Source organism: Cibotium barometz, chromosome 18, assembly GCF_041138505.1.
Source record: "Cibotium barometz isolate CiBa-2024 chromosome 18, ASM4113850v1, whole genome shotgun sequence".
In the NCBI taxonomy this organism is placed as follows: domain Eukaryota; kingdom Viridiplantae; phylum Streptophyta; class Polypodiopsida; order Cyatheales; family Cibotiaceae; genus Cibotium; species Cibotium barometz.
Window position 1 is genome coordinate 20,520,276 of NC_141063.1, and position 72,089 is coordinate 20,592,364.

Here is a 72,089-nt window from a genome sequence, read left to right on the forward strand (position 1 = left end):
TCTTTTGGCCAAAGTTGAAGGTTGATGTCAAAGAATATGTTCAAAATTGCCAGCAATACCAAGTCAATAAAGCTAAGAAATACCTTTAGAAATACTTTAAAAGAAATGACAAAGTATTTTCATGGATTTTTTGGTTGGATTACCATGGTTAAGGGGAAATAATACCATTTGGGTAATCATTTATCGACTCACCAAATTGGCTAGGTTCATCCCTACAAAAGAGAAAAGCTCACCTATAGAACTAGCTTATTTATTTATTGAGAAATTGTTTAACTTTTATGGCTTGCTAGTTAATATTATCAGTGATGATTGAGATCCAAAGTTCATTGGACATTTCTAGTATGAAGAATTTAAGAAAGTGGGTATACTAAGTTGAGTGTAAGCTCATTTGATCATCCTGAGTCTGATGGCCAAATAAAATGTGTAAATAAAACCATGGAAGTCCTATTTAGAGAAAGTCCGAGTTAGTGTTGTAGTTGATTTCTTGAAACAACAATAAGACATGTTACAGTTTGTAAGAGAAAGCATAAAGAGTGCATAGCATATAGTGCAATTTTATGTCAACCAAAAGGGATCAACTAGATTCGTGGAAGAACCAAGACTCTAAAATAATGAGGACTAGTAAAGCGTATTAGTTGTCTCTGAGATTTATTGGAGCCTTTGGGAGATCTTGGAATGCTGATTGTAAATCTTGATCAAGGAAAGTGTGCAAAGTTGAAGTTCTTATATAAAATCATCCCCTACAACAAGGGATTAGAGTGCAAGAATTGAAGTAAGTGTTCAATCTTTTATCCTTTTTGCAGTTCTTACTATTTTTCTTGCAGAGAAGCATGGAAAGGTTACACAAACGGCAAAACTATTGGACATCAAGCAGTTTACATAGAGATTAAGCAAGCTTGGGACTTAATCAAGGTGATTAGTGGCAAACTATGTGACACTTTGATGATTCAGTGTTATTTAAATAGTTTTTTGATCAAGAAAGTGGTTTAACATAATTAATGTGATTAGTGTTAATCTCAGTGTCATATTGACCTATGATATTTATTGCAAAGCTACAATAGTGAATTAACATAGATTAATGGAAGATTAAGGTTGGAAAAGGGACTATAAAATAGGTGGATAGCAAGAAGAATGTTGGACTATGTAGAGATTAAGCATGCTTGAAGCTTTTTCAAGGGGATTGAGTTTGGATTTGGAAAAATTTATGGATTTGACTCCATTTAAGACAGATTCTTAACAAAATAAAGTAGTTCATAATAGTTTACAATTGCTAATCTTAATGGATTACTACTAATCTTAAAGAGAGGAAGTCGCACAGAGAGTGTTACTTTGTTATTCTAGAAAGCTTAACGTTAATAGCAAATATTACAATTTCTCTCTATTACTTGTCACCCTATCTTTCTTAATGTCAAGGCCATTCACACAACCTCATTTTGCATTCTCTCTAATTGTTTCCACAGAGCTCTTAACCTTCACTTTCTTGCTTGCTTTCTGATAGCTTTCATCCAACTCAAGCTTTTTCAGCAAAACAAACATGGTGTCCAGAGTTTGAGAAACTCATGCTAGTTCTATTGTGGATGTCAACACAACCCCTTTAATCTCAAAAAAGTAGGTTTGTTGTAGTTTGCATGTCTTCCGAGGAGCTTGATGACACTTAGCCTTGATGTTAATGAGTAACTGCTTAAGTTACAGAAGTGGTGAGAGAGCCAAACACGGTGTATATATCTTCGCTTCAGAGTATGTGGCAAAAAAATTTCATTTGCCTATGGAGGGAGCCACCAATGTCCCTTCTACTGCAAAAGAAGCATGGAGTTCTATTTTGGCTGCAAGGGGTCCTCTAAGGAATATAAGCTAAACAACCATACAGAGGCCCACAATTTCTTACATTTCAGGTTCATTATCATTGAGACGATTATCCTCACTCATAAGGTCACATATATGTCCAATAAAGCTTTAAGCTTATACCTATATGCATCTACCAAGAAAGCTTGTTTCATGGGCCAATACATTGTTTTGTCATACATCTACAAGGGGAGTTTAAGAGCATTCACCCCAATTCAAAGACAAAGATTGGGTAATACTTGTATTTCTTGCATCAGGGTATGCCACAACACACACACACACACACATACAAGAGTAGACAAGTACAATGGATGGGTGAATATTCTTCTATCATCTTCACTTCTTTACAACCATGACATGAACGTAAGAGTACATACAATAAGGAAAAGTACTTTAGTACTAAAACATATAAGGTCCATATATAATGTGAACCCAACCATATGATCTAGCACTATAACTATGCTATAACTTGTAAATCAAAGTGACCATCATACAACCTAGAAACCATTGGTGGCATATCTACCATAATCTTACTAACCATGCCAATGGCATAATTGCAAAGGTGTCATCCTAGCATGCCATCCATATCCACACTAGTTGAGATCAATATCTCTAGTATAAACCCATACCTTCCAAGAAATCTTCTAAACTTGTAAGGTTCTCTCTACCCATTGCCTTTGTGAAGGGATCCTCTGTGTTGATATAAACCAAATTCACATCACCTACCTATAACCTTCTTCCTTATAAAATGATAATGCACCTCAATGTGCTTCATCCTAGCATGATACACTAGGTTACTAGCCAACTGTATGTTGCTCATGTTATCACCATAAATGACAATCACCTTATCCATAGCTCACTAGCTTATAACCAAGCTGCATCATATGTCACCATAGTGGCGCCCTTGTACTCAACCTCTATACTTGATAAAGCATCGGCTACTTACTGCTAATCAACTAATAGTAGCTCTCCTAAAGGAGAACATAGAGCCACAAGTAGATCTCCTATTTGAGACACTATCAGCCCAATCTACATTTGTGTGCCCATGTATCCAACCTAGCCTTATAGAGAAGTCCATAAGGTAATTAGGACTTTATGTGCATGAGTATCCTCCATCTAATCTAGTAGATCTTTTGTTTGAGACACTATCAACCCAATCTACATCTATATACCCATGTAACTAACCTAGACTTATAAATTCCATGATGGAGTTAGGACTTTACGTACATGAGTATCCTCCTAGCTGCACCTAAATGTGGCTTCCATAATGGAGTTAGGACTTTATGTACATGATTATCCTCCTAGCTGTATTCCTAGCTGCATCTACATGTGGCTTCCTTGGGGCCTATAAAATTGACTCACCAATCTAATCGAATAGCTCAAATCTTGCCCCGCCGGATTCCTCTAATTGCATCTAAATGTGGCTTCCTCGGGGCCTGTATAAACTAACTCACTAATCCAATTGAATAGCTCAAATCTGACTGGTGATAGTCATGTAACTCAAACTACCTATTACATGCATGTACATAGTAGGGTCCTCTAAGAGATCGCCTATATCTATAAACAACCTCTCATGTTCTACTCCAATGGTGATAGTCATGTAACTCAAACTACCTATTACATGCATGTACATAGTAGGGTCCTCTAAGAGATCGCCTATATCTATAAACAACCTCTCATGTTCTACTCCAATGGCACTGAGATTGGCTTATATCTTAATTGGATAGCATGTCCAAAGCATACTACCTCTGCAAAATCCAAATCCCATCATGTGATCTTATCACGTCTATACCCAGGAAGTATCATAGCTCACCCAAATCTTTTATTTTAAAGTTATTCGTAAGAAGCATATTCACCTCATGAATGTCATTATCACTATCATTGATGACAATCAAGTCATCACAGAGACGACCACTAGCATAATCTCCTTGTCTATATTTATCACATAAAGCCAGAAATCACCATACACGGCATTGCACAACCTGTAAATAAAATTTGGGTGTGCATGATCCTTGTATTTGAGTGGATGCATCATGTAAGCTTCATCCTATAAGCCACCATGTAAAAGTGCATTCTTTACACCATCTGATGTAAAGGCTATCCCTCGATTATAGTCATAAATAGCAATGGCTACTCTCATAGTAACCCGATTGCCATCCTCGCAATTAGGCTAAATGTCTCCTTATAGCTAATATGAATGTCTATGCATATACCTTTGACATTGGTATTAGCTAATACCAATGTCTCCTTATAGTAGCTAGTACCAATGTCTATGCATAACCCTTTGGCAACCAATCTTACCTTGTACCTACTAACAAAACCATTTGAATCATGCTTCACTTTGTAGACCGCTTACATCCAATTTCTTTTTTTCCTTAGGCAAAGGCACCAAAGCCCATGTCTCATTAGCATCTAATGCATCGATCTCTTTACCCATGGAATCTTCCCAATACTTATGTTGTCCAAGGGCTCTATCTCATATAGTTTTGATCATATATGCATAATGATGGGATGTATACCCATCATACCTTAACATGTCCATTGTGGACATCTGACTCTAGTACACCTATGTACACTTGGATCATTACCAAGGGTTCTCAACACTATTGTGGCTCTTTGTGCACCAAGTGAAACAACATATGAGATTCAAAACTCCTTATCAAGGATATGTTCCGAGCTACTATATCCATCAACAGGGGAGTGACTTGCTAAAACATCAGGTATTATAAAAGATAGATCCATCTTTTCTTTTCCCTTTGATTAATACATGTAAACTTGTTGAATTTTCAGCACCTATAGTACCACCACATGACATATTAGAGAGTAGCTAACATTTTGCCACAACAACCTGCCTGACCAAGGTCTCATAATAGACTCGTTGAGTTAGAGGACTCTTTTGGTCTACTAAGTGTCTATGACTATTACTTAGCATTTAAGGCATCCATCTAATTCTTTGCTTAAGGAAATAACCAATGAATATATACTTTTCTACTTTGGGATCCAACTTACAATCCCATCCATGATGGAACATTGATGCATGATGAATATCACGCACTACTTGATGCATGCACACCACATAGATTCATGCAAAGGTGCAACAAAAATAGTATACACCAATGCCAACTCTGGGAGTTTACCAAAATAGGGTTTTAGTCTGAACCTAGTCATTGGGTTTGGCAATTTCACACCATCCAATGATGTTACTTCAGATGTGCTAGTATCAAATTTTACAAAAATCTAGTAAGGTTCAATTCACCTCAACTTGAGCTTACCCAAAAATAGACCCATTTTGGAGTTTAATAGTAAAATTGGATCTCCTATATCAAAAATCTAGAATTTGGTATTCTAATCCACAAAAAGCTTCTTATACCTTTGGACACGTTATTAGTAACCCAACTACTATGAAGCCTCTTTCCCCCCAACACTAACAATTACTTCACACAATGTGTGAGTGATTCATTCAAAGAGAGTCTTGAAGTCACCGTCCCAGAACTCGAAAATTGGGAATAATGAATTCCATCGGCACTACTGCTTCTAGGGCATACACTAATGAAAAAGAGGTGTGTAACCCAAGGCATCACTTATATAGTGAGAACTATCATTATAAATAGCTAAGCTGCTAGTTTTATTAATTCTGAACCTTAGCCCATTGCATCTACTTGCTATTTCCTAATCCCAAGGTCCCCTAACCCCATTGGATTAGGCATGCTAATCTAAGGAATAACTCTAGGTACATAACAATTCCTTTATTCACAAGGGCACATGGTCTCTGGCTTTAGTTTTACAATAGAAAGGCGCTTAATCTGGGCAATCCCAATACAATATCAACCATCTTTATGCTAGGTGATGGGTGGCCTCTTGATATGCAATATTACTTCCTCTCGTATCTTAGCATGCAAGGATGATTTGCCATGTGCAATATCAATATCTCCATGAATATGAACCTAGTTTATTGAAAACCACAAAAAAAATGGGATTTCACCACTTCTTCCTTCTAAAAAAGTTGTTTTGAATGGAATTGTTTACCCAACGTCCCTTCTCCTTCTTGTACATGGTCTTGCACGTGAACCAACCTATAACACTTAATGCAAATCTAGGCCACTATGACTTGTGCACCTTCACATATTTAGCCCATAACATATGTAAATCTTTACTTCGATGGCGTAGAAAGGCTAAAAAAAAACATGGAAGCATGTTGAGCCACATGATATCTCATGATTGGGCTTTAAAAAACCAAAGGCAAGGCAAAGAAGAGTTATACATCTATTAAAATCTTGAAGCTACAAAAGTACACCTTTACAAATAATTGGCCACAAACAATCAGCAAAATCATTCCAACATTTAAAGTCTAAATTACTTGGTATACAACTTTAAAATCTTCACTGGCTCCAATTTTTGAAAGTGCACTATGCTATCTCTTCATCATACATTGTGTATGGTCTTCTTGTTTTTAAAACACACACAAACACATGTGCATTATATGGAAAAACAAATTTTAAAATTTTATTTTGCATGTTACCAGCTCCTAACAGGGATATTATTTTCAAGTTGTAGAGAATAGTTGGAATATCAAATGGTGCTTAGTAATTACTACATTCTTCTCACACGAAAGAGTTTCGCTCAAAATAGTGCTGGTGTACTTGTCTTACCACATCTTTATGCTTAGAGCTTTCAGAATGTTCGTTGTCGTGTTTTCAAAATGAATCTTGTGTTCTTTCTAGAGCTAGCTTCATTGTTAATAGTTAGTCATGTTAGTAAATTTGTCTTCAAATCTCTCTCTCTCTCTCTCTTACACACAGTGTACACACACACACAATGTCTCCATCTCTCTAGAGCTTAGCTAGTTTTTCTCCATCTCTCTCTCTCTCTCTCTCACACACACACACACACACACACACACATACACAATATGTCTCCATCTCTCTTTCGTTTAAGCCCATACCTTTCTCAATACATCAATTTTGAAAGCTAACATGCCCACTAAGATTAGTACCAAAATCAATTCCATTGGAATTTTCCTCATTTTTGTCGTTGCAACCAACAAGGAAGTTGTTTTGTTGAGAATTTATGTAGGAAAAGGAGCCATTATTTTCCTACAAATTATTCTCCTCTATGACTATTTTATATTATATTAAAACATTTATACATTTAAGTATATTTTCCCTCTAAAAATTAGAACCGATGGAAGAATTCGAACATCCGGAAGAGCGATGGCGTCTCCCCCTTCCTCCGACCTGAGGCTCGCCCTGGCGCTCGCTCTTGTCAAAGCTCGCTCCAAACAGTGCGCGTCTCTCAAACACTGGAAGAAGAAGGTGCTCAGCTGCAACAAAACCCTCCCTTGTGTGTGTATGTGTGTGTGTGGGAGGGTGGGGAGAGGGGGGAGGGGGGCGGGTGGTCCTTTCTACAGGCTCCTATGTAAAACGTTAGTTGTTGCCCTATTTGATTATCAAACTCTAATTAGAGATTACAGTTAAACTTGTACGCTTCTGACTGAAAACCCCAGCTCTCCACTTGGCGAATTGGCATTGGCTGCAAAAGGGAAATGCAACTAAAAGCTTCAGGCCTCTCCGGGATGCCAGGACAGACACAGGGCAGAAAAGGCAGAACTCTGTGCCTGACTAGATTGACAGGATGGCACCCTAACCACCACTAGGGTAGGTCCCATTTCATGAAAGTAGGTTGCAGCTATGTTTTGGCAACTGGACCTGGGCGTAAAACATATTTCGACAGACATGCACCTCATGTTGCCACATGCTACAAAGCTCTCTTGAAGAGTAAAAACAAGGCAAGACATAATGTGGCCCATGCCATTGCTCAAATTAAAGCAAAGCAGGACTTTCTCTTGTTTTATATCCCACCCTGGGCGAGTGTCTCTCTGGATGCTGTGTCTTCTTTCTGACATCCTAGGTCACCTCTATCTTGACCCTGATGCTGCAATGTACGTGGTCTTGCTTAGTATCTTCAGTGCCTGAAATCTGCTTTTGACAGGCTGAAGGCTGGAGAGTGCCTGAAAGCTTAGCTAGGAGGGGATTGTCTTCCTTTCCCTACAGCTAATTGGGCTGCTGCAGGGGACCCTAGAGAGGAGAAACACCACCCCTAATATAGGTCAAAAGTACCTTTTTCACATGGCCAGCCCCTGGCTGAGTGTTATGTGCCTGGCCGAGACTGCTTTAATGTTGTATGTGAGCTGCAATCATCCCCCAAACAGACCACTATACCTGAACCTTGAGTTTCATGCTGGAATCTGTCTGTCATTTCTGTGCAATCTGTGCCTCTTCTGTTCCCAGCCTATCTTTCGCTATGGTTAGTCCCTTAGGGACTAGGAAACCCTTCACATGCATAATCCTGAAGTATTTGTGTGCTTACAATGGTCAAGAAGTATTTCTGAGAGAGAGAGAGAGAGAGAGAGAGAGTTAGTTTAAACGTCTGAAAAAGATTATGAGACCAAAAAGTGTTACAATAGTTCCATGAGATAACATAATCATGGAAACAAAAGGAAAATGGTTGTTGGATGAATCCATCCTGAGTGAGTGTGAGGAAGTGATCTTTGTAGAAGTGCATCTTCGTGGGGAGCTCCAGAGGTGTGATCCATGTGCAATGGGTGTAGAGGTTGAGAAGATCTAACCGGATAACCCGGTTGGTATTCTCGTGAGAGAGAGTCAACTTTCAAGACCTTAGGTGGTAGAGTCTAGACCATTAATTTTTAAAGAAGTTAAGATGGTTGAACATCAAAAAAATGAGTAGATAAATAGATTCATGATTCATCATTGAAGAGGGCACATAAAAAAGATTCATACATTCCACATGGTAAAAAAGATTCATGGCCTAGGGACCAAGCTCCAGTCTGAACTATTGGATCTACCACTAGTAGCCTCACTCTCATCACTACTAGGAGAAGGCTCCTCACTAGATTCAAAATTAAAATCCCCATCTGAGATGAGATTGCCATCATCATGATACTCAGAGCTCCGAACATCTACATCTTGAAGGGCTACATCTTGACAGGGTGGTGTGTCCTCATCCGCAACATAAGTAGAAGAGCTAGCAAAGCCCCGTCGACGATATGCATGTCACATGCTGAAGCTCTGGGAGTCTTCTTTCAGCCCTCAACAACATCCTAGAACAACCTGATGCAAAACGCAAGCAAGAGATATGGAGAGAAGAGAGATAGCTGAGTATTCAATATATTCTATAGTACAAAAAGATGTACAAGTCTTGCAAGCCATAGGCTACCATCAAAAGGTGGAAATCACCTGACTAAACCTAATTTGTGACCCAATCCCAAGGAGGGGCTGAATGAATCTAACAATGAGCAAGTGTGCCCTTTTATAGGGCTGGAATCCCTTCATGGATTGGCTGACCTAGTGTCGGCCAGCAGGTCCAGGACAAATGTCCCATCATTTGTTGCAGTCGACAGAAGATGCTCTTCATATAATCTGGTTGACAGCCTCTTGATTCTTCCATAAAGTCTTCCTGCCCAAACTAGCAACACTAGCTCCAAAATCTGGTCCGAGTCCCTTCAAGGATTAGTCCTGGGAATTAGCCTGCACATGTCTTGCACATGACATCCCCCTTTGGTAAACTTGATGATGGGATTCCAAATTCTATTCTTGGATGACTGTTATCATCCCATTGTCCATTCCTGGAGTCCCAAACCTGTCATCCTTTTCATTGAAAACTTGGCCTGGTCTTTGAATCCTCTCCAAATCTGATGAAGATCTATGCATCTGTTCCATCCTCTCCCCTATCCCTTCATGCCTTTCCTTGAACAATTCCTTTGGTCTTCTTTTCTTGAGTATTGGGTTTGGCACTGTCACTCCACCCCTTCCTTGAGGATCATCCTCCCTTGGAATCGTTGCCTGAAAGCCTTTCTTGGTGTGCCCCAAGTGGCACCCGACTTATAGGACTGCCATTCCCCTTGGGTCTTGTGGAACACCACCAACCAACCTCCTGAGAACTTCTTCCATGTCTTGTGTTCCTTTCCTTGGATTGTGTACCTTCATGTGGGACTGAATTAGTCTTTAGTCTTGCTGAGCTTGATGCTCTGATACCAATGTCACATGCGGAAGCTTTGGGAGTCTTCTTTCAGCCCTAAACACCATCCTAGAACAACTTGATGCAAAACGCAAGTAAGAGATATGGAGAGAAGAGAGAGAGATAGCTGAGTATTCAGTATTCAGTATATTCTATAGTACAAAAAGGTGTACAAGTCTTGCAAGCCATAGCTGAGTATTCAGTATTCAGTATATTCTATAGTACAAAAAGGTGTACAAATCTTGCAAGCCATAGGCTGCCATCAAAAGGTGGAAAAGATAGCTGAGTATTCAGTATTCAGTATATTCTATAGTACAAAAAGGTGTACAAGTCTTGCAAGCCATAGGCTGCCATCAAAAGGTGGAAATCACCTAACTAAACCTAATCTAAGACCCAATCCCAAGGAGGGACTGAATGAGTCTAACAATGAGCAAGTGTGTCCTATTATAGGGTTGGAATTCCTTCATGGACTGGCCGACCTGTTGTCGGCCAGGTCTAGGACAAATGTCCCATCATTTGCTGAAGCCGACAGAAGATGCTCTTCATATAATCTTGCCGACAGCCTCCTGATTCTTCCATAAAGTCTTCTTGCCTAAACCAACAACACTAGCTCCAAAATCTAGTCCAAGTCTTGTTCTTTATCTGGTGTCCTTCAAGGATTAGTCCTGGGAATTAGCCTAATCTGGATGGGTGGTCGAGCTCCTCCTTGTCTAATCTGGCAGCCTTGACTCGCCACACTAATGCCTTCTCTGCTTGTGGTGGTGGAATGGGAACCACTAGTAGCAAGGTGCTCACGACCTTGACTACGGGTGACGCACATTTCTATCTCCTCTAGCTCTCTATGGAGCTCAACATAGATGGCATCTTCCTCTGTCTCTTGCCTCAGTAAAATGCTCCTTAGTGAGTTCGATGTGATTGGGATTGTCCTACATTCAAATTGATACAATAATAACTCGTAACTTCTAGGTTACAAGAGACTAAATAGAAAGCATTAAATTAGAAATTTAGATTATTAGAGATGCCTACTTGCTTGGGGTTGTGAAGCTCATGAAGATTTCGTACCATCTGCAAGTTAGTGTGGCAATATATGAACCGTACAATTGCCCGGTCAAGTTGTTGTAGGCTATGAGCTCCTCGTCCATCTTGACTTGCGTGTCATCATCAAGCACACAACGCATGTATGTAGACATATGCTCACTTATGGTAGTGCTATGTGTGAACAAGGCTTAACCAAGGGCACTTTTTTTCCCATGTGGTTTTTCCCCTTGGATATCAAGTGTGAAGGACACTCTAACATATAATATTTTGTACTTCTATATTATATGGATGTGGCACACATGCAAGGGTTGACTTGCATTTTGTGGATACCACACTTTTGGCTCTCTCTCTCTCTCTCTCTCTCTCTCTCTCTCTCTCATGATGTAACTTTTGGTCTCATAGGTCATTATGGCCTTTTGAAGACGTTAATATAACATTTCATTTCTCTCTCTCTCTCTCTCTCTCTCTCATTTCTGTACCCCACCCCCCTCAAGAGCAAATCCATCCATGGATGAAATATAGCTATTTTTATTTTGAACCTCAATTTCGAACTAGATGCAATAGAACCCATTGTAACTTAAACTCTTAAGAGTCTTAAGAGTTCATTTTGAGTTATTTTTTTTTTCAGTTTTATGCCTCTTTGGCATCGATACCCAGAGTGGAATGTAAATGGATGTACCTGATCTGTCCCATAGGTCGGATTCGGCCTCCCGTGGACGTTAATATAACTTTCTTTCTTTCTTTCTCTCTCTCTCTCTCTCTCTCTCTCTCTCTCTCTCTCTCATTTCTGTGTGTGAGCTTCTCCATCCTGCACCTAACCCTAATGTGCAGGTTCGTGTGTGTGAGTGTGTGAGTCCAACACCAACAATTGGTATCAGAGCTGGTGGGAGCTGGCCCTGGAATTCTGCCCGTGGAGATTCTGCATCAAACCCGCGAAATTCCGTCGAAAACTGGCGTCTGGGGTGTTTCCTGGTTTTCACCGCCCTGCCGCCCTGCCGCCGTCGCCGCTCAGCCCCGCCGGCTTCCGGTCCTCAGCTCACCGCCACCGCCCAGTTGCGCCGGCGCTTCTAGTGCGCAGTGAGCCACCAACGCCCGGCCGGGCCGGCGCTCATACTGTGCAGCAAACCACCTCCTCCCAGTCCGGCCGGCTGCGATAGTGGGCAGTCCTCCGCCGCCGCCGGGACCCTGGCGTCGCCCCGCCGCCGCCGCCTGTCTCGTCAGCTCTGTGCGCCGCCGTCGACCCTGCGCTCCAGCTCCTCGTCGCTTCTGCAGCTACGGCGGCTCCCTCTCGCACCATCTTCACGCTTGCGCCTGGCTGCAGGCCCGTCAACATACGCGCCTGTCTGCTCCCCGCCTGGCACCTGCTTTACATGTGCTGCCCTTGCCTAAAGGTATTCTCTGTACACACTTTTGTTCAAACACAAATACAAATTTTGCACCCATTTCAGTGCAGGTCAGATACAATTTTGCAGACACTACAGTGCATGTGGTGAAAATAATAAATATGCAGATTTTGCAGCCACTACAGTGCATGTGGTAAAGGGTTCAGGCGATTTGGGAGATTTCTCAATTTCAGGACAAATTGAAAAAATTGGGCATGTTGCTTTGCTTGCAATTTGGGGGTTTTCAAAATTGAGGTCAAAATCAGCAAATTGAACCTCTTTCATTTGCAGAAATTTGGGGCTTTTGTGAAAATTGGCCAATTAGATGCACATTGAAGCGATTGGAGTGCATAAAAATTGGGGATTTTCAGATTGGAGCATGTAATTGGGCATTACAGCTGTGATTTGTCGTGTATGTATACACATTGTGTGTAATTGGACAATTTGGTGTAGGTTTACACTTGCTTTGGTTTGCAGGTATACATTTGCATAGGACATTTGGTTGCCTGGCAGTGCACATTGGTGCCTGGTTTGCTTGCAGGTATATTTTGTTGACATAGCACAGAATGCTACAGATGTATTTGGTGTGCTCACCCAGGAGGACAAGTTGGATGGATCTAACTACTCCCTATGGAGTTTTATGATCCGTAATTTGCTGGTAGCCAAAGGGCTTTGGGGCATCGTGTGGTGATGACACACGCCCACCTACCATACAGCCAGCCATGCCTCAAAGGGGAGGTGCTCAAAGAGCTCCTGATGTAGAACCTGCTCCCACACAAGAGCAGAAGAGATGGGACTCTAGAGATGCACAGGCCATGTCATTGATAGCCCTTTTAGTGAAAAGGACTATTATTCTGCACATTCGTTCTTGCAAGACATAGAAGCTTGCATGGGACACATTGGAAGCAATGTATCAGGTACGCAATGAGGCAAGAGTTGCCTACTTGAAGAGGCAATTGGATCTTCTTTCTATGGATGAGGGTGACTCCATGGCAGATCATCTCACCAAAGTGAAAGATTTGCAGGAACAATTGCTCGACATTGATGAGGTTATCCCAGACAGACAGATGGTCACCAACACTCTTCATTCTTTACCACCTTCGTACTTGGGCTTTCACACCTTTCTCAACCTCTCAATGAGAGGAGGTGGTGATCCCGTCACTTTTGAAGAGCTGGTGGGTTTACTCTTGCAGGAAGAGCAAACTTATCGAGCAACCGTGGTGGAGACAAGGCATTTATAGCCAAGGATAAGGGTAAAGCAAAGAGCTTTAAGCATGGGGGACAACAGTCTAGCAAGGCTGGTCATGGACAGCCCTCTTCTGGTGGTGAAAAGTCTGACAAACAAATGTCACTACTGCCATAAGCCTGGACACTACATCAGTGAATGTAGGAAGCGGATTGCAAAAGAGAAAAGGAAAGAAGCAGACAATGCAGTAGTAGCAGACTCTTCTGATGACAAAGCACAGCAATCAGCTAATGTAATCCAGGAAGAGTACACTTTTTTGGTCACATGCACTAGTGGCACACCAAGTGCTTCAGACAATGATATGTCTTGCATTGCATCTGCTAGACAGAATGCATCTTGGTATTTTGATAGTGGTGCTTTGAGCCACATCACTTCATGCAAAGATGTATTTCAGCACTTGGTTTATGCTTCAAATGGCCGCACTGTATCATGTGCAGATCATACCACATATCCAGTAAAGGGAGTTGGCAATGTCATACTTAATGCAGCCAATGGTGCCAATATGTGTATGAAAAATGTATTGTATGTTCCAGGGATAAAGAAAAATCTGCTCTCCGTCTCAGCCATAAACGACCAAGGTTTCAAGGTTGAATTTGAAGACGGGAAGTGTTTGGTGAAAGACCCATCAAAGGGTTATGAAATAGTCACTTCTGGAACACGATACAAAGGCTTGTATAAGCTGGACAGCTATGACAAGCGTACTTATGATGCAAATACAGTGGTTGCCCACACTCCTGCTATGCATGATGCAGAGCTATGGCATGCTCGTTTTGGGCATGTAAATTTTCGGAGTTTGATGCTTTTGCAGAAGCATCATATGGTTGATAATATGCCGCCTCTTGAGTCTCCACCAAGACATGTATGTGAGGGGTGTATTTTGGGAAAGATGCAACGAAAACCATTCCCCAAAGATGGAGCTGTTAGAGCTGAAAGTAAATTACAGCTCATACATAGTGATGTATGTGGTCCAATGCAGACACCATCCATAGGGGGGGCATCTTTACTTCGTCACATTCATTGATGACTACTCCAGGTTTGCTTGGGCTTACCCCTTGAAAGCGAAAGCAGATGTGTTTACATGCTTTGGACACTTTGTAGCAATGGCTGAAAATATGTGTGGATGTAAAGTCCAAACACTCCGCTCAGATAGAGGTGGAGAATATATAAATGTTAAATGCATTCAAGGATTATATGCATCAAAAGGGCATCAAACACCAATGTACTGTGCCTTATACACCGCAGCAGAATGGTGTAGCTGAAAGGAAAAATAGATCTCTCATGGAAATGGCAAGATGCATGGTGAAAGCACAAAAGTTGCCTCACAAATTTTGGATGGAAGCTATAATGTGTGCAACTCATGTGTTGAACAGGTGCCCAACAAAAGCTTTGAAAACACCATTTGAGGCTTGGTATAGCTGAAAGCCAATAGTGGATTATATGCGTACATTTGGGTGTTTGGCATATGCACATGTGCCAGAACAACTCCAAACAAAGCTAGATGACAAAGCAATGAAATGCATTTTTGTGGGCTACAGCAATGAAAGCAAAGGTTACCGTCTTTATAATCCAAGTACACGAAGGATTTTTGTAAGTAGACATGTGGTATTTGCTGAAAATTCAGAACAGCCCATGTACAGCTTGTATAAAAGTAATGATACAGGCATACAAGACATGTTTGATGGACTTTTACCCATTGCAATTAGGGGGGATTCAGATCAGCCAGCCCCTACACAAGAAAATCCTCATGTAGAACATGTGGAACAGCCAGCCATTCAGCCCCCTTCTATGGAAGAAGTGGAAGATCTTGTCAGGGAAGAGTAAACAGCCATAGACACAGCCAAGTGGTTGCAAGCTATGCAAGCTGAAATTTCTTCTATCATGAAGAACAATACATGGGATCTTGTGGAATTGCCTAAAGGCAAGCATGCCATTGGAACAAAGTGGGTGTACAAAGTCAAAAGAAAGTCTGATGGTACTATTGACAGGTACAAAGCAAGACTTGTGGCTAAAGGCTACTCCCAGAAAAAGGGAATAGATTATGAAGAGACTTTTGCTCCTACTTCGAGAATGACCACAATAAGATCAGTGATTGCATTGGCTGCACATAAAGGATGGATAGTGCATCAATTGGACATCAAAACTGCATTCTTAAATGGGGATTTACAGGAGGAAGTATATGCAAATCAGCCCATTGGTTTTGTAGTTCCTGGTGAGGAACATAAAGTATGCAGGTTACACAAAGCATTGTATGGGTTAAAGCAAGCTCCAAGAGCTTGGTATGATAGGATACATGCTCATCTAACCAGCCAAGGTTATGTGAATAGTCCAGCTGAAAGCACATTGTATGTGAAGAGAACCGATGCCGATATTCTCAGTCATCTTATATGTAGATGACATGCTCATTACTGGTACTAGCAAAGCACAAATTTCAGATTTCAAAGCTGATTTGAAAGCTGAATTTGATATGTCAGATTTGGGGCCTTACACTACTATCTCGGCATACAGTTTATGCATACAGATGATGGCATTGTTATGCAGCAAACTAAGTACATAAAAAAGTTTGCTAAAAAGGTTTCACATGGACGAATGTAAGCCTATTTCTACTCCAGTAGAACTAGGTGTACGGCTTACTATGCATGATATTGGAGAGCCTTTTGAGGCCGGCATTTACAGCCAGGCAGTGGGATGCCTCATTTACTTGTGTAACACGAGGCCAGACATATCTTTTGGGGTGTCTTTGTTGAGCAAATTCATGCACAGCCCAGGCACAAAGCATTGGCAAGCAATCAAACGCATTTTTCGTTATCTTAAGGGTACCCTGGATGTTGGTTTGTTCTATCCTAGGGGAGGCAGCTTGCAGCTTTATGCATACAGTGATTCAGATTGGGCTGGTGATTATGATACCAGGCAATCCACCAGTGGAAATTGTTTTTTTCTTGGCAGTTCATGCATATCTTGGTTGAGTAAAAAGCAACCCACTGTTGCCACATCTACTCGTGAGGCTGAGTACAGGGCAGTCTTCACAGCTACAGTAGATTGTGTATGGTTGAGGAGACTATTGGCTGATCTTCGTGAGTGTCAGCAGTTACCCACCACCATTCTGACTGATAGCCAGAGTGCTATGGCCGTGGCACGAAATCCAGTATTTCATGCACGTACCAAGTACATTGAGATTCATTATCACTATGTCAAAGAGAGGCTACATGTAGGGGAGATCAGTTTATCTTACTGCCCTACACAGGATAATGTTGCAGATCTATTCACAAAGGCTTTACTTCGAGAAAAGTTTGAAGCTTTCTGCAAAGCTTTGGGCTTACTCTCATACAGAGAATAATCTGCTACCTTGTACAGGTTCACACTTCCACTACAGGGGGGATTTGTAGGCATATGCTCACTTATGGTAGTGCTATGTGTGAACAGGGCTTAACCAAGGGCACTTTTTTTCCCATGTGGTTTTTCCCCTTGGATATCAAGTGTGAAAGGACACTCTAACGACTTGCATTTTGTGGATACCACACTCTTGGTTCTCTCTCTCTCTCTCTCTCTCTCTCTCTCTCTCTCTCATTTCTGTGTGTGAGCTTCTCCATCCTGCACCTAACCCTAATGTGTAGGTTTGTGTGTGTGAGTGTGTGAGTCCAACACCAACAATGTAGATGTTTGCTTTGGACCGGACCTCTTGATCCGAGAAGAGTTCCGGTGTTTTGTAGAGAGGGTGGATGAATGCGGCCATACCATGAATAGGCCTACGCATCCATTGTCTCCTCCTCTCCAAAATGGTCTTGATCTCATCAAGCCTATACAAGCACATGCCACATTGCAAAAATTAAAATCAAGCTTACTGCCTAGGGTTTGCACGGCTGGTGAGATGACCTTCGTAATGGTCCACACAAGCACTGAGTACACCTTGGAATCACGATCCTCCCAGTCTTCAAGTTCCGAAAGAAATTCATCCTCTTGAGCTTGGGTCCAACGTCGTGAGGTTGGGAGACGCTCGGGCTTCTTCTCATTGCCCTGAACAATGTTTCGCAAACCCTTATGAATGAACCGGACCCACATATTCAGCTTCCAATGAGCATAGTTATTTCTGTCCAGCTTGTCCTCCTTGTTTGTATAGGGGGGGCTCATATCCACATCAATAGTCCACCTTCCACAAGCAAGCCTTTGAACTCACTGAATCTCAGCACTCCATGACCAATCTCCAACACTCTCCAACAACACGAACCACGAGAACCTTTTAGTCCCCCCCCTCAGAAAACTGAGGTAGAAAGGGACTGAACAGCAGTAAGCAAGGCCACAAAATTGGTAGAGTGTGCATAGGTGGAAGCATAAACAAGAAAGAGAGAGAGATAGAGACAAGGAGAGAGAGATTGCCGACAAGATCACCTTGATTAATAGCAAGAGGCTTACAATGGCGACAACAAGTAGATGGGCATTAAATGTGCTTGAGGAATGGATGAATAAGCAATGAGGGGTGAGAGGCCCTTAAATAGGTGAGCAAGAAGGTCTCACGACCCACTACAACCAACTCGACATGCATATAAAAATAACGCAAGTGAAATAATAAGCTAACCAACTTAAGGCTAGTTCCCACACACACAAAAGAGATGCACAAATATTTTGAAACCCCCTTTGCAGCTCATAGTGTGCAAAAGTTTGAAGAAGATACAACTATGGACACTCTAGTATTGTGCAGTACCGGATACACCTCGGAAAGAGCACTTGTCAACCTAGCTTCTTGAAACAAAATGCCACCATGAACAACAAAGAAATCTATTTGGCTCCAAATCCCCACAGTAGTGTGCAGTAAATTACAAGAATATAGAATGATGAGCTGCCAGACAAAGTGTACCCATTATTCTCCAACGGTGGACTGTGAACGCATCACGTCCCGAAAACTCGAACAATGAACTCGTAACACATCTTGTCTCCATAGTCTCTGCTACACCAAGCAATGAACTTGGGACACATCTAGTTCATAGCTCCACAATATGGCCTGTCCTTTTTTCCTTTTCTTTATATATATATATATATACATATACATATACATATACATATACATATACATATATACCAAGAGCTGATAACAGCCCCCTCTCCCACCCACAAGCCTCCTTTGAAAGTGACATGTGGGGGAAGCCATGCCTTAGGGCTAGAGAAGCATGCCAATGCCAAGACTCTCTGGAGCAAGGAGTGCCTTGAGATTACTTGAAGTGTCAGAAGCCGAATCGGAGTCACCATCATGAACCTTGTCCTTGCCCCTCGATGAGGAGGACTTGTCTTTGCCTTTGGCTATGTCCTTCTTCTTGGACCGACAACCCTTAGACAAATGACCTTTCTTCCTGCATGCGTAGCACTGACTCTAAACTTTCTTCTACATAGAAGCAAGTGCCTGATTAGAGCCACTAGACAAATTTAACTTACCTTGTGAGTCACGGCTTCTTCTTCTAAGAGAAGGGAGCTGAGGTCATCAAAATCAAGTTGACTTCTTGTGACCTGGCACCTCAAAGTCCGAGAAACCAAATCATACTCCAGCAGAAGCTTGGTGAGGATAAGTGCAGCCAATTGAGCAAAGGACAAGGAAACACCCATTGCCTGTAATTGGTCATGGATAGCCGTGGCCTTCATTAAAAACGATTGCATCGAACTACCAACAGAAACTACCAGACTGTAGAGTTGCCCTTGCAGAGTAATTGCCCTCATCGAGGAATCCCGAGCATAGAGATCCTCCGACTTGGACCAAAACTTGATGTGCATTGGCAAGAGTTTGCATGGCCGGTGAGACCTACTTCGAGATGGTCGGCACGGCCATAGAGTGCTCCTTCGAACCACAATCCTCCTAGTCTTGTAATTTTGCAAGGAATTCATCCTCTTGATTCTGGGTCCAACGTTTCCTCGGTGTCTAAGGACGCTCAGGCGTCCTCTCATTGCCTTGAACAATCTCCCATAGACCCTTATGAATAAACTAGACCCGCAGATTTAGCTTCCAACGAGCATAGTTGGTTCCATGCAACTTGTCCTCCTTGTTTGTACAAGGGGGGACCCATATCCACAACAACAACAAATGCCACAAAAACTGCAAATCTCAGCAATCTGTTAGGGTCCTCTGTCTAGGTACATCATGGCTCGGTCTCCTGTCCGCCAAGAGGGTCTCTCTGTGTCTCCTGACCTCAAGTAGGAACAATCCGAGGCATCTTTGATCCTCAAACTCCATGACCTTGTGTAACGGCCCAAAACCCTCTCAGAAGAGGTAGTGATATCTCCCTCGGATCTCATAATAGACTTTACATCGACAAATGTAGTGTTCCTCTGTCTCTGCCTCCTGGTAGCATAGTTGACAAATGCGGTCATTCGAGATCTGATGCACATATCGCCTTGTCTCAATCCGTAGCTGGTGTGATGAGGTCCGGATCTGTCCAATGGCACAACGTATCCCATGTGATAGGTGTACATCCATGTACGCCGGGCGGGTGATAAAATCATCTGGTGAGAGGTGTAGAAAATGGCTCTTGTAATGAGCCATTTTCGTTCCTAAGGGCTCAAGGGGACTAGTCCATGTTCTCTCTGTGTTCACTCTAACGATATCCATCCTGATCACGCGGTTCTGCTCTGAGCGGGTGAGATCCAAAAATGGACAATCCATGCCGTATTGAAAGGGTGGTAGTGCCTCTATCCGCAAACCATGTAGGTTAAACCATGATCTCATCTGAGCATACCAGCAATGAGTATCTCTATCCTCTGCCAATTGTATGGATGAGGTCAGTGCCAATCGGGAGTATCTCTGCTGAGGGAGCTCCCATAGTCACTGTAAAAAGGTAACTGCTTGGAATAGAGCCTCGATCACTATTGGTGCAACGAATTGGCTAAAGAGAATCAACCGAGAAGCAAGAAATGTCAAAAATTTATGAAGTACCAGTAAAAGATTGTAATTGTGTGATGAAATTCATACAAATTGATATTCAGAAGGAAGATTCATAAATTGGAAATTGGATCTTCAAATAGAAATACTGCAATTATATGGAATCTAATCTAGTGGGATAATCATAATTAAGGTTATGATTATGGCTAAAATTATGATTTAAATTCATAGTTTGATTTTAAGCATAAAAGAAGAACTAGTATCATATTTTCATTTACCAAACACTAGGCTTAGTCTAGTGATGATTGTTGGTCGCTCGAGGAAGCACTAGTTCATTGACCCTTCTCCTCAGATAGTGACTCATGGCTCTTGGTGTTTGTGGCTATATGGTGGCAGTCCTATCAGATATCTTCAGTGGGATCTAGGAGAGTGGGAGTGGATTGATGCCTTCGATCCTTTGAAAAGCCTTTCTTTTTTCAGTTTCACTGTTTGGAATGCCAGGCTTCTCTTCACTCGACAGATGCATAGGATCCCTACTCTCAGGCCTCATTGGGAGAGCTATGATATTTCTCCAGTGATACAGCGCAGATATTGGCATAGACTTTGGCACTCATACAGAATTGCCAAGTCTCTCATTTCTTTTGGTTATTCTTACATGGTGGTCTCCCCACCAATCAGTGGAAATCAGTTCGGTGTAGCACCTTCCTGTCCTAGATGTGCGGCAGATTCTGAGTCCGTACAACATTGTCTATGGGGGTGCAGCATTGCACAGTAGATTTGGGGTCCTGTAGCCCAACTTATGGGCAAATTGAGTAGCCGAGCCATGCATGACTTGGGAGGCAGTTGCTTGGCTCTCCCAATCTGGTCCGCAACTTTTTTATGAGAGCAGTGGTACAGATTCTGTTTTTTTCATTCGTAGAGGTATTGTCGAGCATAGTTTATTGCAGGATGTTCCTCACTGTGATTATACACCCCCTAGACAGAGGATTGACACCAGTTGGGAGATTATTGCCAGAATTACAGCATGGCAGAGCTGGAGAGCTAGATGCACGGAGGCTGTTGAGGGTGTCTAGATTTTTGGGTCTCTGTGTGCATTAGTACTATATGGGGTGATATCATCCACACTCTTATGGCTACTTGGGCTCGCATTCAGGGGCCCTCTCGTTCTGCGCAGGCGAAGCGTGTGATATTTATGCGGGAATGGGACCATGGCATCTTCTTTTCCTCTAGTACCACAGGTCTTACATGGCATCATGATGCTCCTCAGTGGTTGAAATCACCTTACATAGATGATTCTATTCTCTTCCGGCTTATAGCTGTGATTGTTGTATGTTTTTCTCATACTTAATAGAAGTCTCTTTCTGAAAAAAAAAAAGAGTGGTACAATGATATGCTCTGTCCAGCTTGCCGGGAAACCCTCACAAATGGCACGATTAAACACATGTACGATCAACGGAGGCAAAGTGTCGTGCGCATATTAGAAGTGCTCTCCAACTAGCCCATCATGATCCTGTGCCTTTCCATTATGTAACTTGTCTATCGCATCTAGCACCATCTGCATAGTTAAAAAGGTGTTGCTAGCCGGTCTAGCTCCCAGTGGAGGGGGGGTGGGGGGCTGTCCTGGTGCATCATATAGCTCTCTAGCTCTAGCATGCCATTCCTCAGGTGCAGTAATCGGAGTACCAGGCTGTCTCTCTCGAAACATCTTCCATGCCCTCTTGCTGTCCTTCCCCAGGAAGAGTTGGTAGATCTACTTCTCTAACTTAGCTAGGTAGGCTCGTTTCTTCCTCTGCACAAGGCGCCGAAACATCATCCTGGCCTGTCCATGCGTGTGAGTCCCAATGGCAATCTCACGTTGTAGCTGTGCTCGTGTCTCACGACACTCATCGTCATACCAACTATTTTGTGGGGCAGTGGTGCGCGGGGGGGGGGGGGGATGGGATCATGGTGCACGGAAATGAATATGAGGCGGATGCATGTAGTACACTTGCCAATCCTCTCGTAATCTCGTTCAGAGGGCTATGTGGGTCTAAAGCAAACAAGCCATCAGATACTGCATCTCGGTAAACCCCAACTGTCTCACGTGTAAAGTGATATCTTGGGTACCTGGGTAGATGAGTGGTGGCCCATCTCTCGGGGATCTACCTACTAGAGTGAAACTCAGGTATGCATGATTGGCTGCTATGCCAATGGGCCGACTGGAAATCGTGAAACCTCGCACATCAGGTATCAATGAAGGAGATCCCATCGAGTAGTCCACCGTGCTCACTCCCCCTTTAGAGTTCCAGTTTGTGAGAGCATCTGATCCTTGCCATCTCGATAGGCCATTGTATATGACCAACCCATACGCACTCCCGAGTGAGGAAATGCCTGCCATAATCTGTAATCTCCCCCTCATCCTGTGCTGATCTCTGCAACCCTACATCCTCTGTCGTGATTTCCCGGTACATAGCCTCCTGAGTATCATACAGTTCTGTCTGCTCTGTGCCTGTACGTGCATTAAAGTCTCCCAATAGTAATATGTCTCCCATGCTGGCAAACCTCATGATATCATCATATAATGGAGTATAGGGTGACTCTCTTGATGGTGCAAACTTGGAGTGGGCTGGGGGAAAGTAGCATACCGCCACATATAGCTTGCGGAGCCCCTCTCTGCATATTCGGACCCAGATGTACCTCGCATCTGCATCTGTATGTACCACATGTATTTTGTCACGAAGCTCCTTCCTGAAAAGTATTGCCACTCCTCCAGATCCTCTGGTGCCTCCCACTGTGCGTGGCTGAGGGCGGAACACTGATTCCCATCTATAACCCCGCACGTCAGGAAGCCTCTTGTTTGTGCACTGATGGGTCTCCGTATACATAGCAATATCACTGTGTCTGAAAGTATCCTCAAAGCATCTTGCATCTGTTCTAAGGGCTCCATTGCAATTCCACACCGTGAATCGCAAGGTCTCATAGGTCGCGCACCGTCAGGTGGGACTCCTCTCCGTAATGATGACTCAGCCATCTCTGTATACCACCCATTTCCTCTCTTTCCTTGCCTCAAGCACACGTGGCATGTGTTCCTTCCGGTGTGCTATCTGTGCTGGTGTAAGGTCCTCATCCAAATAAATCTTTTCCCCCTTAAGGGCCATCCTTTTGGAGAGGAAGGTGTTCTTCTCCAAGTCGCCAAACCTGATGATCAATATCTTCACCCTGGTTTCATCTCTGCCCACTTGCCATGCTCCAGTAATGGGTACATCAATGGCTCCAATTTTTGTTGCAAGAGCTTTTGCATCCTCTTGGGGATTTCCCTTATCTTGCCAACCAACTACGCATACATGTAAGGCATGTGCCTGTCTCTTGGCTTCCTCTTCCAATGTAGCATTCATCACCTCTATTTTAGTGACTGGTGTATCCTCTACTTTAATCAATGGACTGACTTCCTCAATTTGTTTCTTTGTGGCACTGGCAATTTTAGCCCATGAATGCATTTCCTTCTCACCCGCAACCACTTTTGCCTTACATGATTCCAAAGTGTTTTGCATTTCTGTGATGTCTTTTTCGCGGTCAGCCATATATGTCTCAAGGTGCCTTCGTACGATGCAACCGTTGTGCCAATCTCCTGGAGCATGTCATCTTTCCATTTTTGCATCGCTTTTTCCATTTCTGTGTGCATCAAGGCTTGTGCTAATTCCATCTCAACCCATACTTGGGCTTGCATTTCTCCCTTCAATTGGGCATATATCTCTTCCTTAAGTGTTTCGTATATCACTTTCTTTTGGGCATGCATCTGCTCAGTCCATTCCTTTCAATCTCCTGTCGCATGGTGCTCATCTTTGTCCTTATGTGAAGCTGTAGCTCCTCATAAAGTGCCTCATCTCGTGGGGCCATCTTCGCAAGCCTTCGTGAGCCAGGGGACATGATCCCTTCCCTCAGTCTTCTGCGGTAGGCATTTGGTGCCTTTGTGGGGGTGTGAAAGATTCTTTCACCATCTGGTACTCCCTCCTGGGATTGAAACATGTTTCCCCCTAGTTGCTGCCTTGGGGGCCTGAGCAAGGGTGTGTGGGAAAAGGGGCGGACAGAGACGCCGTACAGCAGACAGGCGACTGCCTACACACATAGCAGGCAGAGGCGTGCAAACAGAGGCGCCACACAGCAGACAGGCGACTCCCTACACAGAGCAGAGAGAGGCGCGCAGGTGGGTAGCGCTGATAGAGAGAGAGAGACAAGGAGACAGAGATTGCGGACAAGATCACCTTGATTAATAGCAAGGGCCTTACAATGGCAACAGCCAGCAGATGGGCATTAAATGTGCTTACCCATGTACTATGCGGTACAATCAGTGATGCTCATTGTGTGCCATCCTCATCCATGTCAGTATACATGGAGGCCATATCCATATGCAAGGTGTAGGCGAACTATGTTCCTGGAGGATGTCCTGGCAGATCTGGATTTGATGGGAAGAGGGCCTCGGAGGATGGGTACGTCTGCCTCTCTCAAAGGATTGTGTCACGTGCGTGCCCGTGCCATGGCCAATCTTCAGCATGAAGCAGCAATTAAAGGAATAATTTATGATTATTTTGCCCAAGGACTGGCCGACAGCATGCAGTAGCTGGCCAACCAGCACTTCCAACATATATATAAGCATACGCTAGCATTTTCATTCATTCATTCAGCACCTTCAACATTTTGAAGAAGTAGATATCAGGCTGTGGATCAGTACAGCAAGGCTTCCGTGCATGCAACAGATTGTGTCTGATAACTCCACGTCTGCGAGGTGCTAGCAGGTCTCAGGTCTAGGCGGCACTCTTTTGGCGTGTGGGTGTCTTGTGCACGGTCTGTCAACCTCTCAGGTCGGCTGTGCTGAGAATTTGTCACATCCACCTAGAGAGGTCCCAACAAGTCAGTGATGGTATGACTGAGTGTTATCCTGCTAGGTGTATATATATATATATATATATATATATATATAAGCATAGGCTAGCATTTTCATTCATTCATTCAGCACTTTCAACATTTTGAAGAAGTAGATATCAGGCTGTGGATCAGTACAGCAAGGCTTCCGTGCATGCAACAGATTGTGTCCGATAACTCCACGTCTGCGAGGTGCTAGCAGGTCTCAAGTCTAGGGCACTCTTTTGGCGTGTGGGTGTCTTGTGCACGGTCTGTCAATCCCTCGGGTCGGCTGTGCTGAGAATTTGTCACATCCACCTAGAGAGGTCCCAACAAGTCAGTGATGGTATGACTCCTGCTAGTCATGACCCCCTGCCTGTAGCCTCAATGAGGCCTTTTGGTGCTGATGCAGCTCTACTAAATAAAGGCTCAAGCACTTCTGTTCTCTGCAGTGCGCTACTCAAGTATAGAGGCCAAAACTCTCCTTGAAGCGACAGTGAAACCTCCCTAGTATCTTGGGCATCTGAGAGGTACTGCTTCTCCGTCTCAACCTCCCCTGTAGTGCATATTCTGCAAAGCGGTACCTCTTGCGGTATTTACGTTGGCAGGGGTCTATGGGAGTATAAGAACCCTTATGCCAGGGACGTGCTAGAACCAAAAGCAACAAAAGCGACTAACTAGAAAGTGTGGCATGTGAGATCAATAGCTTGGCATATCAAGAAAACGTGTGGAATTTGTGCATGGGGCTTGACTGCATTCTAGATGTAACCGTATCCTGTATTGTCACGTGCCTTCATTACAGAGTTGTAACTTTATTTCTATAACCGATCCACAAGTATCCTGTTGTTCGTTCAATCCTGTTACAGATTTATATTCACAAAAATGTTCTTGTATTTTTTAATAATTGCTACAGAAGATTTACAGGCTGCCTATGTTTTTGGTTTTCTTTTCTGTAGGCTAAATTCCGCAAGAAAGAGCTACAAACACTTCGAAAAGAGCTGCAGCAAGCACAATGTGGTAATACAAATTTTTCTCTATCATGGATCAACTGTTTGCGTACTTTTACAAACCAAAGAGCAAGTTGTGTGTATCCCATAGTCTGAGTGATCATCTCATTCAATTTATTATCCCACCTTTCAGACACTACAGTGTCGGGGATATTGCCCCTTCCGGGCTCATGCAAGTGCAGCTTCTTTCAGAGCAGTGAAAGATCATTGGAGGCTACGCTTACGGATGTGCATGAAAACGATATTGATCAGTTGATATTTCGCCAGTTTCTGAGGAATGGTACTGGGCGCTGGACTTGCATTGTCTTGAACACATTCATTCTCACTCTGTTCTTTTGTAAAACCATAAATACTAAACCATAAGAGTTATTGAATTTGTATGTATGTAGTATCTGACTATGGCTGTATGTATGCCAGTTTCTAGTATCTAACATTGGCTGCATGTTTTTGGTCAGTGAACAGATGGGAGTATGCCAAGGATTGCAGAAAGAGCATTGTACGTGTGTGCTTGACAGAAAAATCCTACTCGAGCATCAAAATAAACTACTTTTAATGAAAGTCTGAGCTATTATGATATATTTTGAGCAGGTAGCCACATTTTTTAAAATGTGTAAAGCCAGAAGCTGTCAACTTGCTTTTCTGAACTGGAGAGAATCTTTCTATTTCTCTTTTGGGTTGTCCATTATAAACTATAGCTTGTGGGGCAAGTGCAGCCGTGCTATTGCTATAGATGGTGCACCTTCAATGAACTTGTCCCTCACGCTCGACTGCTGTGCATGACTATGTGAAGTATTGGACAGTAACTAGCCCTATTACGCAACATTTTGGGGGTTTCCATTTTCATTATGTTTCTATTGGTCAGAAGGTTTTTCCGGCAGCCAGTGGCGTTCACAAATCCACTCGCCCACCTCACTTGTGACCCCACCATTCATGCCAACATGCACCTGAGTTTTTGAAAAGGGTGGACACTCCATGAAAATTGTTAGGTATGCAAATGCAACACGTTCCCTTCAATCCATATTCTGATATTTTACCACCACACTATTAGCTGCACCTGCCATATACTTGACACACACCAGATTTAAGAAAAGACATTTGCCTTCCCACCAACTCCCCCACAAGCCGCCCCCGCACCATCGCTCCCCCCCGCAACCACCCCCCCCCCCCCCCCCCGCCCACGACTAGTCTCAAGATCCTCCCGTAGTTACCATTTTAACCACCCGAAGGTGCATTTTTATCCACCCTTAGGTGATGCCACCGAGAAGCACCTAGTGGGGTTTTGAACCCAGGACCTCTAGGTCCTAGACAAATACCTTCACCACTTGAGCTATCACCTAGTGGGGTTTTGAACGCAGGACCTCTAGGTCCTAGACAAATACTTTCACCACTTGAGCTATCAACCTCATTGGCGACGTTTGCATAATTTGCCTAGCTTGTGATTCCATGCGCCTTTGAAGCGCATGGCGTTTTGATTCCAGCTGCCCAAGCCCGGTGCCCAATGAGGTTGGCCACTTGATTGATTAAATCTGTGCTTGTAGCATGCCCCTTAAAAAAGAAGCATCCACAATCTCTTCTAGTGATGGTAAGGTAGAGTTTTATTTTCCTATGCAAGCTTAAATTTTACATGTGACCTCCCCCAACTTGCTTACAATGTTTTCCGATCCCAACAGCATTGGAAGGCTTGCAAGTTGAATTGGATATTTTCAATGGGGATGGTAATGGCTCTTGGTGGGCAAAAAAAGGGACCTTGGCACTTGCCTATGCCAAGTTTTGACAACTATGACAGAATCATGTCAATGAGAAGATGAGGCATCCCTCCAAAGAGTCATCACCTCTCACCACCAAGCTACATGCTTGTGGGCTTATGCTCCAGCTTTTTATAGAGGATGCCTATTACCCCTTATCAAGATTCAAACCAATTAGAGTTGTATGGTATCTATCTACAGGGTAGGACAAGCAACTAATACCAATTATGTTTTTTTTAACGACAGTGGGCAGCAGCAGCACTGGATTCGGATAAGGAGAATCAGCTTTCTGTAGCTTGTAAATTTCTTGTTGAGCTCATCGGAAAATTGAAATCCGTAAACCTCTAAACCTTTGGGGCTGGCATGAAATGTTCTTTATTCAATCTTTGTGATAGTTTTTTTACCCTAAAGACTAGCTTGCTGATGGTTCATAACTTGCTCAGGGTGCCAGTGATGGTGGATACTTGGCAGTATATGCACATCAAGCTGTTGAGTTTCTTCAAGGTAAGTGTAATAATAGCTGCTTTATGTTAATATGTTATACTCTTCTTAGTTCTCACTCATTTGGTTTAACTGAAGTTGAATACTCCCCCTTGACAATGAATTTGATACCAGAATATTTGGAGAAAGGTGCATTGGGCATTTATCTCAGCTAATAGTAGTGCCTGGACTAGTTTGCATAGGCTTGCTCAAATGCCAGCAGTGTGATGCATTTGGTTGCTGTTGAATAAAGGCCTTCACAATGCATGAGGGTGTGTTGATCTCCTGCAAGCACCTGAGCACAACCCAAGTAATAGTGAGACTTCTCCTCAGATGAACACTGGTCGCTGCTGATCGGGAGCTGATTTTCTGCTGAATGTTACTGATACAGGCTGCACTGGAGTGCTGATGGCAGGGACTGCTGAAGATGAAGAATGAGGGAGAGGGACGGGGACGGGCGGCGGACCCTTATATACGCCTCCTAAAGCAGGTCAGCTGGTCAGCCTATTGTCAGGGGCTGCGACCAGTCTCAGCTGCACTTTAGACACACAGGCCATATAGTCACCCTCGACTGGTGGGATATGTGGATGCTCTTCAGCAGGGACCACCTCCAGTTTGCCCTTTTTTTGCCTAGGACTTCTCCATATCTAGTACGTCTCGGTTGCTGCTGACGGCGGTGGGTGTTGGCTACCAACTCTACTTGGAGGAGGCTTGCTGTTAATGCTGCTCCCGCTGGGGAGGAAGGTGGGTAGGAATCGTTACCTTGGGTGCCGTATTTGAAATGTGCTCCTTCCCCCCCCTTCCATGTTTGGTGTGTCTTCGTTGTTGCCAACAGCCGGTGGGTTGCCAAGTCTACTTGGGGTAGGCTTGGGGTAGGCTTGCTGTCCATTTTGCTCTTGTTGGGGAGGAAGATGGGCCCCTCTAGCCACCTTCAGTGGGCTAGGGGGAAGCTATGGCAGGAGAAGGCTGGGGAGGTTGCTCGCGATCTTGGGCCCCTATGGCTGGTTCATGGGCAGGGGACGCCCACCCGTGAACCGTGTGAATGCCTTGTATTCTGACATGGTTTGTGGCATGTGAAGAGGTGGTAAATATTGATCTAAACCTTTGTTCTTTTTTGTAAAGGTTTTATAACGTTTACTTTTCACATTCATTAAAGTCGGGCACTGGCCATTGGCTAGTGCCCGGGCCCAAAGGACCCAGGTATGGGCCCAAAGGACCTATGGCTGGTTCACGGGCAGGGGACGCCCACCCGTGAACCGTGTGAATGCCTACATGGTTTGTGGCATGTGAAGAGGTGGTAAATATTAATCTAAACCTTTGTTCTTTTTTGTAAAGGTTTTATAACGTTGACTTTTTACATTAATGTAAATTAAGGCACTGGCCATCGGCTAGTGCCCGGGCCCAAAGGACCCAGGTATGGGCTGCCCAATTTGTGGGCACTCTTTTGACCAAGTAAACACACATAATTGTTTGTGGACACTAAAAAGAGGTGCCCACCATGGTTTAAGGTGGGGGATGACACTAAGTGGTTGGACCCCTCCACCTCCTGCCCACCTCACAAGCACACTACTTTTTCTCTCTCACATGTGAGGTTGGTGCATCCCTTTTTCCTCATCTTCAAGTCGACTATCATCCAGAGCTATTCAAGCTGCTGTACAGCTCCTAGTTGTGGTACAATTCTATCTGTACCTGCAGTATTTTCTGGAAGCCCTACTGTACTTTCTGGAAACCCTACTGTACAGCCTTGTGTACCTGCTGTACTTTCTGGAAACCGTATTCTACAGCCTTCTGTACCTGCTGTACAGCCTACTATACCGGCTGCTCTTTCTGAAAACCCTGCTGTACCTGCTGTTTTTACAACAATACCTGCTGCACCAGATGTACTTGCTGTGAACCGGCTCTGCATGTACTTGTTTGAGTACATGCTACTGTAAATCGCATATTAGTACCTGTTCATGTGCATGTATCTGTTTGTGTACGTACCTGCACCAAGGAGGCTTGAGACACGGTCTTTGCGAGTGTGTGAGCCAGGCTCCAGTACGAGAGCGCATGTTCGTGAATGGTCTCCAAAATGACAATTTCGTGTTCACTCCCCTCCAGGTGTATGAGACTGGTGGGCCAGGCTAATTTGACTCTTTCGATGAATCCGGCTTCGACAATCTACTCCGATACGCACTTGTTTGGGTAACTAGTCATTAAATTTGCATTTGCATTGGGTTATCTTGCTGGAAAGCCCTTGGAATCTTGTACACAGATTTAAAATACTCCAATAATATACTTTAGTAGTAAAGAGGGAGGGTGGTTCGGTCCATTTGCGGCCCCAGTGGTGGTGTACTCTGCAGGGCTTGTCTTTTGCAGATTTCTTGTGCAGTGATGTATCTTTCAGTTGTTTTGTGCATTGTGGCTATTACATTTTAAGTGTTGACGAGGATGGAAAACTTCTTATCTATGTTTCATTTTCAGATTATGCACACTCCAGGAAAGAAGAACATGGTGGCAGATGCATTGTCCAGAAAGCCATATGTGGCTACAATGTCAGTTGCCTCACATGGGGACTTATCTGCCATGCATGAATTGTACCATACAGATTCTAATTTTGGGCATATATGGACTGATTTAGTAGCTGGACATGTACATGCCTCTTATGTAATCAAAGAGGGAAGGATAACTGTCTATGTGTTGTGTCAAACATGAGGTCAAAGGTTATGGATGAGTGCCATGCTTCTCCGTATGTAGGACATAGAGGTATCATGCCTACTATGCATATGATTGAGTGCTATTTCTTTCGGCCAAGTATGTGAAAGGGTATTGAGGAATATGTACGTGAATGCATCACATGTCAGAAGGTCAAGTTTGAGAGACAAAAGGCTCTAGGTTTGCTCCAACCGTTGTCTATTCCCTCACAACCATGGGAAAGTATTGCAATGGACTTTATCGTGGATTTTCCTCATACTCAGTAAGGCAATGATGCTATTTGGACCATTGTTGTGACAGGTTTAGCAAGCATGCACACTTCTTGCCAGTCAAAAAGACCATAAGCCTGAGCATATGGTCAAGATATTTGTGGCACAAGTGTTCAAACACCATGGTATGCCTAAGTCCATTGTGGGGGATAGAGATCCCAAGACTACGAGCCTCTTTTAGAGAGCTTTGTTTGACAGTATGGGCACTAAGCTGGACTTTTCGTTGGCTTTCTTTCCCAAACGGATGGGCAAAGTGAGGTTGCAAATTCAGCTACGTTGGATCTCCTTAAGTGCTATGTTGTACATCAGAAAATTGCGTGGGAGAAGTATTTATTGTTGGTAGAGTTTGCAAACAACAACACAATGCATGCGACATCAAAAAGATGATTGGGTATTGCTGAAATTTGAGAAAGCAAGACTTCGTAAGAGGCCAAGAAAGGAGGGAGCATGCCCTAAGCTCTCTACTCGGTATTATGGACCTTTTAAGGTGATCAAGCAGATCAATGAGGTTGCTTTCTAGCTTGCATTGCCTGATCATTGGAGGATTCACAATGCCTTTCATGTGAGTCTATTGCGGAAGTATGTGGGGCTAGAGCCAGAAGAGCCTGTATAGAAGAGCTGCTAGAGGTTGATGAGCTAGAGGAAGTTCTTCAACTTGAGTAGATTGTGTTTCGCAAGGAGAGAGAGCTACCTCTGGTGGTAAGCTTTCCAGGAGATACCTTGTGAAGTTCAAAAACCACTTGCCTATCGACACGAAATGGGTTGATAAAGACTACTTCAGAGATTATCCATAGCTTCTTTAGGCATATTTGGAGGTTTTCAGTTGAGGAAGTTGGGGGGGATGTCACCATTTGGCCGCCCAAGTGGCTCTCTCATATTTTGTGCCAAAGTATGGGACGCTTGGGAGCTTCCTGTCGCCTGCACTGAGGCTAGGACTTGTGTCACTTACGGGAGGCTAGGCCTTGTGTCACCCGTAGTGTGGCTAGGACATGGAACCCACTATCAAGCATCCTAGTTTAGGCCTCTCACTAAGCTGACTCTGTGCGCGGGAAGACGTGGTATCTACAGGTTCTAGGAACGAGAGATGTATCCATTGCATAATGCATGTGCACACATCCCTGCTTGCTTGAAATTGATTTCGTGCGACTTGTTTTCGTGTGATTGCTTGCCATGACATGTCGAGTTCACAGGCAGGGGACGCCTACCCATGAACCGTTCGAATGCCTTGTATTTTGACATGGTTTGTGGCACGTGAACATGTGGCAAGTATTAATCTAAACCTTTGTTCTTTATTGTTCACATTCATTAAAGTCGGGCATTGGCCACTGGCCAGTGCTAGGGGCCCAAAGGACCCAGGTATGGGCCGCCCAGCTTATCGCACTCTTTTGATCAAGTAAACACACATAAGTGTAAGTGGACACTAAAAAGAGGTGCCCACCATAGTTTAAGGTGGGCAGTGCCACATGGCGCTAGGAGGTTGGACCCCTCCACCTCCTACCCACCACACAAGCACACGATTGTTTCTCTCACCAGGCTTAGTTCCGTACGTCGTACGGACAGATTCGTACGTACGAATCGTACCGTACGGTACCGTACGTATCCGTACGATTAGGTACGAAAATCGCCTGTTTCTGCCCGTTGGAAGTGGCCGTTTCTGTCCGTTGGAAGTAGCCGTTTTCTGCCCGTTTTCTGCCCGTTGTTTGCCTTCATCTCTCTTGAGTCCTTCTATAAAAGCCTCAAGGCCCAAGCCTCTCCTCCATCTACTCCAAGCAAGCCTCAAGCACCAAGCCCTACTCCAAGCCTCTCCTCCACCCTCCTCCACCCTCCTCCAAGCTCCTTCCATCCCACTTGAGCCTCTACTTCAAGTTCTCTTCCTCCAAGCTCTTCCCATACTTCATCTTCTCTACGCTCTCTCCTCTACTCCACGCTTCAGCCCTTCTCTTATCCATCATGCCTCGGGAGAAGCATGAGGCTTTTGATTTGCATTGCCTCAATGTGGAGAAGGACACCAAGAAGTCCAACTCCCATCATTGGACATGCCGATATTGCGGCAAGTCATACACTAGTGGAACAACAAGGCTTCTCCAACACCTTTCGAAGATTGGGGGACAAGTTGCCCCATGCAAGGAGATTCCGCAAAGCATTGCCGATGACATTTCGTGGAAGATGAGCCGCGGCTCAAATTCAAGTAGAGGAGCATCATCAACACGCGCACCGGCACCACCACCGGCACCACCATCGGCACATGATGAAGCGGCCACCGGCTCTTTCATTGGTGTATCCTCCACTGCCACTTCCACGGATGCACGGTCCGCCTCCGCACCGGGCAAAAGGCAAAGGGTGGTGGAGCGTGAAGGGGTGCAACCCTCTCTCCACCAAGTCACGGGTAGTGTGAGAGGTTCGGTTGCATTCCTTAAGGAGCGGCAACGCCTTGCGGAGATAGAGATTGCTCGCACCATTATTGAATGCAATCTTGCCTTCAATGTACTCCAAAAGGAGCAATGGAAGAAGATGGTGACGGCGATTGCAAATGTGGGCCCATGTGAGGGGTGGACGGGGGTCTCTTACACGGCTATGCGCACAAGGAAGATTGATGAAGAGAAGGAGAGAATTGATCGAGCCCTTGACCCGATTCGAGCCGCATGGACGAAGTATGGATGTTCTATTCTCACAGATGGATGGAGTGATCAAAGGAAGCGTGGCATTATCAACATCCTTGTGTCTTGCCCGCTTGGCACATACTTCTTGCGTGCGGTTGACACCGGGAGAAGGGGGAGAAAGACAACCGGGAGTTTCATCTACCGCCATATTAGGCAAGCGATCATAGAGGTAATCATTATTTTACTTAAGTGTGGCTGATTTTGTCATTTGTGCAAAGCCCTCAACTCATATGATTTATCTACCATGTAGGTTGGGGCTCAAAACGTGGTGCAAGTCATCACCGACAATGCATCAAATTGTCGATGCATGGGCCGCTTGCTTGAGGAGGAATTCCCCACCATTGTGTGGACTCCATGTGCGAGTCATTGCATTGACTTACTCATGGAGGATGTGGCGAAGCTCGGCTGGGTGAAGAGGATTGTGCAACAAGCTACATCTATTGTCAACTTCTTCATGCTAAAGGTGAAGGTGCTTGCTATGTTTCGTGAGCATAGCAAGCTTGACTTGAAGAAGCCATCGGCCACCCGCTTTGCCTACATGTGGCTGGTTTTGGAGCGTCTATATGATGTGAGGCCCGCCCTTCGCCAGACAGTTGTTTCCACCATGTGGAACGATTGGGATGAGCACGTCACTGAAGAGGCCAAAGCCATGCAACGCTTTTGCCTAGAGGAGAGATTTTGGGCTAGAGTCCGAGCAATTGTCATTGCTATGACTCCATTCTATAGGCTCTTGCGGATGACAGATTGCGAGGGGTCCACCATGGGCCTTCTTGTCCACTTCTTTAGAGCTGCCCTTGTGGAGTTGGAGGCTTGCACAGACATTACATCTGAGGAGCGAGCACAAATCATGGAGATTGCACAGAAGAGATGGAGGTGGATGCACAAACCAATCCACGGGTTTGCAGCATTGGTACATCCAGCCTACAAGTCTCCAGTAGTTTGCACCGATAGGGAGCTTCGACAAGATCGGGATGCATATATGCTTCGAGCTGTGCCAGTTTGATGAGCACAATGCCTTTCTAGAGGAGTTGGGCTGCTATGTTGATCAGAGAGGTCAAACCTCCTTTTCGTCTCCCACTTGCTGGAGGAGGGAGTCACTTGTGAAGCCCCTTTTTTGGTGGGACAATTTTGGGTATGGACTAGAGCATCTCCAACCCATAGCCTTAAGGGTCCTAGCCCAGGATTGTTCTTCGGGTGCATGTGAGAGGAACTGGAGTTCCTATTCTCTCATACACACGAGGATACGCAATCGACTGAGCACACGACAGTTGGAGCGGTTGGTCTACTGCCGCACTAACTTGCGCATGATGCAGGGCATTCTTAGTATGGGTAGTCCCAAGCAAGTAAGTGACAAGTCTAGACTCTAACTTGTCATGACTCATAACTTTTAAGTTTTGTGTACACTGTACAGACTCTAACTTTTGTGCCTTAATGTGTAGGTCAATGTTGACACTTTCACCTTGACGAGTGAAAACTTTGCAAGTGTCAATCAACAACCTGATGAGGAGGAGGAGGCAATCTTCGTGGAGCTCTATAGTGAGCTTGTGGCAGCAGATACTCGCAGCACCAGGAGTCAGCATGGACGGGGCCGAGCAGTTGGAGTTCATAGGCCTCCGCCTTCGACATCGGCAAAGGGTGGCCTCCTCACATATGTGAGGCGGGGATCCTCGAGCTCCAATCCCCGCCTTCATGATGATATTCCATTGCCCCCTCATGATGATACCCCACTGCCTAGAGAGCCCTTGTTTGATGATGATGGCAACCTACTTAGCGAGAATGATCCCCAGAGTGTCTCGTCCACCTTCGAAGAGTCCTCTTCAGAGAACTCTCTTGATGGACACTCTAGTAGTGATCATGTTGATGATCATGCAGATGTTGGTGATGATGTAGACTTTTGATATGTTATAGCTCTCTAGGCATTGGGCATCTATCTCCTTCTAGCCCATCGATGATGTATTGTAGTATGTAGTATCATGTATGTACGCATGTTGGCGGTCGCCCATGCCATGAGTTTTTGGCCTATCCTTTTGTAGCAATTTTGTACTCTAATGGCATGATGACATTATGTTCATGGTTCTACTATTTTGTAACTTCTTGTCTACAATTTTTAAGTTTAGGAAGTATTTTTTTAAAAAACATACTAATATCGTACCGTACCTCAAAAAATTTTAAGGTACCAATTAGTACCGTATTTTATCGTACCGTACCGTATCGTACCGTATCGTACTAACTAACCATGTCTCTCACTCATGTGAGGCTGGCGCGTCCCTTCTTCCTCCCCATCTGCAAGTCGACTATCATTCCAGAGCTATTCAAGCTGCTGTTCAGCTCTCCTAGCTGTGTTAAAATTTTACATGTACCTGCAGTATCTGCTGGAAACCCTAAACACTACTGTACAGCCTTGTGTACCTGTTGTACTTGCTTGAAACCCTACTGTACAGCCTTGTGTACCTGTTGTACTTGTTGGAAACTCTACTGTACCTACTGTACAACCTAATGTACTGGCTGCGTTTGCTGAAAACTCTACTGTACCTACTGTACAACCTAATGTACCGGCTACTTTTGCTGAAAACCCTACTGTACCTGCTGTGCCTGCAGTAGTACCTACTGCACCAGATGTACTTGCTGTGAACCAGCTCTGTGGGTACCTGTTTGAGTACCTGTTATTGGAAATCACGTACTAGTACTTGTTTGTGTACTTGTACCTGTTATTGGAAATCACATACTAGTACTTGTTTGTGTACTTGTACCTGTTCGTGTGCATGTACCTGTTTGTGTACTTGCACCAGGGAGGGTTGAGCCACAGTCTCTGCGAGGGTGTGAGCCAGGCTCTAGTACAAGAGTGCCTGTTCATGTGTGGTCTTGGAATGACAATTTTGCGTTCACTCCCTTCTTGGTGTATGAGACTGGTGGCCATGCTAATTTGACTCTGTCGGACGAGTCCGCGGCTTCGACAGTCTACTCCAACACACTCTTGTTTGGGTAACTTGTCTTCATATTTGCATTTGCATTGGATTATCTGGCTGGAAAGCCCTTGGAATCTTGTACACAAATTTAAAATACTCCACTAATATACTTCAATATTGCGGGAGGGGGGGTCGGCCCGTTCGTTGCCCCAGTGGTGGCACAGTATGGAGTGCTTATCTTTTGCAGTGATGTATCTTTCAGTTGTTTTGTGCATTGTTGCTATTACATTTTAAGTATTGACGTGTGTATCGTTAACAAGGCGGTGCCCAAGGACGTTCACACCTAGCTAGTGTAGTTACACTCTCTACAGAAAGTCCAAGTAGGGTATAGAGAGAGGAACAAGGGAGGTCCTCCAGGCAGTGGAATACCACACGCAAAGTAGGGAGACCCTCCACGCAGGCTACAGTCGCTGTTACAGTCTCAAGCTCATAGCCAAGGGTGCATCCAATCTTGAGGAGAAGGTCAGCGATTCTTTTGGTGAGATAGGGAATCAGACTGTGACCAAGAAGCCTGTTGCATTGGCCAATGACTTGGACTCTAGCGTGATTCCATGCCTCCATCTCACGAAGTACACGTAGTACTGCGAGATAGGTCTCTGCATCATGACTTTTCTACGAGGGAGATTGAGTCAAACTCAATCTGGATGTATTCAAGACTAAGGAACTAGATGTTGGAGATACACCCTTGCTTATTGGCTTGTAGGAGGTCCCGAATCTGGCCTTGCCTGGAGGAGCAAACATGTCGAGAGTGGCTACGGCGTGTTCGTCCAGACCATGCTTTATGGACTCGACGCCATTGCGGGGGGGTTGGGTCAAGGTTAGGGGTCAGCCACTCCTGAGGAATAGTAGAGTCGGTGTCGAAGCTGAGTTTGTCTCTGCCCCGGATCCTAGCCAAGCCTCTCTCTTGAGCCTCAGGGGGAAGCTGTTTGAATGCAAGCCAATCTCCAAGGGATCTGGCAGGTCCAATGCTCAATGCACCCCAGGATACATGAGGCCGGGCCCCTAGCATGTGGCCATTGGGTAAACGGATCAGGGGTTGCCGAAGATGTTCATCCGAGGCTACTGGAATTGACTGTTGGAGGGCCGACCTAAGGTGATCCCAAGCTTGGAATAGGCTGGAGGCAAATTCATCCTCAAAAAAGCTGGGGTAAAGCCGTAGGCCTGCATCTCTGTGAAGATCCATTTGGTGCTCTGCGGCCAAGGGGCCCCCAGGCTCGGAGTATGGGCTGAAATCGTGGCCAAGAGGAAGTCCTTCCAAGGCTCACCACCTCGAAAAAGTCCTCTAACAATCAACTTTCCCAGCAGGGCACGACTTTGAATGGCGAGGTCAATGATGCCTAGGCCCTCTTTGTGTCGCGGTTCAATGATCACTCTCTAGGCCACCTTGGCCCGGGCAAGCCTCCCATCATTGCCGGCCCATAAAAAGTTGCGGATCAACCAGTGTGGAGAAGGCCTAGCAAGCAGTAAATATACCACATGGTGGCAAGGACCTAGTTCACCACCACCACTCGACCGGTTAGAGAAAGCTTCGTAGAACTCCAGTACAAAAGCTTCCTCCGAATGCTCAGAAGAAGAGGGGCTAGTTGTTGCTTTGGGGAGATATCGATGCCCACCTGGCATCCAAGGTAGTGGACCGGAGTGCCCCTCGAGATCCATTGGAAAGCCTTAACTGGATGACAAGTCAGGGCAAGTGGAGAGCCTACCAAAAACCACACGACTTGTGTCAGTTGAGCTGCGCTCCTGATGCGCGATAGAAATATCTATCGCCTCTGCGAATCTTTTAAGATTTCCCACATCTTTGGATAAGTATGTTGCTATGTCATCTGCAAACTCTGAGTCCAGCAGCTCCTTCTGAGTACGGATGGGGAGATGCAATCCTTGGAGCCTTGCCTCCTGAGCTGAGTGAAAACTGCTCATGGCCTCAGTGACAAATAGGAAGAGGTATGTTGCCAGTGGTGGACAGCCTTGCTAGACCGAGCGAGAAAGGGGAAATCTATCACCTTGGGCTCCCTGAATGAGAACCTAACTATGAGAGGCCGAGTAGGGACCTAAAACACCACGGATCCACTCCACTCCATTTGGTACATCGTGCCCTCCAGAAAGCCCCAGTCAACTCTATCATAAGCTTTCTCAAAACCTAGAAGGAGCACAATGAAGTCCTGCTGCCGCATCTTGGCCGAAGGTGTTGCCTCCTAGAAAGTGAAGATGGTCCAAAATTTTCCGATCTTGAACAAAACCCGTCTGAGTGTCATGGATCAAGTCGGGGAGGAAAGGCTGAAGTCTCCGGTTGATGGCCTTGGCCAAAATCTTGTAGGCGGTCGCAACAAGGAGGGTGATGGGTCTCCATTGCCGAATCTCCAATCTGTCACCACCCTCCTTAGGAATCAAGTGAATCAGACCCTCTGAGAGCCTCTTTGGCATGGTGCATGTAGTCATAATCTCATTGAATGCTGCTCGAAGGCTGCCTTTCATGAGATCCCAGTAAGAAAAAAGCAAACTGGAAGCCCATCCGCCCCTCGGGCTTTTGTCCCTAGGAAGAGCCGTCAAGGCCTCCGCCAGCTCCTCTGCTGTGAACGGAGTCAATAAGAAGGTCTGGAGAGCGGGGGAACCACCTCTCTCGTGTGCCACTAGACCCTCTCGTGGCAATGACTCTCACGTGGGGGGGGGGGGGGGGGGGGGGGGGGGGGGGGGGGTTGTCAAAAACGATAGCTCCATCTTGGCCTCGCAACCTGCGAATACCATCTCTCTGCTTGTGATGGCTCCATGGATCTGATCTCTATACGGGGGCAGCCATCTGACTCTCAATCCACGGGCTATCGGGGGAACTCTCTTGAAGACGTTGGAGGGAAGCAAGTGTCACCATTTGGCCACCCAAATGGTTCACTCTTGCTTTCACACTATGTACATATTGGATTGGTGTCCATGGCTTATGGAATATGCCTATGCAGGTGATTGACACGTGTCATGCTGTATAGTTGGATATGATATTCCGCTGGGACTTGATGTTATCATGCCCGGAATATCTGGAGGACTTGGCTTTCCGCTGGGACTTGTGCCTTTGTGTACATGCCCGGAAACGTCTGGAGGACTTGGCTTTCCGCTGGGACTTGTGCCTTTGTGTACATGCCCGGAAACGCCTGGAGGATTGGCTTTCCACTGGGTCTGGTATTGCGTATACTTGCCTGGAAACGCCTGGTCTTATATGGTTTCATGAACGGAAATTGCTCATGCCAATGCTGCATTGCATAGCATCTTTATGTGCTTGCCTGCAAATGAAATTGCATGCTGTTTTCATGCCTGCATGACCTATGTGTAGTTCCGGGCTAGGGGACGCCCGCCCGTGAACCGTGCGTGTGAAACTGTCTGCTGACATGGTTGTGTGGCATGTGAACAGGTGGTAAGTATTACCCAATCTAGGCTCAAATAGCCCTTAGGACTTAGCCAATATTTATAAGTGAGTGCGTTCCCACTTCATTAAAGTTTGGACGCCCAAAAGTCACTTATAAATTATGACCGCTTCCAAGTTCACACTCACTGAAGTCCCGAGGCGGACAAGACTCAATGTCCAGGACCTGATCCTCCCTTTTTACTCATAAATGGGCATCTCCCCATGTCCCTTCACCTGATTGGACCCCAATTCACTTACTTATTAAGAGAAATTCGTGTTTTCTCTTCATGAGGATTTTTGGAGGCTGAAAACTCTGTTTTTCCACCATTTCTCTCCATTTTCAAGCTCTCCATAGCCATACCCAACTTGCTAGGGTGTTTTCCAAGCTTCCAAGAGTGTTTCCAAGTGCTTATCACTCTCCTACTCACTCCCAATGATTGAAATTCAGCAAAACAGCTCTCATTTTTGCTGTAATTTCTGGTCTTTTTGCTGAAAACCCTAATTTCAGCCTTCCTTTCTCAAGTTGAACCATAGGGGAAGCTTTCCCAAGGTTCCCTTCATCCTCTTGAAGACTTTTGTCACGAAGGATTGCGGCAAATCGAAGATATCAACACTTCTAAAGCTTCCAACGCGAAGGCTTCCGCTTGCAACAACTTCTATGAAGACTGGTAAGGTAATTGGACAATGTATTGTCATTACTTACTCAGTAGAAGGGCAGGACTCCTTGTTTAGCCGCCCTGTGTAGTATTTCTCTTGTCCTATGTGCTCTTGAAGATGTTGCTACCTTGCTTGGTAGAACATAGAGCCAATGATAGAGAATATGGGCACTGAAGTCGGGCCGGGCATCAAGGCAGCTCCTTGGTGATCTACATCGACATACCATTGTTTTCTAAATGCTGAATTTCATATGCATTGGCATGGAGGATTTGGCAATGGATGCCCGTGAAGCTATGTATTGAATTTCTCCAATAGTAATACAATTTACTCAAGGGAGGGGTCGGCCGTTCCGGCTCATTGTGTGCCTCTTGTCAATTCAGCAATTTACTTCTTGTATTTGAGCAAGTGTCCTTCAAATCTTAGTGTATTTAAGTGTATTGATTAGCATTGTGTTCAACCAAGTTACAGCAAGACCCCTCTCTTACTCACGGAATCCCGCCAATCTGCTCTGTGCTACCTCTTGCAATAAGCTGCTGATCTTGCCAAGGCCCGCATCCAAGGTGCGTGCGGCAGAACCTGGGATAAAATCCAGTCCCTCTCATATCTGCTCTATCTTGTTGCAGATCTCAGAGTCCTGTATGAGGCTGTCTGGAATCCTAGTGCTCAAATGCCTATCCTGCAAGGACAAAATAATTGGAGCATGATCAGAGAAAGTAGTGCCCTCTAAGATACCAATCATGCCCCTGCGATCGCAAGCCCACTCATCCACATAGAATCTATCAAGTCGAGAGAGATTGGGACCGGTGCTTCTCCTGTCAAACCGCGGAGAAGCACAGACTCCAAGGGCTATGCTTGAACTCTGGCGAGTGCCAAGGGTCCTGCCTCCTCCCAAGCAAAGTACTGTGAGCTTGAGACTGTAGCCATGCCTCCTCTGAGTTGATCCTCTGCTAACTCGATCATGTTAAAGTCTCCACCCATGCACCAAAAGTCGGCGTGAGGAAGGGAGCGAGGGATTGTACTCCAGAAGGTGGCTCTGCTTGCAGTGACGGTCGTGACATAAACATTGAGGAAGCCCACAGAGTCCTCTCCAATCCTAATGGTAACCCACTGAGCTTGCCCAGTGTCTATGACACCTGAGCAGCTCTTGCCCCACACTGTTGGCAAGAGCTGCTCACTGATGAGGGAGACCAAAAACTGTGACTCTTGCGTGGTAAAATCTTCCTGCAGCGACGGGTATGCCCGTCGAAAAGATGGTGCTCCTGGCGGAAAAGAATGTCAATGGGTCCCCTGATTGCTGCTCTATGGAGCTCTCCTCTAAGGAAGCCTCGCCTTTGAAAGCATTGAGCCCGCCCCCCCAAACCCTGAATGTTCCATGAGGCTATCCGCATATCAATCTCTATGGGAGGTGGAACTATCGGAACTTCTCTCCACTCGAAGAGTCTTGGGCGTGGGTTTCGGCGGGGAGTAGTCACAGTCAGTCCTGGGACGAAGGCGTGCTAGGTGGGTGCGGAACCTGTCCTCCGTGTGTCGCCACTTTGTCTGAGATTGAGAGTAAGCATACTTTGAACTCCATCGGTCGCAATGTAGGTAGCTGTAAGAGGGGGGAAGATATGAAGGAACACAAAGAGCAGGACATCCAAGCTGGAGGACACCACCTCCTCATCTTGATCTCTATTGCATGAGTCTCCCAGCTCCATCCGAGCCAGGGGCCAAAGATGGGCAAGCATGTCGATGATGCGCAAAACACAAAGATGGTGCAAAAGCTCCATTGCCTACCCTTGGATGACGGTAGCCATCGACTCCAAATCCCACTCCGTCCCCGAGGTTGCACTCAAGGGAAAGGAGAAGATCATTGTGCCACTCTCTGGTGTGGATGGCCTGAAATGATGGAACACCACACAAATTCGCATGGGAGCTACAGTCTTCTTGAAAATATAAGTTCCTTCGATAGGGAAACATCGGAAGAAACTGTTATCCACAAGCAGCCCCAGGATCCTAGGGGGCCCACCTGGCGACTCTGGCAAGAGAGCCCTCACTGGGGAGGCGACGATGGTTATCTCTACTAGCTCCGAGAAGCAATGAATCAATTGGCGGACGGAACTTGCCGGCTGCCTCTGCTCTGGATTAGGGGTAGGCGGAGGGCAACGGGAATGCTTAGGAGAGGCAGAGGGAGGGGGGAGTGTAGGCTCAAAAGAAGAGGACAGGCAGGGGGGATTGCCACGGGAAGAGTCGGAGATGAGGGTTGTGAATAAGGAGGGGGGCGGGGAGGAGGCGGAGGGGGATGGGGAAGTTGGGAAGAGGGAGATGGAAGCGGCTGGGAGTGATCCACTGGAGAGGGAGGGTGCGGGGAGGGGCTCGTCGAGGGCTCAGTGGGACTAGCTGGCCTCATTGGAATTTCAGAACCTGAGGAGGAATCTCGACGGGGTAACGGCCTCTAGACCGAAGGGGCCGGAGGTGGGACCCTTGAAGTGACTGGGGGAGAGCCCATCGTCGACGGGTGGATGCTACGATAAATGCTCGAAATGGTTCTCTGACAGAATTGAATCCTCCTATACTCTGCCAACCTAGCGCGCACGGTGATGCCGCTTAGCTCTGGAAGTCAGCTGGCTGCCTTGGCGCGGGCTAATTGTCTGCCACTCTCCTGTAGTAGTATCGTCCGCAGTCGGGTATTGGTGCTCTTGATGGCGTGGATCTCTCCCGGTCCCTTGAGGATGATCTGAGCTGGGGAAGGGGGGGAACCACCGGAGACGGTCTCCTAGACAGGCGACAAGGACAAGCTCTAGCAAGATGTCCCAGCTACTTGCATATGAAGCATTGGCCTCCTGGGAGGCCTGAGCACTCTACTCTCTGCAAAATGGGGTCTCCCCGGGAAGCAGACTATCACGGGAAAGCTTGAAACACCAGTAAGTTGGTTGGATGTGGAGTTGAAGTTGTGTTGCCACCTTGCAAAGAAGGCTTGGGCCGTACGTAGTGTGACGGGGCTCAGTTGCATGACACTATTTGACGCCGGTGGCGAGCCAAACTCAACCTGGCAGTAGCCGCGCCCCAAAGGATGAATATCGGTAATCTTTACAGGCGCTACAAGGAGGCTAGCTTGTAAAAGATCCTTGAGTTGTCTGTGCGCCGGGTGGCTACCAATGATCTTGCACACTAGAGTGGAGGCTGCTAGGGATGCAACTGTTGAAGTGAGGAGTTGGAGGTCCGCTTCTGAGAAGGATGGCGGCCTCGGTCGGGGATGTCGGAGGAGCTGCCATGGAGTCCTCTTGAGGGGTGAAGACTAGAAGAGGCCAAAGCTTGGCGAAGGAGAAAATGCCCACATACTGGAAGAACTGCCAGGCGAGAACGGAGGGGACGAGATTGGAATGGAGAATCGGAGCCGAAAGGGAGATGGGGGGAAAAGATTGGAGAGGCCGCGGGGGAGAGGAGGAGGCAAGTGAGGGAGGGGTAGCCCTGTTGGAGGGGGGGAGGAGTGCATGCGCGAGAGAGAGAGGGGCGGCAAAAGCAGGGGTAGCGCAAGAGAGGGGGGGGCAAAAGCAGGGGTAGCGCGAGAGAGGGGGAGCAGGCGGAAAGAAGGGGCGAGAGGTGGGGCGCAGGCTGTTCGAAGGGAGTAGGGTCAGCGAGAGGGGGCGCATGCGGGGGCAGTGCGAAGGGAGGAGAGGGGGCAAAGGTAGGGGCAGCGTGAAGGGAGGAGAGGAAAAGGCAGCGTAGTTCCGGGGAGGGGTTGGGGTTGGGGGCGTTCACAACTCTCGTTCGTGAACCTCCTCTCTATGCGTTTTGCATCAAGCCCGCCGGAGAGCTCATCTTTTGCTTTTGGCTTTTCTCGTGCAGCAACAACCTTAGAGGCTTATAATTGCAGCTCTCTGCTTTAATGTGAACACAAGAAAACTGTAACATGCAGCGGAAGAATTCGTAATTAAGGATCCTGTCACACAAGTCTCACACCGCCTTCTATATCTTGAGTTTTGCGAGTTTAGCAATCCACTTCTATGACTTCAAACTTTAAGAGATTTAGAGAGAGAGAGAGAGAGAGAGAGAGAGAGAGAGAGAGAGAGAGAGCAGTGCAGAGAGCATATGATATTCCCTCCTGATGAGCTTGGCGGCAGGTTCATGGCTTCCAAGTAGTCCGCCAACAATTGGGGGTACTCTTGAAAGAACTCCTCGTCCTGCCAAACGGCTTCGTGGGTACCTCGATCTCGGAACTTCGTATATAACTGACGTATTCGTCGACCGGAACCATGCTTCCAATGATGAAGAAGGATCTGCTTAGGCTCAATGACTTCTGCTTCGTCTACCACATCTGGTTGCTGTTCATCTGAAACATCAAACACTTATGGTCCAACATATGGTTTTAGCCAAGAAACATGGAAAACATTATGCATTGTTCAACTGTTAGGCAACTTTAACTTCATGGAGACATCACTAATAGAACTGACTGTGCTGTTCTAGCTTGCCCTTGAAAGTCTTGGAAAGACGATAGGAAAACTTGCTAGGAGGTTCTGTCCTAGGGACCAAATCGATATGATGATCCTCAGGATGAGAGGGTGGGAAACTAGGTGGGAGATCATCCTTAAAAATGTCTGAATGAGAAAGGAGATCTACTAAGCAAGGGACCGAAGAAGAGGATGAGACAGCGGTTATCGATAAGATAGAAGCTGTCTAAGCATAAATCAATGCTCCTCTCGCTCCCTTGCGGATAGCTCGTCGGACCTGGAGATGAGAAATCATAGAAATGCCAGGAATGATCCTATCCCCTCGAACATGACAGGCTCATGAAAACCTTTAGAGATAATAAAGGTCTCCTGCCCCTTATTGGGAATTGGTTTATACTGACGAAACCACTGGATTCCTAAGATCATGTCACACCCCAAAAGAGTAGAGACAATGAAATCTCGCTAGAATGAGGCATTTTGAACCTGAAAAGAAAATTGTTGTGCCTTTTGAGAAATGTGGGTGCAGAGACTAGGTGTAAACCCGTCCACCTCCAAATGATAGGGCACTAAGGTACAGCTCATGTTGGTAGCCAAATGGGGAGAGATGGCATCCTCAGAACTGCCCATGTCAAAAAGGATTATGAATTGGTGGGCTGAACCGCATTGGTGGTAGCAGGCTGGTCTGGAGGAGCAAGAGATACTACGGTAATTGTGGTAGAAGGCTCTTTGGAGGCTTGCTCCGCTTGCCATTTTTGACAATCCTTCTTACCATGTCCAATGGGTATGACAGAAAAAACATCGGTTTTTTGATTGATATTTCCTTTGCTCCTCTGGAGGAAGATAGCCTCCAGTGATGCTTGCTTTAGCCTTTTCCTTGGGGGTTTTCTTAGGCTTGGGTTTCTTACCTCCTGAACTAGAGCTAGGATTGTTGTCTGTCTCAGTGTCTTTGGAAGACGTATTACCCTTCCCCGGGTGGGGTTTTTGGTACGAGACTACGGTTGTTTAGGCTTACCTCCGTTCATTCTCATTTCTTTATTTTGAGCGAGAGTCAAAGCTCGGTCATAGGTATTGGGTTCAAAGTTACGAACTGTGAACCGGATACTAGGATCTAATCCACGAATGAATCGATCCATCTTGGCTTGCTTAGATAACCCTAACTGTTGTGCTAAAGTTATAACCTTTCCGGAAAATTGAAGCACGGGTGACCCGTTTTGTCTGAGTCCATAGAACTCATTTGCCAGGTTGGTCATATATTGGGGAGGGAGAAATCTGGTCTTTAGGTCATGGACAAACGAATCCCAGTGAAAAGCTGGGACACCTGTGGTCTGGTTTGTATGAAGACTGGACCAATGCTGCCACCAAGTGACTGCCTCACCCGTAAGGTGGGGAGCTGCTACGTGGACTCTATCCTACGAATCTGTAATCCTAGCTAAAGGAAAATGAGCAGTAAATTGATGAATGAATTGATTAACTGCTAAATAATCACACTTACCATCGTACTTGCTAAAATTTGGTTGAGTTTGAATGACGGTAGTCGATGTCGCGGGCTGTTGGCTGGTGGCACCTAAGGCTAGGGAAACTGAAGAGAGGTACTGATATCTCAGATGCATGGTCTCCTTTTCCCTTTGGTGCTCGAGTATGTTTTCGATCGAGCTCTCGTTGGTGCTCTTGAGCGGCGAGTTCAGTCTGACGCCGGTCGTCTTCGATCTTGCGTTGGGCTTTCTCAGTCCCGTCTATCTGCTTTTTCTTGTTGCTTTCTTGCTTCAACTTTTTCTTCTCTCCGTCGAACCTTGTCTTCTCTTCTTTGTTGTTCCATTTGAAAGAAGAGGAGATGTAGTCGGGGGTTGTTGGAGGAGGAGGAGGCCATGCTGTTGTTGCCTCCAAGAGTTGGAGACGCTCCATAAGAAGCTGATTCTGAGCTTTGAGTAGAGCTATGGTATCTGCGGTAGACAGAAGAGCAAGGTCTCCTTCGGGGGAGACGTCTTCCGGCTTATGTGTACTCTCCTTTGTAGACATGATGCTGAAGTCGGTGGTTGTGCTGGAACGCAATCACACCATCCAAGGATGCCCTCACTCTAGGATGCGATGTGTGTGGACAAGCTGAATCTGATACCAATGTAACATGCAACGGAAGTATTTGTAATTAAGAATCCTATCACACAAGTCTCACATTGTCTTCTGTATCTTGAGTTTCACAAGTTTAGCAATCCACTTTTATGACTTCAAACCTTAAGAGATTTAGAGAGAGAGAGAGAGAGAGAGAGAGAGAGAGAGAGAGAGAGAGAGATAAACTGTACACCGTATGGGGTCCCGAATTACCCATTGAAGGGCCCCCTATCTCGTTACCGGAATAGTATTTGCTTTATTACTTTGAAGAGATTGACTTTGGATTGACAATAAGCCAAACACAAGATTTCGGAGGACCAAGTGTCGGGCTGAATTGTACACGGCTGTAGAAGCATCAATGATGACCAATCTCGAGCCTATGCACTCTTCCCAATGGAATGAGGGAAGGCTGCAAATCTGAGGCTGAGGTATGGGCTGATTGGGACTGTTTCTAGGCTGTGAATGAATGCTGAAATGAATGTGAATGCTGAGTTTTACCTTGACCGAAGTGCTGTAGCAAAACGATGATGATATGTATGCTGAAAACTACTTCTATGCAGAAAACACAAGGTCTCCCGATGGGCTGAATGCTGTATACTAATGCGTTTTGTTGATGAAGGCTGAATGCACGTGTTGATGCTCCTAGCTGCTGAAGGATGAAACGTTGGCTGAAAACGCTGAGGGCTGAAGTGCTCTAGATGCTGAATGGTCAATCGTTGATGCCCCTTAGGTTGAAGGCTGCAACGGTTGATGCTTGACTGCTGAATTATGATATGATTGAATGAATGGTGCAAAAGCAAGCCTATTTATATGAATGGTAGGGCTGGTTGGTTGTAGCTAGTTTGCTACATGACTTGTCCATGATAATAAATGGTATTAAATGCTGGAAATTATGGGAAAAATGCCAGATAAATGCTAATAAATATCCTAAAAATACTGGATGTTATTTCAAGGCTTTTGCAATGGTCTATATGCAATGGATGAATGATATGTAATATGCAGAGTGCTTTCTAATGCAAACCCTAAGGTTTCTACTGACTCTACATGCATGATTGAATCTCTCCAAGTGGGTTAAGGGACTTGACTGACTGACTGACTCACTATGGCTTAGGAATGACCTACGTAGCTCGTGCCTGACATATCTTGGATTGAGGATTACAATGGGGTCACGGCATATGACAAATATCATCCTAAAGGGTGCTAATATTGTACAATGTGGCTCTGATGATGATGAGCCATTTTGTCACCATGCACTACAGTGCAGAGTGCATGTGACAAAAACTCTATGTATTCCTCTCCCAATTGCTAAGATTTATTGCAATTGGAAGAGTTGGACTGGTCTGTGTTAATTGTTGTTGCTGGTTGGGTTGAATTGCTTTCTATGACCAGTCTTCTCTCCGTTGCCTGGTTGCTCTGAAATTCTTGTGGAAGATGTGTAGAATGGGGTGAGGGGGATTCTATTTATAGACCAAGAATATGTCAACTTGTGTTAAATTGTATTTTGCATTATATGCATTAGTTTGGTAGGTAGCCTATGTCTCATTTGGTTTCATCTGTCTGGAAGAAATGGACAGGTTTCGAAGTGACACTTGTTATATAAGCATAGTGGTAACTGATACAAGTCACATATAAGTCTATAACATAGAAGGAGAAACATTCAAGGCACATAATTTGTAAACGATACAATTTGTACCGGAACCGAATTCCCCAAATGTCATCTATGAGATGGAAACTAGCAACACTTGGTGGGGCTTTGGTGGCTTTTGTGACCACGGGCTTTGGACAGTTCATAGGGTGGACAGGAGGCTAAGGGGGCCGCCAGACCATAGGCATGCAACCTAAGAAGGCCACAGGTGTGTGAAAACGAAAGACAAGCATATTTATTTGTCCAATTTGCAAGACGGCCAGCCCATGCACAAGTTGGCCTGTTTATTCAGCCATCCAGCCCCTATATAAGGGTGCTCCAGCCTCATTGCCAAGCATCTGACAATCTTGCAAGTTTGACCAAGTTGTGAGTAAGCCTTGTCCCGCTGCCCACAAGCCAGAAACGCAAGGAAGAAGGTCCAGGGGATTTGCAGAGAGGCATGATGGAAGAGGAGTTAGGATTTACAATGGAGGTGAAAAGTTAGGGAAAGGTAAGAAATTGGGCTTCTAGTGAAGAATTTCAGCAATTGGGTGTGCAATTACTTTAAATTGTAAAACTAAATGAGAAATTCAGGATAATTGGATAATTTGACTTCAATTTCAAACATATATATGTATGGCTACATCTATGTATATATATGTATGTGTATGCAAGCTTCAAACCAATTGTTTGGGGGAAAAATATCTTTTGCATGAAACACCGTTTCAGTTAGGAGGTTTCGTGGTGTTTTGAAATGTTTCATCCTGTTTTGGAGGGACGAAGCATGTTTTCATGTGACTAAGATTCTAAGGTCAACGTGCATATTTTCTTTCTGTTTTTTTTCCAATAGATGTTAAATTATTCACTATTTTCTTCTTCAGACACACTTTGTCGTATATTGAGAGACCATAAGCATGAGAAGACAGCTGCAGAGGGAATGGTTGCAGAACTAGCCTCCCAGCTGCTGGAAAAGATGCTGAGCTGTTCATGTGACAGCAGTAAGTATGAAAAGTGCAATAAAATCTAATAGCAGTCATCTGAGATATCTTACTGTAAAAGTTAGCTGGAAAACCATGAGAACCATTTTGGCCTACATTAAGCATTTGCTGTGTTCGCATGCGTGCGTTTTTGCATGTGTGGGTGGGTGCAGGGGCGTGGACGGTGCGTGTGCATGCATGCATGAGTGCATGTGTACAGAATGATGATAGATGTGTGTGCAAGAATTTTGTTGTACCATTCTCTGTACACTTCTTCTTTCTCTCAGAACTGGAAGATATCAATATGGATGTCCGTTCTTGGATCTTCCAACTTTTGAGCAAACTCGGAGCTACTCCTTTTATTGGACAAAGGGTCCTTATCATGGCCACAGATCAGATCACTTTAGTTTCTGAGCGTCTATGCTTTGTAGACCCCTTTCACAAAAACGTCTCTCAAGTATATGACAACATGATGTTTGTGTAAGTTTCTGTCCCTTCATTTTCAAGAGCATGCAATTTGTTGAACTGCTATGTAAGCTATATAAGCATTTGCGAGCTGGGATTTGGTTCTTGATTTCTCAAGCTGAGCTTTATTGCATCGAGCTTCCATTTAATGTTCAATCTTTGTTAGCTTGCCTCTATACATGTATGTATACATATACAAATGTTGTGTGTGCATGGGCGTGGGCATGTGCGCATGAACACTCACATGCACGTGCCTGGCCGCACAGGTGTGTGTATGCTTGTGCACGTACATTTCTTGTAATTAGCGTTCTACAGTTAAAATCTCGCTGAAGTTGGGCTCTTACTGATGAGCAGGCTGCAGCTTATTGAGAACTTGATACTGTACCATTCATCTTGCTGGAAAAATGATGATAATTTCGATGAAAGTAAGCCTCCAAAGACTTTGATGCAGTTCCTTCAAACATTTCCGTCTATCTCAAATGCTGAAAGACTGTTGCTTGAATCATGGGCTCAAATCATCTGTTTTGGTTGGTAGTAAGCATGATTGATCGCATCAATTTTTGCTAAATATAGGGCTTCTTGAAGAGTGGGTTCATGGTTTTGTAAAGCTGAGGAAGAGTTGCGTGATCTTTAGCAAGTGCAACTCTCTCTTTCTTGTATACATGGAGAGGATCACAAGTCAGATGGTCAAGCAGCTTCACCAGCTTTCAAACACAGACGATACACAAGGGAAGAACCTTCATGAAGTGTTTCTTAAGTTTGTACTCCCTGATAAGAGCTAAAATAATATGACATGAAAAGACTCTTTTTGCAATTAGAGGATGATCCTTTGGAGCCCAAATTATGGTCAATGGGACATGTTCAGCAATTGCAAACAAATGTAAAGGAAAGGTCGAGTACATAGCATGTGGTAGCATGTGGTGTGCACAAGCTGTGCGCGCATGCTCCCTTAGTCTGTATTTCCCACTTGTCAAAGAGGATGCATAGTCTTCTCTCTAGGCTTGAACCCAAGATATAGGATCTATTGAGAATCAAGGTGATTCAGGGTCTGTGGAGCAATCAATGTCTCCAAGTATACTAGCCCACAAAAGAGGATGCATAGTCTTCTCTCTAGGCTTGAACCCAAGATATAGGATCTATTGAGAATCAAGGTGATTCAGGGTCTGTGGAGCAATCAATGTCTCCAAGTATACTAGCCCACAAGTCTTTGTACAAGTCGTCTAGTATTTGGGGTTGATGTGTGTACATTGGTAATAAATATAGACCATTAAGACGGGACTGTTGATGATGTGACCAAGGCACTAAGTTAATAAAAGTAGTGTTTACATTGGCTCTTGAAAGCATGCTATAACTTGTGCTCTGAATTAGATTGTTTGTACACTATTATCTTAGTGTTGGTAGCTTCTGTTTGACTATTTCTTTGAGGATAATATGGTCTATGTATTTGCATGAACTTTATTGCTAGTTCCTTCATCCTCCTTAGTGACAAAGTGGACCGTTTCACCAACTAATAATGTTGAACATCCTAATGTAATTTAACATTCTTGTCCTTGTACTAGACTTAACACTACTTCTACCATCTTTCACGAAGTTCCTAAAAAAAAATTAGTGTAGTAATTGGTGACAATAATCATATAGCAAGCATGTGTCTCCTTAGTTGCTAGTCTCCCTTGGAGAAGTAGTATATACATAACGGGAAGAAGGAATTTTGCATGCAAAGACCTATCTGCATGATGCATGTAGTAAATAAGAGTAGATGCATACATAGATAGTTCTCAAGGGAGTCACGTGTTCCATAAATGTACCAAAAGAGTTCCTAAGGATGTATGCCAAGCCTCTATTATGAGGGGTAGCCGTGGGGATATAGCTTTGCACACTTGACACCCATGTATATAAATAACATGGTGGCCAATTGCTTACCTTAGTCCCTATGTCGAAATAAGTGTCTTTTGGTCTTGCCTTCAAGCTGTAAATGCAGCTTTCTAATGTGAGTGTGCTAGTCTTTCTATCGCGTCCTCACTCTGTTTTCACATGGAAATGCTCCATAACAGTGTGGATGAAGGAAGAGCTCTTTGCCTAGATGTAGGCAATAAGGAGATAGCCTTCTTAGTGATTCTCTCTCACAAAAGGTGGATGGAGAAGAAGCTAATGAGGGAAAAACCTACAATCAAACCTATTCAAGCAAGCAACCATCTAGCATGCAAGAATCCAAGAGAACACACGTGACTTATATACAAATGACTAGCTTTTACACTAGCAAAACTAAAAAATAGTATATTGGCACTAGTTTTAGTCTTAAGCAACCATGTATATGAAGTTTATTACTTTTCCATTTGGCATTAGCTCAGGATAAGGTCGCTTTATTAGGTCCAGCATTGTCTCACAAGAATAGGGCTTTTGTTACATACGAGTAAGATGACAAAGTGCATTATGGTAATTAGGGCGAGTGAAACCATATTAAGCTACAAAGTGGTTAATATACGCTTCTTAATGGTGACGATGTTTGAGCTCGGTTGGTCAAGATGTTACTAGTTTCAGAGAGGTGCGAATGGTGAACTAATATAGTCGATGAAGAGACCATTCTGAGGTCTAGTGAAGATAGGCTTTGGTTAGCTATTGAGTTAGAAATCATGTCGAGGTTGCATGTGGTGCAAAGTTGATGAAAACATACTTGATGCGAGGCCTTATCTTTGGGTTTGTGAGTCGGTTGGGCTTGTACATGAAAATTGTGGGTTCATGTTGCCAAGACCACCTACATTTGCTTGGCGACCAAGGTGGTCCTAAATGATTTGGCATGGAAAGGTGTAATTTCGAGAACTGATGGTGGACCTAGAGACTAGGGTGCTTCATTGTTACTTGTTGCACTTGGGTGGTGAGGTTCTTGTTGTGCAATAAGGGTGAAGCTAGTCAAAGAAGAAGCAAATAGTCCAATGCAGATCGCAAGGAGTTGAATTCTTTGGAGGTTCTTGCACATTTGAAGAGCATCTAGACGATGGATCATACTGTGAATCAAAATTTCACCCACAGTCCCTTCCTATCCAGAGATGTACCTAGATGGTTGTCACGAGATGATGGGGCTTGGTGCAAGTGCTAGCTATCGTGAGTGCCTATGTATGCCATATATGCTTGTAAAGTGCAAAGCCCTTGTGAATAATGCACGTGTTGTGTATGGGCTATGAGGGCTGAAGGTCTATACATCTATGTATTCTCCTCCAAGTGAAAACTCCCACTCCTAGTCCTTGCTTGCATCAACTCTTAGATATGTCTTCTTCAACATTTTGGTTGAGAGGGGGTTTTTCATGTTGAGACTTGTCATATGCGGGGTTTGGTTGTTGCTAACAAGATTTGGTTATCAAAGAGAATTGTAGGATAACCACTTGTACATGCATTGTTTAAGGGTATCGAGGCGATGGATCATACCATAGACTAGGCTTTCGCTCGCCACGATCCCCTTATCTAGAAATCTACCTAGATATATGTCAATGGCGAGGATATGGTGCATTACTTTGGCTTCGAGTGTGTGGTTGTAGTCTCATGTTTTTGGCAAATTGATAAAGAAAAACTGTGGACTTCTTCTTTGAAGTGTGTTTGGTCAAGAAGCTTCTGTGTGGTGTATTTGCATGCTTTGTGTATGGGTTATTTTCTTAATTTGAGGTCAGTGCTCATGTGATTTGTGTGAAGTGCTCAACGAAGAAGTGGGCTAAGTACTCAAGCATAAGCAATGACTCTACAAAGGGACATGAGTTTACCATGAGCAGTATTGCCAGATGACAACTTGCACACCAGCTTGAGAGTGTGTGAGTGGTGAATTTTTTAAACCTTCGAGCACTTGACACTTCTGAGTTATTCACTCATCTTACTATCTCTTCTCTTTTCATATGCGCATGTTGGCGCGGGAACTCTCTGTTTGTCCACCTTTCGCTCTTGCTTTTGTCGGCTTGTCGTCCTTTTCTTTCTGCTCTTTCTTCACACTTTACCTTCTTTTTCTTTTCTTGCTATTTTCTTCACCTGATTCTTCTTTTTATCCCCTTCTTTTCGGTTTGCTTTCTCCTTTTCCCAAGCTTCTTCTCTTGTTTCTGGCCGCGTTTCTTTTCTCTCCTCCCCCTTTTCTCCTCTTTTTCTATTTTCTTTATGATTGGTCTACCTCTTCTTGTTGCTTTCTTTCTATTTTTTAGTCTTTTCTTGTTAGTCATAATCCCTATGGAGATGCCCATTATTTTATTTTGGGTGCATCTTTTATTTATATCATTTACCACGATTAATGTATTTAATCAACTGTGTGCGTTGGTATAATATAGTCAGGATAAATGTATTTAATCATTTGTGTGCACCCACTAATATTATTTTGGATGTAGGCGATGCTTGAGTGGCGGATTATGTGTTAAACGCGGATGGAACATGTGTTGGATTATGTGTTAAATGCGGGTGGAACATGTGTGGACCACTATGGGATATTTTGGAAGACATGTGAATACCTTTTATGGTTTTATACCTTTTTTGGAAGACATGTGAATACCTTTTATGGTTTTATATTTAGACAATAATATTTTTGTAAGGCTAAAGCCTCATATCTTTTTACATATCAAATAGTTTTTTATACTTTTGGTAGGTTCAAAACTTTTGGAGAGAATCAAGCAAAAGAGGTGGAGTGAATCAAGGAGAGATCAGTGGGATTAGATGCTTGGATGTAAACTCTATAAATTGAGGCATTGGTCTAATGAGAATTTACTGGTTTTTTATTATCCATGCCTACATTAAGCTATCAGTTAATTGCTCACTAATCACATCTTAATTATCACATCCTAATGAGAATTTGCTGGTTTTTTATTATCCATGCCTACATTAAGCTATCAGTTAATTGATCACTAATCACATCTTAATTATCATCTAATCTCTTTTCTAATGATGTTGATTCTAGCATTTGATCCACCATAGCTCATCACATTGCTGCAAATTTAACATTCACAACCCTTGCCTTCTTTATCCCTTGGATTTTTTTGTGAACTTCCTCCTTTCTCCAAAGTACTTGCTTCATAAATTTCTTGAAAGTGTCCCAATTCCGTGGCTTTCCCATGCAAGTATTCTTTGTTTATGTGAAGCTTTAGTATTTACCAAAAATCAAATCTTTGGCCTTCTTTATTCCAAATATTTGCGTAGACCTTGCTTTTGAATTTTTCTTCAAAAACCCTTTTCCTTGAGTGGTCCCTAAAGCTCTTATTACATTGTCAGAACCTTTATAACACTTGGAGAAGAAACTCCAATTCTCAAGTACAAAAATTAGAGCATAACATACACTTGTACAAATGAAAAACATAAACCTTAATAAATAAAATTAAATAAACAAGAGAGCTAGAGAATAAAAAAGAGATAACCGTCGACACAATTATTTTTCACTTATGAATATGGATGAGTGTGGCTTGTGTGCCACTCACCTATATTTCTACATTTCAACAAATAAAAGTTGATTCGTATGATTGATTCTACTTAAATATTCTACCACTTTATTAGTAGATCCTTTATTATAGAGTGAATCTCGAAATCAAACTCTTGTATAAGCTCAGATCAACGAGCCTTTCCCCCCTTAGCTCTGGAGAATTGTAAAAGTATTTCAGAGATAAATTATCCACAAATACCACAAAAGTAGAGCCATAAAGATAATGTATCCACTTTTTTAAAGCACGAATAATAGCAAAAAGCTCTTTCTCATGCGTAGTTTATTTTATTTGAGGTTCACTTTCAAAGGCAATTGGCCTGCCATCCTGTAATAACAATGCAGTTCCCATAGCATACTCATTGACATCCATTTCAACCACAAATGGTTTACTTGGATCCTCAATCTGTAGCATAGGAGGAGTGGTTGCTTCATATTTTAATTCATTAAAACATCCATCAAGCTTTTCAATCCACTCAATAAGCTTGTACTTATTATACTTAACTTTCTCCATTCCTTTTGAAAGATTTGAAAGAGGCAAAGAAACCTTTGCATAATTCCAAATAAATGTTTGGAAAAAGTTGACATATCCTAATGGTCTTTAGGATCGGCCATTCACAAACCTTCCTAATCTTCTCATAATCAATATGGACACCTATAGCATTATATGGTAGTGATGTGTGTGAACACACTTACGACCACCAGGGCATTTTTTTCCTTCACTAGGAGGTTTTTTCCCCCATGCATATGTACACCCTCTTATCTACTCATTTTGGGGTGTGTACTTATCTTTTATATCTGGCACACATTTGTTCATTCTATTCTAGTGAGTTTGTGTGCTCTCAAGCTTCTCTATCTTGTGTGTGTGCATTGTTAAAACCCTAACCCTAATTCCAACAATTGGTATCAGAGCTAGCTTCCTTGACACTTGATCTAGTAGTCTGCCTCCTTCCTCTCACGACCCTATTTTTATGTCCCCGATTGAGATACCCTCTTATTAGGAGAAGGTGTATACTGTACTGTTATGTATATGAAGTATACTAAATTTTCAGGGTCTACGGCGCGATTCAGTCGCGTTTCATTGCAAGGTTTCTACAGACGTTCTGGAGAGGCATCATTTTGGATTGGTTCTACTCGATTTTGGGCATTTGGGCTGTGTAACTGCAAAGATTTGGTGTGTGCAGCAGCATCTACAGTGTCTTCAACAACATCGACCATCATACTTTTGCCATTAACACTCTATTCTCTACTCTGTGTTATTTTTCATACACTTTACAGGTGATTTATCCAGGGTTACATCCATTACTGTGAGTACTTGCAGTGTGTTGAAAGATTTTGCATTTGGTAGAAAGTCATGGCTAGCAGTAGTGATGTATTCAATATGTTGTCTGCTGAGGACAAACTTGATGAGACTAACTATCAATTGTGGTCCTATATGATGAGGTATGTACTGGTTGCTACTAAAGGTCTTTGGAATGTGGTCAGCGCAGTAGTGAAACTCATCCTGTTTCACAACTACCAGTGCAACCAGGTGCTGCAGGTACATCTGAAGTAGAATCTGATACACATATGTGGCTCCTCCACATGCACCACCAGTACCTCCCACAACTACCAGTGCAACCAGGTGCTGCAGGTACATCTGAAGTAGAATCTGATACACATATGTGGCTCCTCCACATGCACCACCAGTACCTCCCACTGCTGCTCAAACGAGATGGGATGGAAGAGATGTACAGGCACATGCATTGCTTGCACTTTGAACTATGAAGCGAAGCATTATTCCTCCTATTCGGTCATGTAAGACTTCAAAACAGGCATGGGATGCACTTGTTGTATTATACCAGGTATGCAACGAAGCACGTGTTGCATATCTACGCAAACACTTGGAGTCTGAGCACATGAATGAGGGAGACTCAATGGATAGCTTCTTGACCAAGATTAAAGATTTTAAGGAGCAATTGCTAGTGTGGATGAGATATATCTTGATAGTACATTGGTGCCCACATTTCTCAATGTATTACCGGATTCTTATCAGAGCTTTGCCTCTACCCTTAGACTCATGTGATGAAGGGAAATCCAAATGCCCTTACATTTGATGAGCTGGTTTCAATACTCTTTTGCAAGAAGAGCAGTCTAAGCACAACAGATATAATATGCGAGTTGGTGATCAAGCTTTTGTTGCCAATCAAAAAGGCAAAGGTAAAGCTTCTTTGCATGGTGGCTATAAGCCAAAATCAGAATCCTCAGGAGGGAAAGAAGGTGATAAGCCTTAAAAGAAGGGTTAGTGTCACTATTGCAGGAAACCAGGGTACTACATACATGAGTGCAAGAAAAGGCTAGAGAAGGAGAAATAGAAAGAATCGGGCATGGCTGTGGTGGCTGCTGATGCATCTGCACCAAGTGCAGAGAAGAAGGAATCTGCAAGTTTTGCTCAAGATGATTGGGCATGGACTGTACATATTGCAGTTATGACCCTTTTGTTCATGATGTATGCATGTCAGTGGCAGAATCGAATGCTTGGTACTTTAACAATGGTGCTAGTAAGCACATTACTTCACAAAAGGGTTTGTTCTCATCTTTGGAATCTGTCCCAAGTGCAGGAACCGTTACATGTGCAAATGGTTCCTCATATCCTGTCAAAGGAGTTGGTAGAGTTGTGCTCACTGTTGCAAATAGGGCGCATTTACTCTTTTGAAAGTTTTATATGTGCTAGGCATTAAGAAGAACTTGCTGTCAGTTTCATCCTTAGCCTTGTCAGGTTTGATGGTGAAATTTGTGGATGACAGATGTACAGTTCTTCAGGATAGAAATGATGGTTATTCTATCATTGCCTCAGGTACCTTGTTTCGTGGCCTATATAAGATGGATGTATATGAGAAGTTGCAGCATGATGTTTGCTCAGTCTCTCTACGACTAGTGCTATGAGTGATTTAGAATTATGGCATGCACGATTTGGCCATCTGAATTATGGCAGTTTGTTACGCCTTCAAAGGCATGATATGGTGTCTGAGTTGCCAACTCTTGAGACCCCTACTAGACATGTATGTGAGGGGTGTATTCTTGGTAAAATGCATCGAGCATCATTTCCAAAGGATGGATCTGTGAGAGCTGTTAAGAAATTACAGCTTATACATAGTGATGTATGTGGTCCTATGAAGACACCATCTATTGGGGGATATCTTTACTTCGTCACTTTTATGGATTATTACTCCAGATATAGCTGGGTGTATCCATTAAAGCAGAAGTCAAAGGTTTTATGTGCTTTAAGAACTTCGTATCTATGGCTGAAAATGCATGTGAATGTAAAGTTGGCACCCTTCATTCAGATCGAGGGGGGGAGTATATTCAAGGCTGATGTAGTCATCATTTGAGATGTCAGATTTGGGGCCCTTGCATTATTATTTGGGGATTCAATTTATGGAGCGCAATGATGACATTGTTATGCTGTAGTCTAAATATATACAGAAGCTATTGAAGAGGTTTAATCTTGAAGACTATAAACCTCTGGCTACACCTACTACAGAGATAGGTACTCGACTTAGTCTTCAAGATGCAGGAGACTCTTTTGATGCTAGTTTGTATCAGCATGCTGTTGAATCCCTTGTTTATGTATGCAACATGAGGCCAGATATACAATATACGGTCTCACAGTTGAGCAGATTTATGCATAGCCCAGGTATGAAGCATTGAGGCTGTCAAGTAGGTTTTTCGCTATTTGCAGGGCACTCAGTATTTTGGATTATTTTATCCAAAGGGGGGTGAGTCACAGCTGCATACTTTTAGTGATTCAGATTGGGCTGGATGTTATGACACACGAGTGTCTACTAGTGGGTTTTGTTTTCGCCTTGGTGATTCATGTATATCATGGCTCAGCAAAGAAGTAGCCTATATTGGCCACTTCCAACTGTGAAGCTGAGTACAAGGTAGCTTTTACACGTACAGTTGAGTGTGTGTGGCTCAGACATCTTATGGGGCTGATTTGGGTGTTGGACACTCATCTAGTACTACCATTTTCATTGACAGCCAGAGCACATTAGCAATTTAGGAACCCAGTGTTTCATGCTCACACTAAGCACATTAAGGTGCATTACCACTATGTCAGGGAAAGACTCTGCAGCAGCAGAGATCAGCTTAATCTATGTGTCTACACATGACAACATGGCAGATTTATTCACGAAGGCTCTTCCTCGTGAAAAGTTCAAAGCTTTTTGTGAAGCTTTTGTTAGAAGTCATTTCCTGTCCAGTTTTATACACCAGGGCCTTTGTTGTGGGTGTGTCCGTCCTTATCAGGTGTTTTATCATTTTTCCTCACTCCTCGCATTTTTCCCCTATTTTTCCTATTTTTTTTGTGGCTTGGGAGGCAGTTCTGAGTTGGCAGGAGCACTGAGTAGCTGGCCGACTAACCCAACAGCAGTCGTCGTGGACCCCTGTGCTGCTGGCCGAATGGACATATACAGTCGTGGGCTTCATCCAGTGCTGGCCGACTGATGCTACAGTCGTGGAGCTCTTTTCAGCAGGCCGACTGCCTATCTGGGGGCATATAAATAGGCCCCCAGCCCCCATACCACACTTGTATCATACCGGGATCTTCTAGTGTATATCAGAGCAGAGTTACACACCTACTTCTCTCTCTCTCTCGTGCTGTTTTTTTGCCTGCGTTTTTTTGCTCTTGTGTTCCCAGATCTGGTCATCATCTCCGCTGCGTATTCTGACATGGTATCAGAGCCCTAGGCTCTAGATAGGTCTTGGGATTTGTGTGAGCAAGAGGGGGACTGTTTTGTGGCTGATTGGTGGACTGTTTTGGACTGTTCGGGAAGAGGAGAAGCAAGAGGAAGGCGGGCTGATTTGTTGGACAGCCACTTGCAGGTATTAGTTCTTCTTTGTTCCAACCCACCCACCCTTTTCAGAGTACATCCCCGTAATGGCAGATCTGTTTGAGATGGCCGAGAGACATGTGAAGCTCCCGACACTCCCCATGTTCCCGGTGGACCGTCAGTTGGATGGGAGCAACTACGGCATATGGAAGGCTATGATGAAATCTGTTCTGGAGTCTTAGGACCTCGCTGATTTTGTTATTGTTGGGGTTCCACGGCCGGAAGTTGAGGAAGGGGAGTTACCGTTGACCCGAAAGGACCGGGAGGCTCAGACACAGATGTGGGATCGTGTCAACGCCAGGGTCCGTTCGTTTATTTTCCTCAACTGCACACCGCAGGTAATCAATCATGTAAAGCATATGACGCTGGCCAGAAATATATGGCAGCATTTTGCCTCACTTTACAACAGGGTATCGCCCATATAAACGAGTAAATCTAAGACTTGAAATTATAAGCATTAATGTTATCCAGTTGATGAATTCGAATGTGGTTGATATGATTTTTAATTCTGTTTGCGAACTGATAAATTGATTGGGATTCTGTTTGAAAAATGATGACCCCCTGAAAATGGGTTGAAATGTAATAAACTGAGTGAAACCACAATGTGGATAGATGCGGGTTATGAGCCCTGCAAAGTCGTAGCGACAGAGGACATGGCCAAAACATTGCTGTCACATTTGCCCTCTTCGTACTCAGCATTTTTCTCTTCTTTGATTACTAGTGGCAGGCTCAGCACCATCACATGGGAGGAGCTTGTGCCCATGGTCCTGGACCAGGAGGAACGATTCACGAACCCTCCTCAGGGTGGAGGTTCGGAGGCAACGGTCGAAAGGCCGTAACTCGGGCAAAGGGAAGGCTTCATCGGAGAAGTCTTTTGAGAAGAAGTCTGATGCTGATCGCGAGAATTTGAAGGCAGAGAGGACCTGTAATGATTGTGGCGAGAAAGGCCACTATTGGAGGCAGTGTCCCAAGCGGAGTCCTCCGTCGAATAGAACTCCAGCAAGATGTCATCAGCAACTATCTGTTCACGAACAAAGTGCCTCTGGATGACCATGGGTTCCTCCAGTGGAAGCCCAAACCTGCTATGCAGCCTCTGCATCCTCACCACCTCACAAACAGCCCGGTACTCTGCCTCTGTTCTCGACAAGGCAAAAGATGATTGTCTCCAACTGCTCCATAAAACTGCTCCTGGGCCTGAAGTAGATCCCCTCGTGTCCGGATCTCCTCCCCAAACTGAGTCACTCCAACCGTGGAGTTGGACTCCATCAATCAATCCCCCTCCTGTGTACAAGAGTCCATGATCCGTCGCATGCCGCAGAAACCACAGGAAACACAATCCTGCCTCCCAAAGAGTCATCCGCAACCATGAGCTCAACTGCCTCATCAGGAAGCTCTCGTCCAATCTGGTGTCCATCAACCAGATCAATGAACCATACAGCTTCTGAGACATCACACTGCTCACAAGGATCATCACCTGTTATTATGGTGCACAAACAAGTCCTGGAAACCTTATGAAGACCACGCAAGGCCTTCTGAAACCTGTCAACCACCCCCTCTGAATCCGGAACCACAAAGCCTGGAGAAACCACCTCCTTCTGCAAGTAAGCACCTGCCACCTGCCTGGCTTTCCGAAAGGTCCCCGTGGAAAGAACATCCTCAACTACTGGAAGTTCTATGTCCCGAACACTACAAGACATCAGAGCATAAGTGACCTGTTCAGCTTCCTCTAACTAACGAACACAAGAACTATCAGTACTGGAAAGTTCCTGCCAACTGCTGCCATCTTACTGGCAAGCTATCCACCACCTGGTCTAGGAAAGCCCGCACCTGCAGTGTATCCACACTTAAGTGGCCATTACCAGACTGCCACTCATCACACAAACCTGAGGACCTAGGAGAAACAGTGCTGAAAGCCTGTAAACTCCATTCTCCACTCCGCCTTCCCAAACCACCTAGCTTGTTGCTTTGTCCTAGAGAGCAACAAAATGCTCATCAAACTCCACCCGTACGCCAATCTTGCAAACCTGATGCACTGACAACAGATGAAAACCAAGTGCCGGAACATACAACACCTGGGAGGAATGCTTCCCTCCTCTGCCATCGGGAACTATCTCCATCCTGCCCTCACTGTGAACTGGGATAGTGGACGTATCCCCAGTAAGAATATGACCAGAAAGCCTGCAGAGATCTTGTAAACCAGAATGAGAAGGAGTCATGTGCCTGGAAGCACCACTATCGAGAATCCACTCCTGAGTATCCGTTTTGCGGAGAGTCCTCCAATCTCCTCCCTGGACCTCTTCATGAAGTCGATATCTCAAGATTTGCTCAGGCGGCACCCCAGCTCCCCAGTGGTTGGTTTTACAGCCAGGAGCTGAGAGGGGGTGTTAGAAGTCATCTCTTGTCCAGTTTTATACACCAGGGCCTTTGTTGTGGGTGTGCCCGCCCTTATCAGGTGTTTTATCATTTTTCCTCACTCTCCGCATTTTTTCCCTATTTTTCCTATTTTTTTTTGTGGCTTGGGAGGCAATTCTGAGTTGGCAGGAGCACTGAGTAGCTGGCCGACTGACCCAACAGCAGTCGTAGACCCCTATGCTACTGGCCGACGACTGGGCATATACAGTCGTGGGTTTCATCCAGTGCTGGGGCCGATTGATGCTACAGTCGTGGGTGGAGGTCTTTTCAGCAGGCGACTGCCTATCTGGGGGCATATAAATAGGCCCCCAGCCCCCATACCACACTTGTATCATACCGAGATCTTCTAGTGTATATCAGAGCAGAGTTACACGCCTACTTCTCTCTCTCTCTTGTGCTGTTTTTCTGCCTGCGTTTTTTTGCTCTTGTGTCTCCGCTGCATATTCTGATAGCTTTGGGCTTACTACCTTTTCAAGATTGATCGGCCATACCTTGTACATCTTCACATCATCACTCCAAGGGGGATTTGTAGCATTATATGGTAGTGACGTGTGTGAACACACTTAGGACCGCCAGGGCATTTTTTCCCTCACTAGGAGCTTTTTCCCCCCGTGTATATGTACACCCTCTTATCTACTCATTTTGGGGTGTGTACTTATCTTTTGAGATCTGGCACGCATTTGTTCATTCTATTCTAGTGAGTTTGTGTGCTTTCAAGCTTCTCTATCTTGTGTGTAGGCATTGTTGAAACCCTAACCCTAATTCCAACAACACCATTAATATAAATAATATATCCAAGGTACGTTAACTCTTGTTTAAAGGAATCACATTTTCTTTCTTTAGCAATCAAGACTTCTTATATGAATATCTAACACAATTCTCAAATGTTGAGCATGTTCCTCAAGGGTCCTACTATACACGAGGTATCATCTAAAATTACATCAATAATTTCTATTTTCATAACACTTTCAAAGGATGGGTTCATTGGGGGTCTTACAAACAAACATGTGACATGCTAATTGGATAACCACCAATTGAGGGTGTCTTCTCATCATCTTAGTCTAGAAAAGCCAAAGATATTTCTTCACAAGATGCATGTATGTGTAGAGTATACACACCACTAATTAGGTAGAGGACAAGAAGCGCTATCTCTTCCCCACCCTACTATGAGATCTGAGGAAGATTTCACTGTCTCTTCTAGGATAGATTTGGCTCCCTCTCATGGATCATGTAATATGAGGATGAGAGATGTTTAGGCATGTATTTACAAAAGCTTGGTTGCCATTATAGAGAGGTATTATAAAGGAAAAATGCACCAAGAGATATAGATAATGAGGTGCCTCCTAGCTTTATATTTATTTATGTCACATCTACCAATTATAGTGGCCCAAAAGTAACAACATGACTAGCATCCTAGTCCACGATGACCTATACGTAGGTGCAAGTGATCCTATGGCTCCATGTACCCAGGGTCACTAGTGAGCATGTGTGACCCCTTATGCCAGCCAAATGCCCTAGACATCATATGCCTTATTCCTCTACTTGAAAATTGCAAATCTAAGATATCATTTGATGATTTGGAGAGCTCCCATTATAGAGGGGAGATTCTATGGCTGCTTTACATTTTATTTTGGAGGAGGATGGCATGAGTGTATGATCACATATTATCATCATGTAGCATCACATGGATACTTTAGCTTATGTAGCTAGTTTTGTATAGTTTTTCTTTTCTTTTCAAGGGTTCAATATTTATCTCTGGTTCTTTGAAGATGTTAATCTCTCTCTCTGTCTCTCTCTCTCTCACTCTATTTTCAAGGGTTCAATATTTATTCGTACATTGTACTACCTTCTTTGGGTCTTTTGATAAAGATTTCTCTATGTGTGTGTGTGTGTGTGTGTGTGTGTGTGTGTGTGTGTGTGTGTGTGTGTAATTTAGAAATAAAAGAGAAAGGAGGAGCAAGAAACTCTCAAATCTAAGCTAACAATACCTTAGAAGAGGCTCTTATACCAACTTGGAAACCTAGATAGCTAGGATCCATTGTTGAAGAAGAGAAATAATTACTAAATTAACACAAGGATAAACTCAAAACAAGTCACTAATGCATTATAATCACATAAGATGTGGATAGAGAGAAGAAGCTCATGCAAGAGGTTGATAGATAGAAGAAGCTCATGCAAGAGGTTGATAGATAGAAGAAGCTCATGTAAGATAGAAGAAGGTTGCCTACAATATGTATCAATCTCATAAGAGATGGATTAATCACACAAGATATTAGGGGAATTTTGGGGCCACATTTTGGTTATTAGGTCTAGTGAGAGAAAGGTCCTAGACCAATAAGATGATGCACCATATAACGGAGATATTCCCTTTCAGATATGTGTAGTAACTAAGTGGTTTTCACCTCACTACATACATAATAAAAATATATTCTATACAAAAATAAACAATTCGAAATACACCCACAATCCAAAAACCAGTGCTATAATGATCCTCCATGTTATCATATTTTGGATTTCCCTCCAAACTAAACATATGGGCAAAAAAAAGGAAGAACCTAAAAGTATATTCATGTACACCATTAGGGTTTTTATCTTTGTTTCAACCATATTTGTGCAAAGATGCTCTAGGCGGCCTTTGAATCCATATGTGTATCAAATATATTGGATGTAAAAATAATTAGATGCCCATCACATAAACCGTGATAGCTGGGTTCTTCTTCAAAACGAAGGCAAAGAAAGCAGCCATCTTCAACGAAGGCAAACAAAGCAACCATCTTCAAGAAATGAGTTCATTTCCTCTTAAAAGGGACATGCTAAAGATTTTAGGCTTTGTGAGAACAATCGAACAATAAAGGAAGTGCTAGCTCAACATGTGTTCATATGCATGCATAGAGAACAAGTTTTAGAAGAATTCCCTACATGTGTACCATTTAATAGGCTTAGCTGTAAGTACTCAACGTTTTATGAGTATCAAGCTTCAATATTCTAATTGTTTTTTGGTATTTTTAGATGTTTATTCGTCCTTATTTGTCTTTGATATGTTCAGATCTTTATCTGTCCTCTATGACATTGAACGATATCCTGTACAATCTATTATTAGGATCTTTGATGTGGTTCATGCTTGCATTGGAGAATAACAATATAAAGGGAGAAGTTCAAGGTCGCTTATAGAGCATGGTATCTTTTTTTATGATTATTTTTACTATGCTCCAAAGGGAAACTCCATTTTTGGTACTTTAAAGTATCTTCCTCTTTCCGATTTCAAAAATGGAGAGTGGCCACTTGGGAGCTCGGATACTAGCGAGGTGTCTTAAACCCAACTTAGTAAGAAAACATGTTAAATTAAATATTTGCATGCTTGTAAATGTGTTTGTTGACTTCTTCTCCAATTGTGAAGTAAGAAGAACCAAATCTATGTTATTTGTATAAGTGTATAGATTCATATAATATTCTAGAATTCTTAGACAAAGGTTGCGATAAAAAGATAATAAATTGGCTAGAAAGCACAATGAGAATTGACTCTATCTTATGCAAATATATGATATGCACTCAAAATTTCATCATGAGCTTTTATCATAGAAGGTGGCACGTAGTAACGGGCCAAAGAGTCTCTTTAGATGAAGATCTTGATGACTTTTGAGATAATTCTTTGTAAGAAATAGATGTTTGGTTTAATGATGAACTTGTCAGAGTGTTATAAATGAGAAAGAATGATACTTTAGAGAAACTACAAAATGACCTACAAAACGACGATGAGTTGGATATGCTAAGCTACTTCAAATTCAAAATCTAGAACCGCATGGTAAAATACTTTATTTTGTGTATATGTTAACAAACTTTAGTATCAAATATTAAAGTTTCTACCTTATATAATATGTCTCCATATAAGGGAAGAACGAGAAATGAAGTGCATGCACCTCATTGACAGCATTATTCAAATTGTGTTTGAACCAAGCTAGTAGGTGCAATCTTTATTAGTGACACACTAATCAGGAGCTAGAGGTACATCCTTTGATTGCAAGACTATTGTGATAATTTTGTTGCAAAATTCTAGCAAGTCAAGTGGTGTGTATGATGGTAGGATTTATTTTTGCAAATTGGGCCAGGACTTCTTAGATTAGAAATTCAAGACAAACGATACAATGTATGCCTACTGGGTTAGTTAAGAGTTGGTTTAGATCTTTATCTCCTCATCATAGCTCGGATTTAGCAAACGACTTTATCATATCAGCCTTGCATTGAAGCAAGGCTGATATCAGCCTTGCATTGAAGCAAACCCGATAGCCACAAGAATGAGAATCAGGTTGCAACACAACCTGACATTTAACATATCTCATCTCATCATTATGAGTTGGCTCTTGAGTTAGAGCCTCTTACAGGACTAAAAATTTTCCACACAGACCTACATTGAACATGGGAAATATAACAAAGATTGAATATTCAATTCGTTGTCAACATAACAAAGAATAAGCTGATAAGAGAAAGACCTATAGTTCTACTTTGGTAAAGAATCCTCTAACCAAATCAGTGCAATAACAAGTTCATTGCATCAAATGGATAATCACCAAGCTCCAATGTCCACTACAAATCGTAAAATATATTAAAAATATTTTAAGGGACTAACTTCTAAACGAATGAGTACATGGGAAAATTTGACTTACTTTTCGTTATACACCATGATGAACATTTTTACCTCTTCAAAGTTCACCCTTGAAAACCAATTAAAGATACAATAAGGAAGCTTCTTGAGTCATTTTGCAAGATATGTGCAATGGTAGAATTAAGAAAAAATATCCGGCATTACATATTTATAATTTGTGCACCTACAATCATACTACAACCAAACTAAAAAGTTACAATACAATACATATGTTTAATAACAACTATTATTAAACATGTAGATAAACCAATTACTTCAAAATATACCTATAATCTGATCATTCATTTCTCTCAATCCATTCTGAAATATATCAATTTCATTGTTTTGCACTGTAAACCGTTGAGGCCCATCAAAACAAATTCACCCTGACATGAAATATAGGCCTCAGCCGTTTTGCAAAGCCTCATTGTTTACTGAGGCTACTTCATTAATAAGGTATCTCTGATGGCTTGATCCTCTTGCCTTTTGCCCTCCTCCTTGCCTTTTGGTGTTTTACACACTCTTTGATTTTTCCCTCCTTCTTGACTTGTGATGATGGTGTAGACTCTCTTCCAGGTGTAGCTTCTTCTATCTTGATAGAGTTATTTTTAGTTTTCTACCCAAGGGAACTTCTAGTAGTAGACAGACTTAAGCCATCGATCCGAGTGGCATCTTCACGTCTCTTACATAGACAAGCTCAAGCCATCGATATGAGCGATATCTAATATGGTGTAAAGAATGAATGTCTGTATCTTTCAGGGTTACTTTGTGGGTACGAGCTTCCAAAATGTTAGTGTCTTGAAAAAAATCAATAAGCCAATCTTCAACCCCACCTCCTAAAAGCATCAAACCACCTCAAACCATCGATTTGAGTGGCATCTGATATGGTGTAAAGAATGAATGCCTCGGTCTGTTAGGGTTACTCTATGGGCATGAGGTGCCAAAATGTAAGTGTCCTAAAAAAATTCAACGAGCCAATCTTGAGCCGCCTCCTGAAAGCATAGTAAGGATAAAGACTACCACCTCATGCCAAGTTTAAACTCCTCACATATCTCTCTAACGATACGTGGAATGGAATCTTTGGCAATACCATGCTTGTGCACTTCTGGGCTCTTTTGATTTCCCTCAATGCATAAACATACTGCTTGAACCTTCATTTCCTTCCCTCCTTCACAAGCTCAATGGACTTTACCCTTCCTAAACCTGATACTTGCGCCATCCTCTGTCCAACTTAAGGGTTTCTGTCTTATTTTTTCTTACAGTCTTCTTCGTGTATACCATCCAATGCATACAACAAGGTGGTGCAAAACAAATAAACTAAAATTAAGTACAACACAAATAACAACATAACAAAAACCAAATATGTGTACTCATGTTTGGGGAAACTATCAAGTTGTGGTGGTTTTTTGAGGTATAGAATAGGTTAAAAATGTAAAAACGTGATAGAAATGTTCTTTAAAACATGACTACATGAATGCTAGTTCATAAAAACTGTGGGTTTACATTGTGATTCTCTTACCTTGATAAGTTGTTGCCTGTACTTAATTTAGTTGCCCTTAATTTAGTTATTTTTTGAGGTACAAAATAGGTATAAAATGTTAAAACTTGATAGAAATGTTCTTTAAAACATAACTGTATGAATGATAGTTTATAAAAAACTATGGGGTTTTTAGTAGAATAGAAAGGGAAAAGATGTAGAGGACAATAGAGGAGAAGGGGAGCAGAGGAGATGTAGAAGACCACGAAAATACACATCTCGAAAGATGTACATGCCCGAAAATCACGGGAAGTAAAAGCACATTATGTGGCATTGACATCAGCATGTGTGAGTACCCTTTTCACAGTAGCATTAGTAACCTTAACAGGTTGTGTACTAGATACCACCTTAAAAGGCACACTGGGGACACATGGCTGGTGCTGCCAAAATGCAACTTGTTTTTAGGTATATGCAAGGCGTACTCAAGTTATTTCTTTTCTAGGACTTTCAGTTCATACTGTGGGAAGGACGCCGAATCAAATACTACCCGCCGCATATGAGCTCTACAATGCGATCAAGGTACCTCCTTGTTCATTTTATTGCATATGCACGTTGTGCTATAGTCTTGTGAGTTACACAACACGATAGAGTAGTCCTCCACAACGCGATTAAGGTGTCTCCTTATGCAATTTACTATGTGTTCATGTTGTAGGTAGCAGTCCTGTGAGGTACACAATAGGTCAAAATTTACAAATGTGATGGAATAGTGCTCTACAACGTGATCAAGGTATCTCCTTGTGAAATGTATTGTCTATTTGCATTGTAGAGCAGTCTTTTGTGTTACAACATAGGCCGAAATGTACAAACGTAATAGAATATAACGCGATCAATTAAACTCTTTGTGCAATTAAGTGTCTATTCACATTGTAATGGTTCTTTGAGGTATGCAATAGAATAGGGCATTACAATGCAATCAATTAAACTCTTTGTGCAATTAAGTGTCTATTCACATTGTAATGGTTCTTTGAGGTACGTAATAGGTTAAAATGTAAAAACTGTGGTGATAGAAATGTTATTTAAAATAGGATTGCATGAATGCTAGTTCATAAAAAACTGTAGGTTCACATTGTGATTACCTTACCTTGATAGGCTACATGTACTAATTAGATTGCCCATATGGAAGACCAGCAAAGCTACAAAAGATCGATTGTTTTTTGAGGTACAAAATAGTTATAAAATGTTAAAGCTTGAAAGAAAGGTTCTTCAAAACATGACTACATGAACGATAGTTTAACAAAAACTATGGGGTTTGCATTGTGATTGCCTTACCTTGATAGGCTAGCCTGTACTTGATTGGGTCACCTGTATGGAAGACCCGCAAAGCTTAAAAAACTCAGAGGATTGGTTTCCCAAATCTATTTATAGGAGTCTGCTCTTATACATTAAGAGACCCTGCTATTTCCTAGCATACCCTCACAAGAAAGAAGAAATAGATGGGTCTCTTAATGTACAAAAAATGCTAAGTAGATATGTGTAATGCCAACCAATCTCCGAGTTTTAATGATGCACCATGAAAGGAAAGTGGGAGGAAGGTGCCAAATGTTCCAAACATGTGGCACCTTCCTCCCACTTGCCTTTTATGATGCATCATTAAACTCGTGGGCAGCCTAAAAATGTGCACTTAAAATGTTCACTGTTGCTGATTATTGTTTGTCCCACTTAGCTTCTATGTCACATTGCTGATGCATGTCTCTACTTTTAGCCCAGAAGGCAACACTATTTCTTGCTCTTTTTATATATTTTTAGTTTGTATCTACTACCAACGGCCTCTTACGTACCTAACAAAGAAGTTGTACAAAGTGATCTAAGTTCTTTTTAATCTCTATAATTGTCTTTTTATGTTGTAGTGTTCATTACACATAACGTAAAAAGTGGCACTCACCATCATGTTTTACCTTATCATGTTGTCTTGTAGCTTAGAGACTTTCATCTATGCGGAAAGTATTTTTATTTCACTCTCCACTTATAGATGGCAGGGGCATAACATTTTTTCCCTCTAGAGGAAGGTGACGATGTGCCATAAACTCCCCAAGAAATGCTGTGTGATTTCTTGCAGAAGATTTAAATGCATCATCTTATGTATGAAATTTTAGAGATATTCAATATGGAGTTCAATTTGCAATGTATGTTTGGGGGCTTATAGAATTGCTTGAAAGAGAAGCTGGAAGAGTTTGAAAGATGTAGTAGGGTTGGTTGCCCAACACACTAAGTGGTGGTTCTTCTCTGGATAGTATGTACGGAGTCCTCGTGCTCACAGTGTGACAAACAACACACGTACTGGTAGACAGTATGGAGCAAAATACAACACAAGTGACAAGATTGCAAGAGGAGGAACAAGCTAAATGAAACTTGAATGCAGTAAAACAAGTGACTACAGCCCAAGGCTAAGGTTACAATGTAGTACCAAGGATGAAGGCAAAGGTTACAATGTAGTACCAAGGATGTAGCATGA

The 72,089-nt window shown here is 43.6% G+C and overlaps 2 protein-coding genes across 3 annotated transcripts; both read left to right on the plus strand.

Moving 5' to 3' along the window:
• Positions 1-7,028: 7,028 nt before the first annotated feature.
• Positions 7,029-52,078, plus strand: MPS1 (multipolar spindle 1). Of its 2 annotated transcripts, XR_015268000.1 has the most exons (11): positions 7,029-7,154; positions 26,233-26,293; positions 26,417-26,563; positions 26,739-26,779; positions 28,275-28,364; positions 28,472-28,532; positions 50,184-50,300; positions 50,567-50,759; positions 51,099-51,169; positions 51,318-51,780; positions 51,896-52,078. XR_015268000.1 is itself a non-coding variant. In XM_086812941.1 (10 exons), the coding sequence occupies exons 1-10, from the start codon at positions 7,053-7,055 to the stop codon at positions 51,524-51,526; spliced, it is 1,092 nt and encodes a 363-aa protein (XP_086669067.1). In that variant the 5' UTR covers positions 7,029-7,052; the 3' UTR covers positions 51,527-52,078. The 2 variants fall into 2 exon arrangements, 1 of the variants encoding a protein (XP_086669067.1); XM_086812941.1 differs by having other exon boundaries at positions 51,318-52,078.
• LOC147629054 (uncharacterized) lies at positions 33,315-34,455 on the plus strand. Its single transcript, XM_086812278.1, has one exon. The coding sequence runs from the start codon at positions 33,422-33,424 to the stop codon at positions 34,328-34,330; it is 909 nt and encodes a 302-aa protein (XP_086668404.1). The 5' UTR covers positions 33,315-33,421; the 3' UTR covers positions 34,331-34,455.
• Positions 52,079-72,089: the final 20,011 nt, after the last annotated feature.

Coding starts and splice junctions, on each gene's coding strand:
- MPS1 (XM_086812941.1), top strand. CDS start 7,053: ATGGCGTCTCCCCCTTCCTCCGACCTGAGGCTCGCCCTGGCGCTCGCT. Junction 28,365..28,471: donor TCATCGGAAAATTGAAATCC/GTAAACCTCTAA, acceptor TAACTTGCTCAG/GGTGCCAGTGATGGTGGATA. Junction 50,301..50,566: donor GAGCTGTTCATGTGACAGCA/GTAAGTATGAAA, acceptor TCTTTCTCTCAG/AACTGGAAGATATCAATATG.
- LOC147629054 (XM_086812278.1), top strand. CDS start 33,422: ATGCCTCGGGAGAAGCATGAGGCTTTTGATTTGCATTGCCTCAATGTG.